We start from the raw sequence: 72,089 nt of genomic DNA, 5'->3' as shown, positions 1-72,089 counted from the left end.
ACAATTACCAAGTAGACAAGCTTTGCTACGCTTCACATTTCATTTTTTTTCCGGCTGTAAAAGTCAACTACAAAGCGATCGGCACAGCAAGGCCAACAAGTTTAGCTTCACCTTTAAATATCAAAAAATCAGAGCCCGTGCGCATATGTGTGCATCAGGTCAGATAATGTGTTTCAAGACACACATTCAGGTTCTTACGTTTCGATTTTGGGTGCGTTTGTGTGTTTCAAGTGTAGGTGTCTGTCTGTGCGTCGCGCATCACCGACCATAAGTTCAAGTGAGGACGTAGACATATGGGGGCATATACTGCGGCAGCGCTCTGACGAATTTCATGACGAATTTCAGCTAGGAACAACACACCTATTTCATCATACTGCTATGGCTTTCACTGAGCCCTTAGAAGACGTTGTTGAATGATATGAAAGACGTCTATGATAATCGACAGCCCAGTCCCGACGGCAAAGCCCTAAGGCCAAGACCAAGGTCCGCATGAGCACAGCGCTAGCCAAAACCATAATTGTCGTCTTTGTCAATGTGCAAAGCACCCGTAACACAACCCCTAGCGGCAAAAGCACTGTCCCGCTGCCTTCTAAGGCGAAAAGCGAGCAGCGGTGTAATGCGGCTTGAGAAGGGAATCATGAACAATTTCGGCCGTCGGTCCTGCAGATGAAGATGTGCAGACCCGAAAGTGAACCTCGTATGCCACGTGGGTGAATTGACGCAAGATGTGGTAGGGGCCATCATACCACAACAGCAGTTTCTCGTAGAATCCGACTGGACGAAAAGGTGTCCAGTGCAAAGTGATCGGATCCATGCGTTTAGTGCAAATCCTGATAGCTATGCTTCGTTGGTTATCCGACTACATAACTCGCCGGTCGTTTTTTGTGCAAACAGAAGACGGCCCCACAGCTGAACATTACACGTACTGCGGCGTGCCTCAGGGAGGAGTATTGAGCCCGACGTTGTTCAATGTGACACTCATTGGACAAGCTGACATTTTACCTAAGACAATCTGCCTCTCGATATACGCAGATGACATCTGCCTTTGGACGTCTGCAGTTACTCGGCCTCAGGTGCATGCGCGTTTGCAACGGGCAGCAACCTTGACATCAGGATATCTTCAAGCACAAGGCTTGACTGTATCAACCGAGAAATGTGCATTGGTGGCATTCACTCGAAAACTTATAACACCATACCCAGTTTCTATTAATGGACACACTATTGCCTACGGAAAGACCCATCCATTTTTAGGCGTAATAATCGACCGCAATCTTTCCTGGAGCCCTCATTGCACGTACCTGAAGAAAAAACTGTCCTCGATTGCCCAGGTACTGAGATTCATGTGCGGGAAAACATGAGGCACATCTGTACGCTCCATGCTTCAGTTGTACAGAGCTCTATTTCTAGGATACCTGCGCTACAGCCTTCCAGTGTTGTCCAATACGTGCAAGTCAAATGTTCGCTCGTTGGAGAGCTTACAGGGCCAAGCATTGCGCACTTGCTTAGGACTTCCTCGCGGTGCGTCCACACCTGCAACAATCGTCCTCGCCAAAGATCATCCGATCCAAACATACGTTGCAGTGGATTGTCTCAGGGCGCATATCCGTCATCTTTCCCGCGTCCCCGATCATCACTTAGCGTTTTTGCCTTCGCAGAGACCTCGTTCCACGTTTTCTGAAGTTATCGTCACCAATCAAGATTGCCTTCCATCAGGATACACCCCAGCAGCAAGGCCTTCATTCCCCTTGTGGTGCCTGCAACAGCCTCAGGTGCGCCTAAGTATTCCGGGCGTAAAGAAGAAGGCCAATCACCCAAGAATAGCTCTGCAGCAGATGACGCTGTTATTAATGAATGAGACCTACTGGGACCGAATACACATCTATACCGATGGTTCCGTCTCATCTACCAGTTCTTCAGGTGCCGTTGTCATTCCGGCTACGAAAACCACACTCAAGTTCAAACTGTCACACGTCACAACATCAACGGCGGCAGAGCTTGCTGCCCTGCGTGCTGCTGTACAATACCTCCTGCAAGAAACACCTCAGAAATGGGTCATATTTTGTGATTCTAAGGCAGCACTTCAGAGTCTGCATTTTGCCATTTATCACAGGACTCATGAGCAGCTGGTATATGAGATAAGAGAAGACCACCATCAAGCTATCGCTAGAGGGCATGAAATTATATTTCAGTGGCTACCGGGACATAGCAGCATTGCTGGTAATGACCTCGCCGACGAAGCCGCCCGGTCTGCTCATCTGGAAGGCCGACCAGTCCCAATCCCCTTATCCAGGACCGACGCTGCAAGAAAACTTCTTTTCGTGGCTAAAGCTATGACACACAAATATTGGTCTTCTCTTAACCCGAAGTGCCATCTCCATAAAATTGACCCATCCATGAAGCTTCAAATGCCATCAAACATTTCCCGCTCTGAAGCGACAGTACTGTGCCGCCTCTGGCTCGGTGTGGCATTTACAAAGGCCTACTCGTTCCGCATTGGAATGGGGGATACGCCCATGTGTGACTCTTGTGGAACCAGAGAAACAATTGAACATGTCTTATGTCTCTGTCCCCAGTTCGACGTCGAGCGTGAAGCTCTCCGGACAGCATTAAACCGGCTGGATTCTCGACCATTTTCGGAAATGAAGATCCTTGGACCATGGCCGTATGCGTCGATGGCACAGAAAGCCACGAAAGCCTTGTTGCACTACCTCAAGTCGACAGGTCTTGGCGACCGTCTGTAGACTTCGTGCGAAGTGTCAAATGTGCGCGAAACTGTGCTCTCTCTATTTCCTTTCTCTCTCTTTTCATCCCTATACCCCTTTCCCCAGTGCAGGGTAGCAAACCGGACGTGCGTCTTTTTAACCTCCCTGCCTTTCCTCTCTTCCATTTCTCTCTCTCTCTCTCTGATAGCTTTTGTCCTAACCGTTCTTTTGAGCAGGCTGCGCCGCACACAGATGATTACGGGCAATTCTTCGGGTGATGTGAGCGGGTGAAAGGGAATCACGTGTATACACGGTACTGGTTACCACGGGAGAAGGGAGTACGTAGTCGAGGGGAAGGAGGGGGTCACGTCCAAACAAAAGGTAAAAAAAGAAGAGTAGCCGGCCGGGTCACATCGTGAAGAGTTATATGCAAATGTAGAAAGAGGTAATGCGGTTTCCCAGTCCCGATGATCATTAGACACATGGATGGGAATTGTGTATGTGAGCGTACGGTTCAGACGTTCCGCAAGTCTGTTGGATTGGGGATAATACGCTGTGGTGAATTTGTGGCGAGCACGAGCACAGAAGTTCGTCCAAAACTTTCTAAAAAAAGCAGCGACTGCGATCGGTGATGAGCTCATGAGGGCCACCATGATGTAGAAGTATGTCGTGGAGAAGAAAGTCTATGACGTTATGACGTCGGTGGCACAGCTGGTTGGGATAGCTCCCGTGATCGCGTACCGCGTGGCGTAATCTTTGACAACGGCCACACATTTGTTATCGGAAGTCGCGGCGGTGGTGGTGGTGGTGAAAAACATTTATAAACTGGCTGCAGAGAGGTGATTGGGTTAGGGCCCTATTGGCCTCCTCCCCTCACAGTACTAGGTGGAGCCCCTACTCCGGGGCCCCATTGGCAAGCAACGCCGCCCGCGTCCGTTGAACCAAGGCCTTTTGTGTCTTGAGTTCTTGACAGCCGAGCAGGACCGCCTCCCAGTCCGCTCTGGTGGGGTTGGGGTTGGGGGGGGGGGTATGGATGGTTTGATTGGCATGCCCATACTATGTGGAAGGTGTCAGCCAACTCCCCACAGAAATGGCACGCGCCGTCAAAAGGTGGGTTTAAATGCTTGAGCACCACCGGGCACAGTACAGTGTTGGTGAAAATTTTGATGAGGAGGCGCGAGTCAGCGCGATCCAGTCCCTTACAAAGGGCCGAGTAACGCCGGTGCTCCTCCTTATAGTAATCGGTGATTTCTTTGAATGAAAGCGCCAGATTGTCTTATTGGCAGTAGACTTCCAAGGACAGGAGAAGGCCCGTGGAGAGAGTGTGCGGGTGGCCTGATCGGCCTGTTCGTTTCCCTGGAGTCCCTGGTGATTGCGGGCCCAAATCAGGTGGTTAGGAAGAGTTGGATCAACGTATAGGCAGCGAGATTGTAGTATGCGCCTGGCAAGCGGGGGGGGGGGGGGGGGCACCCCAGCTCATAGTTCCGACAAGCCCCTCGCGAATCGGTGATGATGTGTTTCGACGTGGGATTCGTGATGGCCAGAGCAATGGCAGTCTCCTCCGCGTGTGCTGCGCTGTGGGCTTTGAAAGTGAGACCGTTAACTGCGTTAGTGTTGTGCACGACTGCGGCCGTGTACCACCCCCTCTGGTGTGGGCCGGCAACGTCCACCTAATACACGTGTTGTTGGTGACCATAGAGTTGCTGCAACGCTTCCACGTGTGCCTGGCGACGACCGCTATGGTCTTCTCTGGACATGTTGCGGGGAAGGGGTCGGACCCGGAGAGCGCGTCTCAAGTGTTCTGGCACTCTCACCCTTTCCTCAATGTGGTAGTCGTGTTTGATGTGTAGCCGGTCCAAGAGGCGGCGACCAGATGGGGTCTGTGCAAGACGTGTGTATTGGTTGACTAAGTGGGCTTCTCGAAGCTCCCGGAAAGTGTTTACCACGCTCAGGGCCAGAAGTCTCTGGTTGGATGTGGCGACCGGGAGGTCGAGAGGCCGCTTGATGACTTTCCGGTGCATGACTTGGCATGGTCCCAGCAAATGGAGTTCTACACGAGAAAATGGGCCGCTAGGGACCGCAATGGGCTGAAGGCGCCCACCTCATAGCAAGCAAGGCTTCATGCGACGTTGACAAAATTTGTCGGACACAACATGGCGTGGGACGGATCGATATAAGGCGGGCCAGAAGAACGGTCGTTGCACACGGTCAAAAAATACGAGACAAACCCAAGTGTCCGGCGGTTGGCGCATCGGGAAGTGCTGCGAGGGCGGTCGAGCGGAGATGCCGCGCAACAAGGAGAAGATCTCCGCAGTCAGGGTCTAGATTTCTCCGATATAAAATATCCTCACGTAGCAGGAACAGGCGTAGCAACCAATCACATTGAATGAAAGAAAGGCGGTCGATCAAGGAATCCAATAAAGAATCCAGGTGCTGCTCGACTGCGATTTTGGAGAAGGCCATTAGGAAAAAGGGGGTTAGAGAAAAGGGGAACGCGATAAGCAATCTGCGTCCTGATGTAGGCGGACAGATCTGTACAGAATGACGACGGTGCACTCTGCAGCCCTACTGCCAAGCGTTCGAGTTGCCCTGTGGGGTCTTGCAAGGAGCCTAACCAGCAGAGCTTGTTGTGGTCGGTATCTACCGAGAAATGCTTGGCGCATGTCGTTATGGTCCAGCGAGTACTAAACACTCGCTTCACCTGATGGAGTAATCCCGCTCAGGTATTGATATAAGGTGGCGGGCGTAAGCAACGACTCTTTATTTGCATCCTGCTGTTGGGCGAGAATTGCGCCTATTCCATGGCCACTGGCATAATTACAGACTTTCGTTTGTGCAGAGTGGTCGAAGTGGGCTAACACCGGTGGAGTCGTAAGCGCTGCAATAAATTTCGAGAAAGCCTGAGCTTGTTCCGTGCCCAATGAAAGGGGACGTCTGTGTTGAGTTGTTCAGTCAGAGGACGTGCGATTTCCGCAAAGTTCTTTATAAAACGACGCAAGTAGGAGCATAGTATTATGAATTTGCGCACACCGATAGAAGAGGGCACTGGATATTCATGGAAAGCGCGAACTTTATCTGGACCAGGCTGCACACTAGTAGAGTCGACAAGGTGTCCGTGCATTTTTATCTGACGACGACCAAAGGTGTACTTGGAAGAATTCCACTGACGACTAGCGGGGCGGAAAACAGCAAGCGCAGTACAAAGTCGCTAAAGGTGGCTTTCGATAGAAGACGAGAAAACAATCACATCGTCGAGATAACACAAGCAAATGGGCCATTTGAATCCACAAAGATGACAGTCCATCATGCGTTCAAATGTAGTAGCGGCATTACAAAGCGCAAAGAGCATCGGTTTGGACTGGTATAATCTATCTGGACTAAGAAATCTCATCATTATTTTCGTCCACACAAAGTTGCCAGTGCACAGATGGAGGTGGATGGAAGAAAAATTAAGTACCGCCATCAAGACAGTCCAATGTGTAGTCGATTGGAGGGACGGGATATACGTCTTTCTTCGTAATCCGGTTTAGATGACGATTAGACAAAACCTCCCGCTGTCACCTTAATTTGTGGCCAAAACAATGGATTAAGCCTAGGGACTGCACGAAGACTCTATAATACTTTTTTCTAAAGTACCCTCTGCACCTGTGTTTGGATGATGTGAGGATCAGAAGCTGACACCCAATAAGGTCGCCTGTGAATGGGAGATGCACCGCCGGTGCCAATTTGATGGCTGACAACCTGTGTTTGACCTGACGGGTGATTGCCAAAGCCAAATATGTAGTTATATGTAACAAAGACGCGATAAGGAGTATCGGCGTAAGCAAATTGAAAATCCGGAGCGATCACATTTGCGAAGTGGTCTGAAGGTGAGCACGACGATGAGGTGGACTCGGGAACCTCGATACGATGCTCAGTCGTCAGTGCAGATACGACGCAGTCGCCCAACTAAGCCAGCCATATGTGCCAGTGATGCACCTTAGTGGAGAACTTGCGGGGACGTTCTGAAGTTAAGTATGGTCTGGTAGGTTCGATTCTTGGCGACGTGTTCGGCAGGGAAATGTTACGCATCATAAGGATATGAAAAATCGGGGATGCAACGTAATCACCGTCAAGTATTGGCGGAAGTTACGACAGACAAACATATGTGGCAGCTTCAGGAGGCAGTCGGCGGAACTTTCTTGGTAAACTGCTCCTTTGGGATACATTGTATATTGCTGATTTTGTTGGGGATGGTTGGTTAAAAACAGTGGACCATAAATTTATAAAAATGAATCGCCAATATGTTTGTAGAGATGTTATTTCAAATTTCCAATAATGTGATGCCGTACACTTAAGCAAACACAATTGGTTATGAAATATTGGAGTAAAGAACTTCTGCAAAATGTGGAATTGAACCACTTTACTAGCATGTTGTGTCGACCATGCGAGATTTCTGAGAAGCAGCAACACGTTAAATATTTAGTAAGAACTCAGCGGCCTGTGAAGTTGTTGCAGCACAAATGGAATGGTTGCGTCTTCATTGGGCAGAAATCAAGTATCGCTGCACCTTCAAGTGGCCTCAAAATGAAGCTTGTTCCAACTACTTCGGTTTTTGATGGGCATTTGATAATTGAGCATTTATTTAATATTAATACAGAAGGTCTGTAGAGGTTTTACGCACATAATGAGGCCATGACGCAGACGTAGGCAGTGATGATCGTCATTAAAAGCTAACTGTTTGACTCAAAACGAGTACGCCTTGGAAGTTCATTGGAACCGTTATGCGAGGCAGTTAGTCACCAAGCCGACGAGCAGCGTTTCTTCTTCACGTTGTATTTATTTCTTTTCTGGGATCAAAAATTAAAATAAAATAAACCACCAAGACTGTGTGAAAAAGGTTAGCTTATCTTGTAAATGTTAAAAGATATCCGCTTCTTTGGCTCTGAGTCGGTGGATGACGTGAGATATCTTTCGAGAGAGACAATAGCCTTCTTATGTTTTCATTTTGTAAGAATCTCTGAACTTTATTTGTGCTTCGCCTCGTCTATCGACGGCGCTCCGCCGTCCGAGTGTTACCATTATGTTGTAAGCAAACGGGGAGCCAATAACTATGGTATCGCTGCAAAGAGAACTAAAAAAGCGTGCTAAGAAGCAGTCTGGGCCGACAGAGATCTTATGAAAGCATTCAAGTGATCAAGACATCATTTAAATTTGAATAAATTCGAACAGGTTTGTTGTGACGGGCTTGCCCAAGCCAAATATGCACGTAGTTCTATGTAACAAATACGCGATAAAGAATATCGGCGTAAGCAAATTGAAAATCCAAAGCGATCAATCATGCGAAGCGGTCTGATAGGTGAGCACGACGATGAGGATGACTCGGAAACCTCAAAACGATGCTCCGTCGACAGTGCAGTTACAGCGCAGTCGCCCAACCGAGCCAGCCATATGTGCCAGCGACGTGCCTTGGTGAAGGACATGCGGGGACGATCTGAAGTTAAGAATGGGCTGGTAGGTTCAATTCTTGGCGATGTGAGGTTGTTGAAGCACAGATGGAATGGTTGCGCCTTCATTCGGCAGAAATCAAATATCGCTGCACCTTCAAGTGGCCTCAAAACGAAACTTCTTCCAACTACTTCTGTTTTTGATGCACATTTGATAATTGAGCGTTTATTTAATATTATTACTGAAGCAGCAGACTGGGCCGTCAGAGATCTTATGAATACACTCACGTTATCGAGACATCATTTAAGTTTGATCAAGTTCGAACACGTTTGTTGTGACGTCATTGTTGTGACGTGATTGCCCAAGCCAAATATGTAGTTCTATGTAACAAATACGCGATAAAGAGGATGCATGCAGTCAATAGCATTGAAGAGATTATGTCTCCTTGCCTGACCCCTTTCTTGATAAGCAACTTTGTACTTTTCTCTTGGAGAACCAAGGTAGCTGTGGAATTCTTGTAGATATTTGCCAAGATATTCACGTATGCCTCCTGGACTCCCTGCTTACGCAATGACTCTATGACTGCTGGTATTTCTACTGAATCTATTGCCTTTTTTATAATCTATGTAAGCCATATTATAGAAAGGTTTATTGTACTCTGCAGATTTCTCGATTCTGCTCGATTCTCGACCTTGCTTATTCGCTTATAAATAGGACAATGCACATAACGCACCTAAGAAATGACTTATGAAGAAAAGTAGACCTATTGAATGAAACAAAAACTTTACTACCAGCATCGGTAAGCTATATATATGTTGCAATAATTTTTTCTTAATTAGAATTGCATTTTACTTTGGGGCACCACTGGCAAGGCGAACCTTTTTTGGGCATGAGTTTTTAGGAATTTATTTTGTGCTGTTCAAACTCATGAAATGGGTGTTGTTGAGCTCTGCAATGAGATTTTATGTGTACTCACTAGGCAGCAGAGCTGCGTTTATCAAACCATTGTGGGACTTTTTGGGGCATCTATTTGGACATTCCACAATTGATGAGATGGGAAACATTCCGTGAATAAAGGTGATGTTAGGTACTGCGTTAGGCTGGTGAGAATCTCTTGTTAGGCATGGAACAAAATTCAGCAAGTATATTTTGATGAACCATTATTAAGAAGTCATTCCTTTCAATGACAACACAGGTTTCTAGGTGGCAAGAATTTGAGGCAAGACCATCCCAGAGTAGGAAGCCCTTGAACGTCACGCACTATAACACACGTGGACCATATTAGGCACTAACTGCATGAACAGTTCCATGTTACTGTATGCATGATTTATAACATAATAAATTGAACTGAAACGTATGTCAAAAGGTCATGTGCAACATTTTAATGAAGCGGAGACTGAAGTAAAGACAATCGTTCCCCACAGAGAACAGTGTTAAAATAGAAGTAACCAATTTTTGTTAACTTTTTGAAAGAGCCAGACGTGATGCCAGATTGGTAAGAAGCACCATTTCTAGAGATGCTGAGACTACCAGTAGGAGTCCAACACGAATCGACAAAGCGCCCAATGTGGTGATCATGGCCAAACTGCCACTAAAACACGGAAGTTACATCCACGGAAAAGAAAGAAATTGTCAGTCGTATTTTAATGCGAATATTATTTAGGATCGATCTCTGACTTCGTACAGATTATGATGGCAGTGTGATTTACCTGACCTACAAATCAATGGAAGTGAGTGCACCCCTGTCTGGCGTAATAAACTACTTAATCAATGAATACAATATTTTCATATTATGTTTTCACATAGCTATTTCTAAAGCTCACACACCTCCTCATATAAGGGGTGAATGAATTAGAAGTTAAAGTCAGCAGATTGTGGTTCAACCGATCTCACAGTGACTTCGACGGTTGTGCGTTTAGCGTTGAATCAATATAGCGAGAAGGCATTGCCACTATCAAAAAGAGTTATGAGGCGTGTACCGCAGCGAGATTGCTTTTTCGCTCTGCCCTAAGAACACTCGGCGCCATCTAGCGCCGCCACAGCGAAGCCTACACGTGGCCTCCGAAATGCATGGCGCACCTGTGCGTGCGAACAATGAGAAACACGTCATGCGGTAACCGGGCACCGTGTTTTTTTTTGCATACGCTTCGCCATCTAAAAGCATTGCCGACAAGTACGCTCATGGCGTCCAAGCATTTGCGATGAAGCTTTCTCGGCTTGCTTCGACGGCTTACAGAAATGGTGGCAGCTTTCTCGTAGGGAGCATAAAGCTAGTGTCATGAGTTTGTAAGTTGAATAAGCTTTCCTCAGAGTAGTCCCTGAGCTTTCTTAGCAAACATACATAGAAACCGAAAATTAGGTCAGAGAAAACATCCGGAAAATCATTTGATATGCTTAACTCATATATGGATATAAAGAACTACGAAGAAAGTGAACTGGAGAAAAGCTAACTTGCTGCATTGTGCAGCACAACCCACATCCTGGGCACAAGGTTCGCGGTGCTTTACCGAATAACCGAGCGTAACGGGAATCGCGAGATATTTTCTCTTTTTCTTTTTGCATTTTGTCATAAGATGAACCAGCACACGTGGAAGCAAACGCACGCGTGGTTGGGAAATTACCTGGTCTGTCTGCACCCCAAATATTTCTAAGACGGATCAACTCCATAATTTATTATTAATATTTAGACAAGTACAATACAGTTGAAAATATGAAAGGCCATTCACACCTTTTTGTTGTGCCCTGTGCAATTTCAAGCAGCAAACAGCAACAAGGATACTAGTTCAAATATCTATGCATAGCCTCAATAATTCTGCACTCAGTTGTCAGCGTCCGTACAGGAAAGTGTGCACACAGAATGGTAACTCAAGCAGTAGATTTTCTTTAATGGTTGAACACTATAACTCTAAAACTGCAACATTCCAAATTCGTGCACCTGTTCTCCGAATACCTATTTCGTTCTCTGCCATAGCAGAGCACCAAGCTAAAGCCACACAACGTATAAAAATTTGTTAGGCCTGTTAGTTGCCTCAGTTGGCACGACGAAAAAATTGCGGCGGAACACAACCCACAACGACTGTCAAGGATAACCTGTCAGCATTCGATTAATACAACAAAACGTATTGTCACTGTCGAGACGAGATACGTATAAGGCGTGTACTGCAGCGAGACTCACCTTTCTCGCTTCCCTGAAAAAAAAGTTGTCGCAGTTTCACCTGAAAGGCGAAGCATCAATTGCGATAGCAAATTGGTAGAGAGCTATACGGAGTAGTGATATTAGCTTTATCAGCTGTATAAACTTGGACATGCAGCAGCACCGGCAATACGCAGAACTGTTGTCGACGCCGTCGGCGTTTTGCCCGCGTTCGCTCAAAATGCGTGCGGCGTTGGTGACTGTTGCCGGAGCCTCTGATATAAATAGGCACTTGGTGCCGCAGCTAAACGTCGCCTCCCTTCCCTCCCCCTCCCCCCCCTCCCCCACGGCCTCTCGCGCATCGGAAGAAGGCGCGTTTGCTCTACATATATGGTGATTGTAAAGGAGGAAAGAGACGCCTACTTCTGCAGCCCTTAAGGGAGCACGGCGCAGAACGCGCGTTTGTTCTCCGCCGTGCGTTCAGTCCCCGTGAAAGCGCGGGCCCCTCGCGCCCTTTCACTCGCACATACAGCGTTCGGCGCGCGGCGATGATTTAATCTCCATTGACGTCATACGGAACCTCACGGCGACGGCGACGCCGACGGCAGAAATCTGCTTTTGAGTGTCCATATAATTGCTATCGCAATAAAATTGGAGGACGCGTAAGCTTCGCTTTTAAGAGTGGAACGCGATAGCATTCAAAGATGCCTGACTGCTTCTCACGCTTCCCGACAACTGCAGCTTAAGCAAGCGTAATGGTTACCGGGAAACACTGGCGGCGAACGCTATGCACGAAGGCGAGCTTTCTGGTAGAAACGCGGCCTCTTGCGTGGGGCGATTCCGGAGATATTGCACAGCCGCCCCCCCCCCCCCCCAAAAAAAAAAAATGCACAATTTTCAGGTTCCCGTTTTTGTTTCGTACTTTTAATATTTCAGCCTGAGAAGATTTAACAGAAAAGGCATGTGCTGTGGGTGTTTTGTTTCGTGACATTTGTTTGTGGATTGTCGTTCTCAAAATACCGAGGAATAGCTTTACCAAGAATGCAAGACAAGGTATGAGCAACATTAATTATAGAATGGTGTGGCGTACCTAAATATATTTGGAGGGCCTGCGTGGTTGTGGATGATTTTCTCGGCCGCGGGCGCCAAAGCCGACACCGATGCCGACGCCGAATTTTCTGCGACACGGGACCCTTCACGCTATCGCATTAAAACACTCCGTGCCAGTTAGAGCCGCCGCCGCGAAGCCAGCACGTGGCCACCAGCATGCATGGCCCGCCGGTGCGTGAGAAGGCTGAGAAACCGGGCTCTTCTAGCGTTTTTGTCTCGACAAGCTGAGCCGTCTGGTGCCACTGCAACGAAGTCCGCGCGTAGCCTCCGAGACCAGGAGCGTGCCTACGACGGCTAATAGTTGTTCCCTTGATAACCACACACTTAGCGGCACAAATTCAGTAACCCAAGTTAGCCAGCGGCAGACACCCAGCGCAAGTGTCGTATCCTGCCAGTGCGTCGGGTTGCTGTACTTGAGGAACCGTTAAGACGTGGGTCCGATTCCACTCAGCATCGAGCAAATGCCATATGTGGCCAGTTGTTTTTTTTTTCATCCCCTTTCACTTTCCCTTTATTTCTAATTTCTACATTTCAAATAGACGAACAAGTAATCCGCGCTGTATTTTCTGGCGACATTGTCTGATGGCTGCATGTGCCTGTGACTTGCGAAAAGTAGACAACTCGGTGCGCCATCTTCTCATTCATATATATATATATATATATGAAGTAAAAAGTAACCGGAGCCGGCACAGAAGTAGTTAAAAAATGGAAGCACGTAGGAAAAAGATAACAAGACTTTACTGACGTTTCGGCCGTGGTCCGGCCTTCATCAAGAGTGCGTGTACAAGCATACAGAGCTCCATTTATACCTTTTTGCCGTAAGGGTGAAAAGAGACAAGAAAAAAAAATACAAAGTGAAAAAAAAAATAAATACAAAGTAAAAAAAGAATACAACGAACACGTAAATGGAAAACTGCGCGTGCACAGAGTGGAATTATTAAAAAAGTGAATACAACAAGGCTGTGAAAACAAGCTCCTAAATCGTGAGTAGACCATGACCACCCGGTGTGCACAGATTTCATGTCGTCATGGATGTCAACACGTGCACTGACCCATGTCAAAGCCATCAAAACGATGGGCATGTACAGTGGTGCTATACAGGGGTACAAAGCTGGGCGTGTATGGAGTGGGATTATTGAAAACGTATTAACAAAGAGCATGCGGGCATCACTGACAGGATTTAGTGGCGTCGTGAGTGTCTACACATCTGATGGCTCACGTCAAAGTATATGAGAAACGACGGGCATGTACAGGGGTACAAAGTTGGGCGTGCATGGAGTGGGATTTGAAAACGTATAAACAAAAAGCATGCGGGCGTGACTGACGGGATTTAGTGGCGCCGTGAGTGTCGACACATCTGATGGCTCATGTCAAGGTCAACGGTTTCTCGGGATGACACCAGTTACGAGATATTAATTCCCGAACTTTGCGGAGAAATGCAGGGGCGTTCCAGTTAAGTTCTTAACAAAACGTCGCTTTATGCATTGTAGAACAAAATTAACTGGAACGCCAATGCATTTCTCCGCAAAGTTCGGGAATTAATATCTCGAAACTAGCGTCTACCCGAGAATTAGTTCCAAGGGGATCCGCCTTGTGAACTCCACGGCTACAATTTGTAAATTGCAATATGGGTCAGGAGGTAATTAGTGAAAAACTTAATTATTGACTTCAATTTTTTGAGCAAGTAATGTCCGCCTCTTCGAGGAGACCAGCGCATTAGCTAGAATCGGGCTATCTGCCACAGGCAACATTAAATTAATTTTGAAAGTGTTCGCTGAAGCACCCTATACATATATATATATATATATATATATATATATACACAGGGTGTTTCGGCGAACACTTTCAAAATTAATTTAAGGTTGCCTGTGGCAGATAGCTCAATGCTAGTTAATGAGCTGGTCTACTCGAAGAGGCGCACATTACTTGTACAAAAAATTTAAATGCATAATCAACTAATCAACAAGAATTCACTAATTAAGTTTTTAACTAATTACCTGATGGCCTATATTGCAATTTACAAATTATAGCCGTGGAGTTCGCAAGGCGGATCTAGTTGGAATTAATTCTCAGGATGACACCAGTTTCGAGATAATAATTCCCGAACTTTGCGGAGAAATGCACTGGCGTTCCAGTTAATTTTGTGCATCAATGCATAAAGTGACGTTTTGTTAAGCAAGCTTATCGGTGTGGTTCACTTCTACTTTTATCGCCAGTATTGCTGTACGGGAAGCCGCCCTCTTTTGAGGAATTGAAAGAAATAAATAATTTACATGTTAGCATTTCTGGCGTGCATATTTCTCTTGACACCGCGTTCCTGTATGCCATATAGCTATAGGCTGTTTAAAACTAGGTTATTGGCTCGCATTGAATGAGCTGCCGTAACACTGAAAACATAATGATGTGTGGCTGCAGCTATTCCACCGCAAGTTGCTATATCCTCTCGAAACATGGTTGCGAACAAACAGACTTCGTGAGATCAAAAGTTCGCATACAAAAGCTGATTCGGCGTCCTTTCATATATTTCGTGCACTAGTGTTTCGAAAGATGAGTCAGTGGTCGTGGAGAGGTCTCCCGAGAGCTCACAATGGCCAGGCTACAAATCAGTCATTTTCAAGGCACTTAAATACGCGAGAGCATGTACAGCGTCTTTTTTTTCATTACCTTTTATGCTATGGTGTATAACATATTGAATGTAAACCTCTGTGGAATATTTTATGTAGCTGGCAATTAGTTTTCATGCAGAACGACGATAACAGGACGCGCAGATGTCCTAAAGGTCGGTGGATACAGCTATAAAGACTGAATTTTGTCGCGCCTCGAGCACATTTGCCTCTACGAACTGAGAAAATGCGCCATCATCTCTGCTTGCCTTTGTATTTTTGCCTCGCCGCATATTGGTTACGATGCTCGTCCGCAAACAGTGAGTTCCCTCCTTGTATTAAGGCCGTACTAAAATATTTATCAGCTGGCCGATATCCGCAGGTTCATATCAACAGGCGCCACTTATATTCGTGGCTGTAGAATAATATCGATATATTTGGAGTTACTTAACGAGTAGTTTGTCTTATACAGGCAATATTTCAAGCTTTTTTTGCCTAACAAGGCAAGGATATTCTCCTAGCTATATTTCTGGCTAGGCTAAAAATGCTTTATCCTCATGTATTCAGTTCACTCATTGTTGTGCACACTTAGGAAAATTGAAGGTTTTTGACCAGCCACGAAATATGCTACGTGTTTTGTATTTTAGCATGTTATGTTTTGCCTAGATGGTTTTGACATCTATTGTAGAAATACGCACATTCGTTGCACCTATCTTTTGCGTACTAATTATTAGTCTAGCCACTGCACGGTTCTCTTGCGCGGAAATGGCAGCCCGAGAGAGAGAGGATAAGTTTGATGTAAAAGAGCACGCGAGCGTAGGTAGCTCCTCCGCTTTGCAGTGAGTGGTCCCCGCAGCCGTTAGCTGCCGTTCTCGCTTGATTGACCAAGTTGAGCTAGTGTGTCGAGTCGGAGCTGGACAGCGCTGCCTCCCATTGCCGTGTGGTGGAATGTGTCGTGGCTGTGAGCTCTGCTGCGCTTGCGCAAGCCAATACCATGTGGTAAAGCGTTGCGCATTGATCTCAGTGTGGGCGTTTATAAAAATACAGCGCAAGGGGTATGGCGTGATAGAGACTCAAGTGTGGATATGTGTGTGCTTGAAGCTTCCGCCATACTACGGCTTCCCCTCGCGTGAGAGCATTATGAGGTATAGGTTGTGTTCTTCATGAAAGGCGATAGTGTTGTAGGACATTGCGTGAAGGTTAGTGGTAGCGGCTCGAGATGGAAGTGCTCGACGCGTCCCTCTCCCGGTGTACATGTGCTCGGGCGTAGGAGTGTGCCTGCTGGTTGCAGCGTGGGTACTTTGCCGCGGAGTCCACACGATTTGTCTGCATGACGGGAGCTGGTGCGCTCCCCTCAGAATGCGATTCGCGGCCCTGGAAATTTTAGTGCTGTAAAAATTTCTGAATGCCATGTGAGAGTCAGAATTATGACACATTCCCAATGCGGTTTTGTCGTGATGGCTAGCGCTATCGCTAGTTCCTCTGCCTCCGCAGTGCTCGCTCCCGCTCCGGAAACAGACGGCGCATTTATTTCGGTCTTGTGATTGTAGAGTATGCTGGTGACGAATGCGGTGCTTCTTGCTCTGCTGGCCGCTGCTACGTACAAGACATTAGGGTGGTTCTCATATTTTCTCGCGAGTGCCTGCGCTCGGGCTTATCGCCATTCAAAGTGGAAGTTTGGGTTCATGTTCCTGGGAGTCGGTGACATCTGCATAGTTTCCTGTATTCGTGCTGGGATTTTTTTCGGTGCGCTTGTCCTTCCGTACGGTATATTCTAGGCGTTTTGAGACGCAGCGTCCCGCTATTGTGCGTAGTATAGCGTTTCCTTCTGGCTTACCGGGCGGGCCTCTATGATTTCCCGTGCGTTCCTGTACACCCCTGCTCCTCTCGAGGTGAAAAGTGGTCGTTCCTGGTGGGAGTTCAAACGCCTTGCGCATCAGCCGGTCGAGAGCCTCCACTTCCGCATTGACAAAATTTAGATATTGTGCCGAGTACGTAATGCGGCTCACAATGAGAGCCTGCACTTGTCGGATCAGGCTCCTGCAAGTGCTGCAGGTCCGACAAACATGCTGTACACTGGCTCTTTAGCTGATGAAGATATGCTATGCTCCGAATAAAATGTTTGCCAGAAAAACTGAAGGTTAGATTTCGCTCTGCTTCCACTAGTCTTTCTTGTTATCTTGAAATGGCATTCTGGAGTGAAGGTAGAAAGTCTCCTTTGAAATGTATTCCTCTGTCAGCGCCACACGTAGTGACTGCTGCTCTTTTTGTTTCTGTTTTTGTCGAGTGTTTGATGACTTGGACTTCGCATCGACAAATTTGAGACATTTTCTTCCATTGGGTTTCTTTTGCGCTTGCTGTGCTTTCATAACCTCCAAAACGGCTCTACCTTGAAATATCAGCTCCAGCATTCAAAGGCTGATCTTCATGGCATGAAGACACTTCAGATTCTTTGCACTTAATTGTTATTGCAGGAAGAATTTTCGGGTTTTGATTGCAGGTCAACCTTTGGAATGCGGAAGTCGTTGGCGTAGATGAATCGAGAATTTATACAAGTGACTGCTCTTCCTGTCGCAAACGTTCCTCGGCGTCAATATACTTTATGCGTTGTCCATAATTAGCTTCAACAGGTAGTCTGAGGGAGCGGTGGCGGACGGTGTCATGGGACCATCTTTCTCTCTTTCTTCGCATGGTATTGAATTTAACCCGTCGCTATGTTTGTCTAGATCGCTCAAACAATTTTAACGCGAAAGCGTTAAAGGCCCCGTGTCGCGGAAAATGCGGTGTCGGCGTTGGCGTGTGCGCCGGCGTCCGCTGCCGATAAAAATCATCCCGAGCAATCCTGACTCTGCAAACAAAGGCGTCAGTGAACTAATTGAATTCATCAAAGTAAAATGCACCATAAAAATTATATAAAGTATGAACTTACCACAACCTGCCGGCGTGATAGCGTCGGATTGTAATTTTGAGTATACGAGAAGACAGAATTCCCTTACCTGGGATCTCAAACACGAACCCCTTTTCCACCATTTCTACCATTCATACAGCGACGCGCCCCGGCTGGTTCCTTGCAAAAACACCATCCAGATGGCACTCGCCTCCTCAGAAGCCCCGCGCGGAGGCGCGCGGCTGCCGGTTGGAGAAAAGAGAAACCTGCCGTTGTCTGGAAGCCTGCCAACAGTAGGGATCTTTGAATGCTGTGGCGTTCCACTCTTCGAAGCGAAGCTTAAGCGTCCTCAAAATTTTTCTTGACTTTGATTTGCTGCTTTTTTCTTCACCTTATTTCTCTCCTACGCCGAATCACGATCGCTTTGGCTTGCACAATTGCGTGCGTCTGCTTCACGTTTGCATTAATCATAGCTTCCTCGTATTGAAATAGTTTCTGCATTTCTTCTTGATGCCTAATTCAAATGTGGTCTACACTTATCTATCCATTTTTATTAGGATACCGAGAGGCAGGAGCACGCTTGCTTGACATGCAGTGAGATAATCGAGTTACGGTGCTTTCTGTGACATGAGCTGCTCGATTTCCAATATAAGTGCCGTCACATTTTTCCCCAGACGGATTCGCGTATCGATGAGGGCCTCGATTACTCGGCTCGAAATCTTCAATTATTGCCACCATGTCTCTCACTGGTAAAAAAAAACGTCGGTCAGTAGACCAATAGGAAAAATTGCTCTAAATCAAGTTCTGCTAATCTGATGGTGCCAATCCGAGAGAGCTTTCCCGCCGATGAAATTTGCTTTAGATCGGCGAAGCTCCCTGGTCTCAATGCACTCTGCATCTCCTGGCTGCTGGTCCACGGTGCAATCCAATGTGGTCGACACACTGCAAAAGTTTACTTTTATCATTTAACCTCTCTGTCAATTCTTCCCGCGTTTTGTGGCACCTCGTAAAAACAGGAGCCAAGGCAGTTCATGACTGAAACCCGTACGGTCACTTCTCCTATTAGTCTAGTAATGCGGTGATGATGGTAGCAGCGGCTTGAGGAAAATGCGCCATCTTCTTTTTCGGGACAATATATGCAACAGCTTGTAAGGTATTACTTGAATGTAGGCTCCTTAAATTGTCAAAAATTTCGTTCCATTTGGCCAATAAGAGAGTTTTGCCTGGGAAAGGGCTGCTCCCGCACTCTTAAAAACAAGGCGCTGTGAATTCCTTCCGAAAACAGTTGTGTGTAAGAAAGTAATCGCAGCGCCTTTTGTTCGAGACATTTTTTGGCCCTGTGAGTACGCTGTCTAGGAAAGGCCCACCCAATCTATCTTACAAAAGGCATTTGCTTATGCGAAGCAAAACGTGGCGTCCTTTTTGCAACATATGTTGTGCGATGACACTCTGAGAAAAAAAAGGACGCAAACATTTCTATATAATTTTATCTACATGACACAGAGTTTGCAGACAGCATGATGAAAACAGGTGTTCCAGATGTCTAGAAGGTTGAATGGCTGAGTGATATATATACTACATGCCAGCAGGCCTGCGAATGTTAACAGCAGCTAGCGGTGAAATGCACGCCATTCTTTGCTTGCCTTTGTGTTTTTGCCCTTCGACGTGCTGCTCAGTAAGTACTTTCCCAAACAGTAAAGTTTATTTTTCTACACAAGTGTGGCGGAAAATATCTGCATCTCTATAGATATCAGCAAGAGCGATTAAAATGATATGTTGTGGGTAATGCTACGTTTTTAGACCATTCTTACCAAATAAGCTGCCTCTCGTGGGCATGGAAAATTGTAGCAAAATGTATGAAATCATTCGATGACATACGTAGTTTGTACGTAAGTTAGGCAGCAATTAAGAGGAACCCCTAGGACGACTCATCAACTATGCACATTTCTTTAGCAATAAAACGATGACGTCGTCTTTCCTAGTTCCAGAAGGACACTTTTCATATCGCGCTCCGGCCTCACACTGAGCGACAGTACCTCCGTTTTTGAACCGGAAGAACTTATGTCCTGTGCTGCCGCAGACGACAAGCACTAATAATTTGTTCTCTTCTAAACAAGCTAAGCAAGTAGGTACTGTATTCACAAGAATATTATCTGAATTACTGCTACATAGTTCGTGTGAAAATTACAGTGAGAGAGACTGGTTTAGCTACAATACGTGTTTAAAGCTGTTTGTCACACTTCTTCTTCATCATCATCATCATCAGCCTGTATTTACGTCCACTGCAGGACGAAGGGCTCTCCCTGTGATCTCCAATCACCCCTGTCTTGCGCTAGCTGATTCCAACTTACGCCTGCAAATTTACTAACTTCATCACCCCACCTAGTTTTCTGCCGTCCTCGACTGCGCTTCCCTTCTCTTGGTATCCATTCTGTAATTCTAATGGTCCAACTGTTATCCATCCTACGCATTACATGGCCTAGCTGCACAGTCACATTGGTAAATACAAAAGTTCACAGGCACAACAATGTGAATTTATCGTAACTATTTGCAATGAGACAGCATAAGGCATTTGTGCATATGCGAACATATACGGAAAATTAAGGTGATAGAGTAATTTCATTTCATTTCGTTTTCCTTTCTCTAAGATTTATTAACAGTACAGAGAGAAATAAGTAATATTACATAATTACATCAAGTGAGTGGGAATTACAGTCCTAAAATTGTTGTCATCTAAGACAGAGGCAATGTTGATGGTGAAGGTGGTTCCAGTCAGTACTTCTGGTTGGTACAAAAGAATAAACAGAGCATTTGTGGATAATAATTTTGGCTTTAGTCTAACTCGAAAATTTACACCTTAAATTACATTACCAAATGCCATTAAATACTTGCCAGATATAATTTTCGCGGTTATTTTGGTGAGAATGACACATATCTGTGAAAATATTTAACGCCCGTGTTCTTACAGGTGTGTATCGTTCGTGAATTCACAGACAAGTAAAATATTTTAATAGCAGGCCTTGGTACATTCGGTATGAGTATTTTCGTAAGATCTGCGTCCTGTAAGAGACTATTGACATGATATTTCTACTTTTTCATTTTTTGCAATAAATTAAGGTGTGATACTTCGGAACACCAAGAAAAAAAAGCAGGAGAGACCCAGCATGGCCAATAGATCTTAACTTATTAGCTTTTAAAAAAAGAATTTCTATTTTGTTTTTAAAGAGTCACTATGTGGTGCCGCCATGATTGCGATGTTCACAAGAGAGTAGGACATTGCGACGTTTTCGCACTCACTACGACTCGGGCAGGTCACTTCCTGTGCTGACTCGTTGTGAAGGCCCGATATACTACCCTAGAACACAACTTAGTGATCCGAAGCTAGTATCGAAACGTCGCGAAGTTTTACTCCCGAATGATCACCGTCTGCGTCAGGACGCCACTACACAGTCAGCTCCCGAAAAGTAATACCTCAACTCGTTGATTGAAACTATTAAACTCGGAGGGTAGCCAGCATACTTTCTTGGGTATCGAGGTCCCGGACCTTGATATAACGCCAGAGACGAATAGTAGAATTCCTATCATACGGCGAACTTCGGTTTAAAACAAAAAAGAACGCGATGCGGAGGTCATCGGGTAAGATCAGGGTTACGGACGGCGCAAAATGTCCTTGAAGTATCAAAATTTCTGTTTGGTTTATTGCTTGATGCTTTCCTGCGGCCCGTGCTGTCCCTAATTAGCAGCAACTGCTTTTGCTCTTGCTAGGAGAGCCAGCATTTACACAATACGGAGTTTTGTAGGAAAACTGCTCCAAAGACTATACCAGTTATTTATTTTTTCCCAGAAACCATCTGCCTGATAAGTTCTACGAAACAATACCTTGAGGTATTCTTCTCTTACTGGAAACAAGGAGTTACATTAAGGCTCGCGCGATCCGCGATGAGTTATCTAATGTAGGGCATAAAATTTACGTAGGCAGATACGCTCCTTTAAAGGACTTGAAATGTTTTGGAGCGCAGCTCTTAGGCGCCGGTTTTACCCGGGGTAACCGAGCAAACGACCACAGCGAAAGATGGCGCGCAGCAGGCGATCAAAAATTTGTGGGGCCGCAACATTCACATGGGGACGAATTACCAGCGAAGCTGTTTAGGCTGCATACATGGGCTGTATACATTATAAAATCATACATTTTTTTCATGCGACACCACGCTACACTGACCCAAGCTCCACCGCGGTCACCGCACCTCCCGTGAATCTGCCGCAACCGCTTCTGCAGCCGCGCCGTCACCTCCGACGCGCGTGACGTTATAACCACACAAGAGCTGGCCACGTGCACAAGTGTCAAACAGGATTTGAAACAAATAATGCGCATGATGGCCAACTTGCTACACTAAGTGCACTTTGCTTACTTTGCTTTATTTATTTATTTATTTATTTATTTATTTATTTATTTATTTATTTATTTATTTATTTATTTATTTATTTATTTACTTATTTATTTATTTATTTGGTGGAGTTGCGGGGTACCAGTTCTGACGACGGAGCTTCGAAGCGGACGCCAACTCGATTCTACCCCCATGCCGCCAGGTTATGACATGTCGCCGCCAGCTACGCCTGAGACCACTACTCAGTTTTTCACCCTCGCACAGCCCCGCGATCACGGGACCTTTTCCGGTGTGAATAGCGTTGACGTGTATGTGTGGTTCAGCATGTATACGAGCGAGTCAGCAAACAGAATGGCTGGGATCCAACTATAATGCTGGCAAACGTCATATTTTACCTCGGCGGCGCCATAAGTCAACAAAAGTTGCAGTATAGGCTGACAGTCCTCAGTTCCAGCTGGCAATACGGGCGGGAGAAAAAGTAAACAGGCGATCACTGCTCATACAAATTATTAGGCACGTTTACAAACGCGGAAAGTTAATGAGACCATTTTTAGGAACAGAATGAAGGTTTCCTAAAATCCTACCCAAGAAATTTTTTTGTTTTATTTTCATCACAAATGTAGTAAAAGACAAGGGAATTAAACAGGTTCTTGCAACTGTCAATGCCCATAGATAAATGTGACATATCTATTTGTTTCAGATGTCAAGACACCACCGAAACCCATAGGCGTTGGCATTACCCTCGATGCACGTGTCTTTTACGACAAAACTGTCAAACTGGAAGAAACATTGAGCGAGAGCACTGGGAAAAATACAAATAATCCAGCATTTAAAAAATTCAAAGAAATATTTGCAAAGGTAAATCTTATAAACTGGCCGTGTTCAAGGATAGTGAAATCATGCGGCGTGGTGCTCATGAATTTTACTGATGAAGTAATCCGCGCATTAGAAATACAGATCCCTGCACGAGTGGGCATTCGTTGTTGCAGAAAAATGCAAGAAAGGAAGGGAAAACATTTGCGAGGGACAAACTAACACAATGTTGTCTTGAACGCAAGCTTGTGCTCACACCCTTGCGTTTCCTAACAGTGTATTTGGTATAGGAAGGAAGGAAGGAAGGAAAGAGTGGAGAAGGAAAGGCAGGGAGGTTAACCAGTTTAGGACAACCGGTTTGCTACCCTACACATAGGAGCGGGGTGAGGGGGAATGAAAGATGGGGAGGAGAGAGAGAGAGAGCACATAACGTACACAGCACACACATCGTCAGTCACAGTCCGTCACTCTTGCGTGGTACGTGACATCACTGTCATAGCCGCTTGTCCAAGCCCGTTTCCTTTAAAAACCTAAGCAGTCCCTTCGTCGCTTTCAGCTGCGATGTCTTCTGTCGACGACACGTGAGAATGGTTTCAATTGACAGTGGTCGATTGTCCAGGTGTGCTAGAACGGACGCCAGGGACTGTCTCGGAACATTATATTCAGGACAGTCGCATAGAATATGTTCTAGCGTCTCCTCGCAAAGACAGGCATTGCAAAAAGCGTTGTCGGCCATTCCAATGAGGAATGAATAAGATTTCGTGAATGCCACCCCTACCCATAAGCGATTAAGCATAGTGGCCTCTTTTCGGCGGAGTCCAGTTGGCATACAGAGATGCATCAAAGAGGGCAGGTGGTAGTGACGATTGCTCCGGTTGGTCTGGCTGCTTGGTGTGCACCATAGCGAGAGCGTGATCTGCTGTGCAAGCACTCGAAGTCTGCTGGCTGCGTCGGACCGTGAGAGCGGTATGGCCTCTTCCTGTGTGTCGTCAAGAGCTGCCCGAGCGGCATTATCGGCGTTTTCATTCCCTATGACGCCGCAGTGACTTGGAAGCCACTGAAACGTCACGTGGTGTCCTTTCTCCTGTGATGTATGGAGTAAGTATCTAATATCGAATACGAGCTGTTCGTATGGCCCGCGACGCAGAGCTGATAGCACAGATTGTAGGGCTGCCTTTGAGTCGCTGAAGATTGACCATTGCCGAGGTGACTCCCGATTGACGAAACGAAGTGCAGCACGAAGAGCAGCTAGTTCCGCAGATGTCGATGTCGTTGGGTGGTCAGTCCTGAAGCTAATGGTAATAGCTCTTGCTGGGACAACCACAGCACCGGACGAACACTGGAGGTTTGTGGAACCATCAGTATAAATATGTACACTGTCCGCATACCTCTCGTGTAGAAGAAGCAGAGACAGTTGTTTCAGCACAGGTGACGACAGCTCAGATTTTTTCTTGATTCCTGGTACACTGAGATGTACTGTGGGGCTAATAAGACACCAAGGGGGTATCGATGGTTTAGATGCAGCGGTGAAGCCCGAGGGAAGTTTGTCGTTGTACTTGATGATAGTTTTAGAGAACGATGCTTGGCGCCGGTCCGAAGGTAATGTTGCAAGGTGGTGATAGGGGGCACGTGCAAAATGTCTGATGTGCGTTCTCAGGGCTTCCACCGTAATGTGAGTTTGCATCGGATGGTCCCGAGCAATCGCAATAGTTGCCTCTGTTGACGTGCATCTGGGTAAACCAAGGCAAACTCTGAGTCCTTGAGCTTGTTCTGCCTGCAGAACACGAATATTTGTCTTGCAAGTGTTGTTCAGTACAGATAGACTATATCTTAAAAACCCGAGAAAGAGAGCTCTGTAGAGTTTCAGCATTGCGTCTACTGACATCCCCCATGTCTTTCCGGTCAAGTATTTAAACAACTGGGAAGTTGCTGTCAGGCGCCGTTTCATGTAGGCCACGTGTGGGCTCCAACAGAGGTCTCGGTCAATGATTACGCCAAGAAACCTGTGGGTTCTGACATAGGAAATGGTCCGCCCATTGATTGAGATGACATAAGGCGTCATTGGTTTGCGAGTAAATGCCACTAGTGCGCATTTTTCTGGTGATATGCTGAGACCTTGTTTACACAAGTAGCTCGCTGTCAAAGTTGCTGCTCTTTGAAGCCGCGCACGTATCTGAGGACGTGTGACTGCCGAAGTCCAGACACAGATGTCGTCTGCGTATATTGAAATCTTGATGGTAGTTGGTAAGTATTCAGCAAGTCCAAGAAGAGCGAGGTTGAATAGCGTCGGGCTGAGAGCACCGCCTTGAGGAACGCCTCTGCTCGTATAGCGTCGCGTAGTCGGGCCATCGTCAGTTAACACAAAGAATGATCTCGCAGATAGGTAACTTGCAATCCACAAGAAGACTCGACCACCTAGGCCAACCGCCGCAAGAGCATCGAGAATGGACTCATGTAATAGGTTATCGTATGCGCCTTTCACATCTTAGAATAAAGCTGCAGATAAACGCTTACGGGACCTTTCGTGTTGAACATACGAAACGAGATCAACTACATTGTCGATGGAAGAGCGGTAACGTCGGAAACCAGCCATGGAATTTGGATAAATCTTGTAGTGTTCAAGGTACCATTCTAGGCGGCCAAGGAGCATCCGTTCCATTACCTTGCCTACACAGCTGGCCAGCGCTATTGGGCGGTAAGAGGTGAGCTCGAGTTGGGATTTGCCCTGCTTCAAGAGTGGCACCAAGCGGCTTACTTTCCATTCGTCAGGAACGTTTCCCTCCTGCCATGAGGAGTTGTAAAGGCTCAACAATTCTCTCCCTGCAGATTCTCCAAGATAGCACAAGGCTCGGTATGATATACCATCTGGACCCGGAGATGAAGAGCGCCTGCAGAGAGCTAGTGCCGCCTCGAGCTCCTCCATTGTAAATGGAAGGTCCATGCGGCAATCCCGGGAATGGGGGACATCACCTCGGGCTGGAGGATCTGGACGAGTCGCTTGGTCGGCGATCCTAGCACAAAAGTCCTCTGCGACATCGATGTCTTGCCGCCCTTGGAAGAGCGCGAGCGCCTTGAATGGAAAACGCTGTTCCGGAAGGCAACGCAGACCTTGCACCGTTTTCCAAATGTGAGACAGTGGCTTTCGGGGGTCTAGTGTCTGGCAAAACGTTGCCCAACGTTCCGATGCTAATCTATCCATGCGACGTTGGATCTTCTTTTGCATCCTCCTGGCCGCCCTAAGGTCATGGATTGATTTGGTACGCCGATATCGACGTTCCGCCCTGCGACGAAGTGCTCGTAGTCGCTCTAATTCTATATCGAAGTCGTTTCGCTTGGAAGAGATCGTCATCATGCGGGTGGCGTTTTGCATCGTACTTTTAATTGTTTGCTGTAACCCGGATGGTAGGCCCTCGCGGCAAGCATCTTCCATATCAGATTTGAAGGTGTCCCATTGAATGGTCCGAATGGTCTTCCGTGGACCAGATCTAGACGACAAGCCTTTGATGTTAAGATAAGTGGGAATGTGATCACTCCCATGCGTCTCAACGTCTGGAAACCACTTCACACATTTGGCGAGAGAGTTGCAGACGAAAGCAAGGTCGAGGCAGCTGCCGTATGTGACGCCTCGGAGAAAGGTGGGGCTACCATCGCTCAGGAGAGTAAGGTCATAGTTGTAGGCGATGCTTGCTAATCTTCGTCCTTTTGCATTGGTTCTTGTACTTCCCCATGCCGGATGGTGTGCATTGAAATCTCCTATGATGACCCATGGGGCAGGACACACACTCAAGATATCTGCTAATCTTTTCGTTTCAAAATTGCTTGAAGGCGATATATACACGCCTATGAGAGTAAACAATAGTTTGTTCTTTTTAACTGTGATGCATATATATTGATTGCCGTCGTGGGGCGGAATTGGTTGCAAAACATAGGTAAGTTCACGACGAACAAAAACGATGATTTTTCTGCATGCACCATATGTTGAAGACCTAATAAATTCGTACCCTGACAGTCTGATTGGTTTCGACAGGTTGGGCTCACAAATGACGATGAGTGGAAACGCGTTGGTGTACACAAACTGAGGAAAATCTGAAAGGCGTGATTTTAGCCCTCTGGCGTTCCACTGGATGACGGACGCTGCCTTGACTTCATTTCGGAAGGATGGGGTATGGGTAGCCATCTTTCTAGTTGAGGGATTCAAGCGCTGGGCTTAAGGCGTCTAGCACTTTAAGTGCGCTTCGAGCAGATGTTGTCCCCATGTCCACTAAAAGTGCTCGGATGGCGTCCATGAGGGAACGCAGAACCGAAATGACTTGACGATCTGTTTTAGGTGCATCATCCATGACTGGAGAAGGCTCCGGTTGGACGACGACCTATTTGGTATATGGTATTTGGTATATGCGCTCATATGTGGCAATGACCTGATTGTATTCTGCTCCTCCACTGAAAACTAAATCGACACTTCAATCTTGGCACGTAGAATTGCCTTTCCAACAAACGTTGCCCTAACACACTGCATGACACTTCATGTCCCTCCAACCACCATTTCATTTGAACGTCAGACATCGGCAATAAAGCCGGTGCTTGCTCTCTGAAGGTGAAGGCTGAACGAGGTCATATGAAATGTTTGAGGCGATGAGGAAATGAGCGAGGTCATTTCCTCATTCTTTGCAATGTTCAGTTTTCCTTATTCACCAACTATCTTAAAAAATATTTTAAGTGAAACAAGCATTCAATATCTTAAACTGCCGAATGCTTCAGAGCATGACATGCAATCACTAAAAGTCATTGACTCTGGGCTTTCTTAGTTAGATAAGTGATAAACAGTGATGCTACTTTTATGTGTTTATGAACCGACGATGACAACGAAGAAAGCTTAGAGTTAATAGAATATACTCTAGGGGAAGAGCTCCCCATAGCGCCCGTGCATTGAAATCGGTAACAGCAAGGCCGCCGCCACGTTGCTACTCTGCGCAGGCGCGCCGGCACAGATGACGAGATGCGATTCAGACCAGACCACGAGTGCGACCCCGAGCCAGCGCCAGTATGGTGTTGCCTTCTAGACGCGACGCCTGCAAATGCATGTGATTACGCACCTCAAGTTTTACGTCGAAATTTTATAAATAGCCATCCGATTATTCTGCAAAACATGCGGAATGGACTTTACACGTTGTCCACGCGTACGTGCTACGCGTAAATGCTTCTTTTTCGTAATATTTGAATATTTCTAGCGTTACAAAACTGAGTCGTAGCAATATGAGGACGCCTTTGTAGTTGTCACTTCTTTCGCCCAGGTTTTCCTCTAGAGTTAGTATACTAAGCCTTAGGTAGAGAAGCAAAAGGAGTACACAAAACAGTCCAACTACTGTGAGGTCCGAATGGAAGGAAAAATCGACTAAAAATACAATTTGTTTATTTTACCACCACAATATGCCAACATCCTTGGCAAATGTTGCCACCAAGTGGCACTCTCACATGCGCAACTGAAGGTATTTAAGAATGGTGCCAAACGCGCCTACCCCCGTGACTCCTCCTACTCGCTACGCAAGTTTGTAGTATGTGCTTATTAATATTAAAGGACGCCTAAATGTATTTACTTTTATAATCATTTAGAAATGTAGTGTATGTAGCTAAATAAATGTGTTCAGTAGTTCAGTAGGGACCCAAAAGGGGACATGATAGTCGCGGGAGTTCGCGCGCGAGCATTTGTTTACGTCCGCGTTCCCGCCGTTACCACACCCGCATTCTTACCCCGCGTTCTGCTCAGAAAAGTTTTGGAATGGAAATTTTTGTGAATTGTTCCTGTATACCATTGGCTCCTACTGAGTCAAATAAAATGTGTTTCACCTGTATTTCGTTTTTTGTTAAAGCTTTTGCTTAAGAAAAAGCCATAAAATTCTAGTCCTCAAAAAACAAGAATATTTTACTACACAATGGTCAAACCTACAGTTATTCTTTTGGTTCAGAAGAAGACCCACTGCACGTGCAATAACCACATAAGTTTCGCCCTTTGTATCTATAAACAAATTTTCAAGAATGTTCCTTACCCGCCGTGGTTGCGCAGTGGCTATGGTGTTGGGCTGCTGAGCACGAGGTCGAGGGAACGAATCCCGGCCACGGCGGTCGCATTTCGATGGGGGCGAAATGCGAAAACATCCGTGTACTTAGATTTAGGTGCACGTTAAAGAACCCCAGGTGGTCCAAATTTCCGGAGTCCCCCACTACGGCGTGCCTCATAATCAGAACTGGTTTTGCACGTAAAACCCCATAATTGAATTGAAGAATGTTCCTTCAAAAACAGTTTTTATTTATATTGTAAGAACGGTTGAGTGTTTGCCCAACAAATTTTAAACACATTAAGTAAATACCAATTTCGATCAGCCTACAGAATTTCATTGAGTTTGCATCAACAATAACAAAGTTAGAGGCAGTAGTAGCTGAACACCTAGGTATGCTAACCCCCCCCCCCCCCCCCCCTTAAGGTCAAAAGCAACCTCAGAAAGGAAGCACTTTCGTGTCGACGACGGTGGCGATGACGTTCGGCAGTCGTAGAATAAAAATGTAGTGCAGCAGTGCGTCAACAATTAATATTGTCACGTTGTAGTAACGTTTAAAGATTTGGGGGGGTGGGTACAACTTCGAGTCAAGGAAATAACTCTTCATTGGACGAACGTGTGACCTCAAAACGACCTACACTCAAGGACAAGAGCGGCAAGTACAGGCGGTGGTGTTCGAAATCTGATCTGAGGGTCAAGCATGTCTGCTTTTAAACATGACTCGTTCCAGGTTTCATGCAGCGTCATCGCTGGTACTCGCATACCTTCTAGAAAGTACAACACTATTCGCATTGCGCATAAAAAAAGTTGTCGCAGTTTCACCTGAAAGGCGAAGCATCAATTGCGATAGCAAATTTGTAGAGAGCTATACGGAGTAATGATAGTAGCTTTATCAGGTGTATAACCTTGGACATGCAGCAGCACCGGCAACACGCAGAACTGTTGTCGACGCCGTCGGCGTTTTGCCCGCGTTCGCACAAAATGCGTACGGCGTTGGTGACTGTTGCCGGAGCCTCTGATATAAATAGGCACTTGATGCCGCAGCTAAACGTCGCCTCCCTTCCCTGTCCCTCCCCGCCACGGCCTTTCGCGCGTCGGAAGAAGATGCGCTTGTTCTACATATATTAGGGAGCCTACAAGCAACGCCGTTTTAAAACGGCGTTGCATGTAGGGTCCCTAACATATATGGTGATTCTAAAGGAGGAAAGAGACGCCTACTTCTGCCGCCCAGGCGTTAAGGGAGCACGGCGCAGAACGCGCGTTTTATTGCGATAGCAATTATATGGACACTCCCAAGCAGATTTCCGCCGTCGGCGTCACCGTCGCCGTCGCCGTCGCCGTGAGGTTCCGTATGACGTCAATGGAGATGAAATCGTCGCCGCGCGCCGCCGAACGCTGTATGTGCGAGTGAAAGGGCGCGAGGGACGCGCGCTTTCACGGGCAGTGAACGCATGGCGGAGAACAAACGCGCGTTCTGAGCCGTGCTCCCTTAAGGGCTGCAGAAGTAGGCGTCTCTTTCCTCCTTTACAATCACCATATATGTAGAGCAAACGCGCCTTCGTCTGACGCACGAAAGGCCGTGGGGGGGGGGGGGGGCAGGGAAGGGAGGCGACGTTTAGCTGCGGCACCAAGTGCCTATTTATATCAGAGGCTCCGGCAACAGTCACCAACGCCGCACGCATTTTGTGCGAACGCGGGCAAAACGCCGACGGCGTCGACAACAGTGCTGTGTGTTGCCGGTGCCGCTGCATGTCCAAGTTTGTACAGCGGATAAAACTACTATCCTTACTCCGTATAGCTCTCTACTAAGTTGCCATCGCAATTGATGCTTCGCCTTTCGGGTGAAACTGCGACAACTTTTTTTCTTCGCCGTGCGTTCACTCCCCGTGAGAGCGCGCGTCCCTCGCGCCCTTTCACTCGCACATACAGCGTTCGGCGCGCAGTGACGATTTCATCTCCACTGACGTCATACGGAACCTCACGGCAACGGCGACGGCGACGGCGACGGCAGAAATCTGCTTTGGGGTGTCCATATAATTGCTATCGCAATAATATGTTTACGCATGGTGCGTGAGAACATAGAGAACAGACGCAATCAACAATAACAAATGAGGAAGTAACAAATCATGCAGACGCATCCTGCGCTGAGTGGTAACATTAGATTGCAAGTGGGTTGCCGTAAAAAGGGTCAACGAGTCCACGTGCCCGATGCCCCCTACTTAAAAGCATTCTCCCGATAATGCTAATAAGCCACAGTGGCGGTGTAGTGTCGTCTTTGGTGTTGTGCTGCTAAGAATGAGGGTGCGGGATCGAATCCCGGTGGCGGCGGCCGCATTTTGATGGGGTGAAATGCAAAAAACATCCGTGTAGCGTGCATCGGGTGGACGTTAAAGAACCCCAGGTGGTCAAAATTGAGCCCGAGTCCCCAACTACGGCGCACCGCATAATCATACCGTCATAAGCACGTAATATCCCAGAATTTGATTTTAATTATTGCGGCAAATAAATGGAAAGCGAGGAAACATAAGCATAGGTAATAGAGAAAAATTGCAACGCTAAAACGAAATTAAGTCCCGAAGTTTGTGTGCCCGCATAGAATGGCTTGAGACGCACCACGTGGACGACTTAAGGACGCGCGCACTTACGTGATTGCGTAACTCCGTGCGGTGTGAACTCGTAGCCCAGTGTACCAATACGTCATCGGAGTATCGTGTATGGTCCGAAATAACACCGAAGTAGCTTTTCACTTAGTTCACGTCAGCGTATCGGAGTGCAAACCCAAAGGCGGTCACCGGGCTGGTATGCCGCATAGCATCGTTGAAGCTTGAACTGTCGGTTGTATGTCATTTGCTGAATATTCATGCGCATGCGGGGGAGCTATCGGGCTTCTTCGGTGCAGTGGAGATAGGCGGTAACGTCGACGTTTTCTTCGTTGGTGATGTGCGGCAGAAAGGCGTGGCGCATCGTCTCCGGATTCCTTCAGAAAACCAGCTTGAGTGGCGTCATGTTGGCTGTTTCTTCCACCACTTTGTCGTAAGCGAAGATTACGTACGGAAGGACGGCATCCAAAGTATTGTTGTCCATGAAGGCGTACAGTCTCAATGTAGTCCCGAACACGAGCTCTGCCGAGGAGCAGGAGGCCTGAGTTCGTATCACACTGCGTATGGTGAGGAGGACGAGCGGTAGACGCTCCGTCTATGCTACCAGTGTGAGTGAAACTGTGAGCGAGAGAGAGAGAAACGAAGAGGGAAAGGTAGGGAGGTTAACCAAGGACGTGCCCGGTTGGCTACCCTACACTTTGGGAGGGGAAAGGGGAAGAATATCTTTAGCTGACACCTTTAGCGCCAGCTAAAGGTCTACCATGTCGTTAGACATAACGTGGTAGGTCGTGGTCTTGATCTGGCAGACACCAAGCAGTTGGGACATCGTACGGAACAGCGCGGAGGCAAATTGACGTCCTCGATCTGTTGTAATGGTCGTGGGAATTTCATAGCGGCTAATTCATACAGAGATAATACCTCGGGTGACTGTCTCTGCGGTGATATCGCTGAGGTGAAATGCCTCAGGCCATTGCGTGAACCGGTCTATGCATGTTGAAATATAGCGGTTGTCATTGCATGGAGGCAAGTTCCCGACCTGGTCGAAGTGCACGTTGCTGAAACGTGCGTCACGAGCACGTAAGGTACCCGGCGGACTGACGATGTGGCAGTGAACTTTAGTTTGCTGTCACTGGAGACAAGCCCATGTCCAGCGTCGGACGTCGATTTTCATGCGTGGCTACAGGTATCGTGTAATGACAAGGTGTTGAGTCGCACGAATGCCAGGGTGCGACAAGGAATGCCTGGCATCGAAGACGGAGCGGCGAAAGTGTGGCGGGACGTAGGGGCGAGGACAACCTGTAGATACGTCACAAACCAAGGGGATATCGCAGCCTGGAAATTGCATGTCTTGAAGTTGGAGGGAATTATCCTTCAGTCGTAAGTTCTTTATAGTTGACTGTCCTCTCACTTTACGCTAGCCACAGCCGCAAAATTCACAGGGGGCCGCTCCTCGACGGTTGCGTTGATTTGTTGGCGGGATAGTGCGTGAGCGACAGGGTTGTCTGTGCCGTTGATGTGCCGAATGTCGCTCGTGAATTCGGATATGTAGGCAAGTTGGGGAATATCACGGGGAGTGTGAGCAGAGTTGGTAGCGGTCAAAGCGTACGTGAGTGGCTTGTGCTCGGTGAGGATGCAGAACTGCCGACCTTAGTGGCGGAAATGTCTCACGGCCAAGTAGCCCACCAGCAGTTCATGACCAAAAGTACTGTATCTACGCTCGGCCGGCGAGAGCTTTCGCAAGAAGAACGCGACCGGCTGTCACACTCCATGGGCCGACTGCTGTAGCACTCCTCTGACTTCGACGTTCAAGGCGTCCACCATTAGTGACGTCAGGGAGTCGCACTTAGGATGTGCAAGGAGAGTCGCGTTGGCGAGAGCTGTCCTGATAAAGCTGAAAGCTGTCGCGGCATCCTCTGTCTGTCCAGGAGATGGGAGCGTTCGCTCTTGTTTGACCAGGCAGGAGTGCGTGGAGCGGTTGCAAGATAACAGCGCAGAGAGGGGTGAACCGCCGGTAATAATTAGCAAGCCCAAGGAATTGTTGTAGTTGCTTTGTGGTCGATGGTCCTGGCAGCTGTACTATGGCTTGCACACGAGCGGCAGGAGGATATGATCTTATTAGCCATTGAGGTAGCCGCTGCAGCAACAGCTCGCGCAGGATCGATGTGTCCAGTGCAACAGAGTGGTCTCCGATGAGATGCTATATGCGACGCAAAAGCCCCTTGGGCTTCTACGTCGCATATAGCACTTCACGGAGCACCTCGCGTCGCATATAGCACCTCACGGAGCTCCTCTGCGGTGAGCTGTTGCTGCAGTCTACGCTATTCCGATTCGGATGTCCGGCGTATTAGTTCTGTCTTCAGAACATCGCACGGGTTTTGAGCAGAAGGGAAGCATAGAATATCCGTGACGATGGTTATGACGGGAGGCGGTAACGCACTTATGACGTGGTCGTACTTAGCGCCTTGTGACGTCACGCGGTGCCGCCGAAAAAGTGGCTCGAAGCTCAGAAACTACAGCTCAGAAAGTTGCCTGTTCGAATCATGTTCGGGTCACCAATTCTGGGAAGACATGTGGTTTATGATCTCCCACATCCCTTGTTACTCGTCGGTCGAGCGTAGGCGAAATCGCCGAATGCTGCTGGCCCACTCGCTCCTGGTTTGAGCTCCAGCTCGAGCGCGCGGAGCTGCATGCTTAGCGCAACTTCGCTGTCGTCCATTAAACGCCGATGGCTCGCCATAGTGTCTTGTTGGCGATCACGGCAGGTCTTGAGGTAATGAGCAACATCGGCGGTCAGGTTCGGCCAGTCATATTTCTCCTGTATCCTCTAGCCAGTGCGAAACATCCCGAAATCGGATCATCATGCAGGGCCTGCAGCATCTCTGACCGAAGTACTGATTACAACAAGAAGGTAGTAGGCGCGGACTGCGGAGAAATTCTTCTTCGCCACGAGATTTTCGCGAATGGAAAATGAAATAATTAAGGCGAAAGCCCGTTAAGTGGCCCGTTGCGCGAATGCGTCAAATAAAAAAAATCACCAGCCTTTCCCATATCGAGAAAATCGATGTAAGCGAAGCTTGTAGTGTGTGTACCTAACCTACTACTTTGCCGTAGTGACGAGGCGTGCACCATCGTTGTCGGGTTCCTGGAGGACAAAACGACGCTGTCGCAGGCATTCCGCTTCATTCCGCATTCCGGCCCGTCGACGACGAGCTCTTTACCAAGCGAGTTCACCGCGCCGTTGCTCAAGCGCAGCCTGCTCCTCGGCGGAACGCTCCATGCGATGCCTTCCCATCCGGACGCCGAAACTGATCTGAGGTGAGGGAAGCCCAGCAGAACGCGCTGCAACCACCTTTCCTCCCCTTTCCCTTCCCGCAACACACGAAACGAGCCTGATTTGTCGCGCGCGTCACGTTCATCGCCCATGCACCCCGTACAGATGGCTAACCAGCGGAGCTGAAATGTGCAGCCACGATATAAGCCACACGTCATTTCTTTCTTTTTCTATCTCTTTCTTTTAGATGCGAAGCAGCTTGTGGTCGGGGCTATGTCACTCCCTCCCTCCACCGTGTGGCGTGCACACCCCTACTGCGCATTTACGCCAAGCTCCGGCTTCCGGAAGCCGGAACCAGAAGCCGGCTTCCGCTTCCACTTCCGGTTCCGGAAGCCAGCTTCCGGCTTCCGGAGAACGCTTCCGGCGTTTTGCCCGAATGATCCCCCGGTGCTTCGCCCACTGATCGTCACTCACTTCGTGGATATGCGGTGTTGAGAAGAGGGCTCGAGCCGCTGCCACGAAAGGGCAGCGGCGACAGGCCGATCCCGAACTTCGGGCTCGCGAAGCCGAAAGGAAACGTCAACGCCTCCGAGAAGCTCCTACTGATGCAACGAGGGCTCGCGTAATGGGAACTTGAGTCGACCCCATGGCTGATTCGCATACTACTCAGGGTTCCCCTACGGGTAGATGGTGTAATTTTTTTCTTTCCTTCTTTCTTTCTTGTCGCTGGCTCATACGCGCATATCCTTGGCTTATACTCGCATATCCAATGCGGGCGCGGGCCACACGTGATTTTATTATCGTTTATCGTGACGTTGCTGACGAGCATGTGATGTTATTGATGTCATGACCAATCAGTCATGTTGGCCTACATTCGTACCCTTCTATGTAAATTTTGCTATATACCAAGGGATGAGACGCAAGTTTCCGACAGGTTTTCGATAGGGTTTTAGCGTGACACCACCACCACCACCACCCCCGCGTCCGACACTTGTGAGGCAATAAAGGTTCGCTGGGAAATTTGGCGTCTACTCGAGTGGTACAAAGAAATTCCGTGACTTTCTCCGAGCGAGCGGCGGGTGGAGAGGGGAGCGAGCGGCGCGCGCAGACCAAAACAAAAAAAAAACAAAAAAACAGCAACAGCAAAAAACAGAGGTGTTGCGTCGCTGATGTCACGCGGTGGTGGCGGCGGCGGTTGTGGCGACATTGATTATTGTGAGGTATAAATGAATAAAAATAAAACCTCTACAGTCGATTGCGAAGCGAGAGAGGTGGCCCGGCGCCTAGCGGACTGCGCGGTAGGCCTTGGAAGTACGCCATAGTCCAGGATGCTCGCCAAGCTAGAAACGAGGAGTGACGTGCGAATCGTCGGGAGCGAGGGATTCGACCACGATTGATATTTTCCCCTGCTGTAAGGATGCAACGTAAATTCGAAGAGAAACGTCGTTGGCGCGTGTCTGACCCTACTATGCGAGCGGGCGTAGCAGCTGCTACGCGTTGAAAACGAGCCGAAGACGCCGAACTGCGAAAGCAGCGACGCGACGATGCGTGACGGCGCATTAGCAAGTGTGCAGCAGGCTTTCGCCTTCACGTGTTACAGGGGTGTACCATGGTGCCGAATTTTTCTGCCCCTCAGTACCCTTGGCAGACAGTTGGCCTAGCATTCCAAGTACTCTGCAAAGCTTCTCAGCTGCGGGTCCGCTCGCTGCTGCTCGGCGAAATCGTCTGCGCTTATTGTTTATAGGTAGGCGGCCCAGTCTTGGTCGTCTTGCAGCGGTGGGTCGATGTAAAGTCCCTGGATATTTTTTTGCTTTTAAAAAGAGCGGAAAATTTAAGGACTTTAGGTCGATGGGGAGCGAGAGAGATAGTCGGTGTCATACAGTTTTTTGTCCGGACTTGTAAACCCCGGTGATGCATAATTTTCGGAGTCTGAGGCTCCGCCGTGGCAGGCGTCCTAATTGTCCTTTAAATTCGCTAGCGAACACAATGCGTGGTGGTCGCTTACAAATTTGAAGGGCCTGCCTTTTAAGTAAGGGCAAATTTCGCGCTAGCTCAAATAAAAGCAAGGTATTTCTTTTCCGTCGTAGAATAACAGGCTTTACTTTAGACAGCGACCGGCTATAGCGAAAGCATTGGCCTTTTCAAGACCGCTCTTCCTTTCAACTAGAATGGCGCCAATGCCTACGAGTAGCGTACAATAAGCTGGAAGAGAGTACACAGCGTAAAATATAGGTTTAAGAAAGTCTCACTTGTAGAGGGCCCGTGAAAGAGCGGAGAGGCTTGGCCTCCCGATTCCGACATGGGAGCAGCCAGCGGCGAGCCGGGGGCCCCAGCGGCTCTCCGCCGGCTAGTCCCTCAGGACCTCAATAAAAGTTCATTGTCTGTCTGTCTGTCTGTAGTGCCCGTCCAAGACCGCCATCTTCACAAAACAAAATAATATAGAAATAAACCGAGTATCCAATGTTCGGTTCAGTCAGTTACATTATCTTGCTATTAACGCAAACACGGAAGTTTACTGACACACGCTTCAAGCCACAAAACTATCGAAAGGGAAAATAACTACCGCGCCGAATAACGTGGACAGACGAAACGAACAAACAGGACGAGCGCGGTCTTGTGTGTTCTTTTCGTCTGTCCTCATTGTCCGGCGCCATATATATATATATATATATATATATATATATAATTTTCGTATCAACGCTTACGAACATGCCCAAGCTTTCGTGCTTTTAAGGTTACTCTCGAAGGGTAGTCATTAAAGTTCGCAATTTCTGTGCACCTAAGGCAGATGAATGGATATACCAATTACGGAAAAGCTAATACTAGGCTCAGTATTATTTGAGCGAAGTTACTGATCCGTACTAACCCCTACTTTTTCATTAGGTACATCAGGAATTCAAAACAAGTTCCGTGATGGTGAACTTTGTGGTGAGGACCGCTAAACTGGTAAGGTGTATACATTCTGCTCTATATAGGTACGGCTTCCACCACTGGCAAGTTTTTTTTTTTTTTTTGTACTGATCGGTGGCATCGCGTAACTCGTGAACTTCACTCTAAAAAAAGTTTACACCCTTTGGGTCGTATATTGTCCCCAAACAATATTCGTCATCTGTCTTGTCCGCATTTCTTTAACGCTGCGAGCCCGGTACTTCCTAGTCACGAAAGGCTTGCGCGTTATCAGCTTGACACAGCATTATCGGCAGGAAAAGTAGCAAGCGCTGAGTTTTCACGAAAGGAAACACAAGCAAGGCAGATGACGATGATTGTTTGGGGCAAGATACTACTCCAGGGATGTAACTTTTTTTTTAGAGTGTTCTTTTCGCAGTGTAACGGTGGATGTGAAACGACCATCTCGGCTCTCTGTTATAGTCGCCAGGCATGATCTTGTACGCATACACAAATACCCAAAAATGTGAACCTGGGAACCACTACCGCGATAGCTCTATTGGTAGAGCAGTGCACACGTAATGCGGAAGGTGTGGGTTCGGCTTCCATAGGCAGCAAAGTGATTTTTCTCCTCTTTAATTTCCAGTGAGCTTATTTGTGCTACGCTAGAATTAAAACAATTAATTTCCGCTGTAATTTCTTTGAATTCATTATCTGTTGTCTTCTGGTAGGTGCAACTGATAAAAATCGTGGCCCTCGGTTTCCCTTGTTCTAGTTCATACATATTTTTATGAAAAGGAAGAGGCGTAGATTTACTTCGGACAGCTTTCATGTCTGAGGCAACGCACATCTAAGAGCGTTAGTCATATAGTCCTCGTCGTTTTCCAGACCACAATACAAGACATCTTCTTCCATTAATATTGGCGACTTCAACTAAAGGCTCCCCCCCCATAGCGGCCGCACCGGGAACCAGTCCATCTAGATTAAGCCACAGGTTCTCACATTAAAGGATGCGCTGCAATGTTGTGCCGCGGTTTTCAAATCGTCGTTTTCAAAGTTTTCATGTATATCTTAAATATGTTCCTGGTATTTCAAATCGCAGAGTGACAGGCGCTTTAACAAATTAGTTATCATAGCATAAGTGTTACAAAAGCCTTAAGCAGGACGAATATTCTCGCTAATGTACTTTTGTACGCAAGCACGGGTAGCACGAACGATAACTAGCTCAGAAGGTCTCCAGTCGATCCTGACATGGTATACCGCGAGGCTGCATATCGATTTGATAGCATGATCTATTTAAGCGGTGTATAAGGAAAATATTATGTTTTTTTCATTCAGTGCGGCGAGTTTGTCAGTTTAATTGCTAGCAAGAAATTTAGAAGCAACGGCGAACAGCACTAGTTCTAGATTGGGAGCATTAGGCTTGGCCACAGTGCCACTATATTGCTTTCCAACACTGTGTGTGCACACAGCCTAATTCCATTTCATCTGGTTCAATTCGTTTACAACTCATGCATCTACACTAATACAAGTGACATTGCTCAACAGAAAACCATCGTTAATTTTCGGAAACATAATACAGGAAACGCAACTTGGCCCGATTTATTGTTATTTACCATTCATTCATTCACCGGTGCTAACATATGGAGCAGAAACTTGGAGGTTAACGAAGAAACTCTAGAACAAGTAAAGGACCGCAGAAAGAGAGATGGAACGAAAAATGTTAGGCCTAACGTTAAGAGACAGAAAGAGAGCGATGTGGATCAAAGAACAGACACTGATAGCCGATATTCCAGTTGTCTTTAGGCGGAAAAAATGGAGCTGGGCAGGCCATGTAATGCTTAAGACGGATAACCGGTGGACCATTAGAGTTACAGAGTGTATACCAAGAGAAGGGAAGCGCAGTCGAGGACGGCAGAAAACTAGGTGGGGTGTTTAAGTTAAGAAATTGGCAGGCTCAAGTTGGAATCAGCTAGCGCAAGACAAGGGTAATAGGAGATCACAGGGAGAGGCCTTCGTCCTGCAGAGGACATAAATATAGGCTGATGATGATGATGATGATGATGTTTATCTCTCACATTTCATCATGGTTTTAGAATCGTACGGGCAAATGGTGTCTGCTGTGTTCCTGAGCCTGGACCCTTCCCCGAACAATGCGTACTGCAAGCAAGTACCACCACCAGTCATCAGGCGCACACTACCTGATCACATGGATCGCCTAACGTAGAATGAAAAGAAAGGTGCACCCCGACTCACAAATGGGACTCGCATTTGTTGTAATCTGAGGCACACTGACCAGGTAACTTAAGTTTGTAGCCCCGTTCTATCAGCGCACAGTAACCGTATTTACCTTCTGAAAGCACTACAGATATATGATGGCGTGTTAGGTAACTGATGTACGGCAACACGAGTCACAGTGTGGAGTTGCTTATGAACGTCGAAAGCAGTCACGTATCGTACCTGTAGCAATGGAGCAACACTCCAAACCAGTGCTTGCGCCATTCGGAGGCTCCCTACGGACAAACACTTCCCTTTTTGAAACTTCGGTTCGTTTTAAGGCTGTATGTAATTAAAAAAAAGCTGATCGGGCTCGTTAAACAGGCCGTACATTTTCACACACAGCGCAACGATTTCCGCGGTTTCATTGCTGAAATCTTTTAGACCATCAAAATAAGGTTACGTACAGCAAGAAGCCTTTGGGCTTCAACAAAGCACCTAGATGCTATGCCACAAACCAGAAACTTGAGCACAGCACTAAGCGAAAAGTCCGCAGTGAACCTAGATGTCGTAGCCTTCCTTGTTTATTTGGAGAATCTTGCCAGCACAAGTAATGGATTCTGGAGCAGCCGAAAAATAGACTATTACCTGAACAACGGCGGAAGAAGCACCTTATTCGTATGGTTCACTGGTTCTAGAAACGTATGGTTTGAGCCGGCTGATGCGGATGTTGTAAGAGGGTGGCGAAGGTGCAAGAGTATCCACCATCCGTTTAATATTCCACCATCCGGCAAAAAAACATTACCCTGAACTGATATAGCCTGTCCAGTGTGAAGAATGTGATCTTCCTGCGGTAGATATAATCAACGGCGAGCTGTCAGTATCAGGAGCGAATGTCTATTTAGACACACACACACAAAAATAAGTGGCATCCTGGAGGTACTTCATAGCGTCCTAAATGCTTGCTGGTGGCTAGACATCTTTCTTGTTGATCTTGTTCAGATAACGATAGTCCACACAGAATCGCCAGGTTTTATCCTCCTTTTAGACGAGAACAACAGGGGAACCCTAGGAGCTGGAAGAGTGTTCAATAATCCCTTCGTCAAACATTTTGTCAATTCCGGTTTCGATAACTTGTGGCTCAGAGGGCGACACACATCGGTGAACAGGTGCAGCATCGTCTGTATTTATACGATGGATCACAACCGCGCTTTGACCCAAAGGGCGATAATTCAGGTCGAACATCTCGGATGTAGGAATTGAGGAGGTTATGGAGATCTGCGGATTGTTGGTATAGGAAATCCGGCGCAATCATCTTTACAATTTCATCGGGCGAAGCCTATGCAGAAGGCGTAGAATGAGCGCAGTTCAACGACGGCGCCACAGAAAGAGTGGAAGTATGGCACTCACGGGATGGTGACAATGTGGCAAGAGATATGCCTCGAGGAATCAATGGAGAGCACAGTTCAAATTTTAGGATGGGAAGACCGGTCTGCTTTGCCCCTACAGAAACGACGGTGTGTGGGAAGGAGAAATTGTGGGAAAGCAGGATTGAAGTCGCATGAATAAGGGACATAGTCTCTGTCAGGTACAGGTGAACATGCAAAATCAGTGATGCAAGTTGCTACTCGAGGGGAAGACAAATAAAATTCGAAGAACAAAGCATAGCTGGTGCTTTGGCAGGGAGGTCTATAGAAAGAGTCAAGGAGTCAGGTCAAATTGTACAACGCCAGCAGAACAGTCAATCAGAGCCAAATGGGCGGCCAAAAAGTCGATCCCGAGGATCACACATAGATGGCAGCGTTCGAGTACTGTAAACAAAACGGGCGTGTGGTGGCCCACGCCGCTGATGAGTGTATCACACATTCCAAGCAGAGCCAGTGCTCCACTGTCGATGACCTGTAGCACAGGATTCGAAGCAGGAGTTAGTCATTTCTTCAGGCGCATTAGAAGCTCTGCACTCGCGACTCACATGGCCGCTCCAATGTTGATGGCTGCTGTAACTGACAAACCATCCACGTTCATGTCCAGAAGATTCCGATCATTAGGCAGGGTCAACAGAGGAATTTCAGGCTGGAATTCTAGAGCATAGCGTCAGCTCCAGATGCTGCCCCAATTAGTTTGCCGTCGCAGTGCGGCGACGGTAAGCTGGGGAGTTGAGGGACGCAGCTTGGGTGAACGGCAGTGGGAGCTTCGGCAGTGGCGAAAATTGCTGGCCACACGTTCGCAATAGAAGCAGATGGGCCAATCGTCGTGTATGCGCCATTCGGCCGCATTGCAATAGCTCGTGTAGGTACCATACTCACTCCAGTGAACAAGGTCAGAGGCAGACGAAGCGAAGTTAGCACAGTTGACGGAGAAGAGGGATGGCAGACTCACATTGGCTAGGTAATGATGAATGAGCGATTGTATGAGGGACATGATCAGCCGGGAATTCTCAAAACACGGTGTCACTGCTGTTGCAGGAGATGCTGCTGCAATTTCTCACTGGACTATATCTACGAATCTGTCGCACGAATCTGTCCCAGTAGGAGGGCACACGCGGAATACGATGGTCTACGCACGTCGACGAGGCAGCGGTATTCGATAGACGCGTGCATTGCGGAAATATCTAGCGCGTCTTCACGTCTTCAAAACGGTGACATTCGCTAATGATCTAATTGACCGTTGTTGTGTTCTTATAAACAAGGTTTAATGCGTCTTCCGCGAATCCTTTTCAAGCGTGGATGATCACGTCTGCCTCTGATAAGTTACAATCCACCTTGGGGGATAGAGCACGGACACCCTGCATATACGCCATTTAAATTTAGTGAACGTCTGCGCTCGGTTCCGCAGCACGTTGGCGGTTTACGGGCTTACCTAACAAACCTAAAAGCTTCTCCTTGCACTGGTCCGCTGCTTCTATTCTTTTGTTTATGAGCTTGGAACTAGACCAGTGCCGTTTGGTTTAGGTAGGATATTGCTTTATTAGCAGTAAAGTAATACCAGCGGGTCCACGTTGTCAATCCCAGAGGGTCGCGGGGCCGAGAGAGGATGACGATCGGTTGCGTCGACAGTGCCGCACTTGAAGGCTCTACTTCGGATGACATGGCGGCCCGGTTGTCCGCTGCGGTGCTCCGTCTCGCATAGGGGACAACTTCGCAGGTCCGCCAATCATCCCACGTGAAAGGAGAAGCCCAGGCGTATTTACATATGACATTGTAGTGGCAGAGAAAAGGCAAGTCAGCTACTCTGTTTGATGATGCTAAAGTGGCTGCTGAGAATGGCACTGACTAGGGCAGCACGCACGGTATATGTGAGGACTAAATTCGCATCAGATTGCGGGTTTCCTTTTGTTCACTATTTCTCGCATTATACTTGCTCGATTTTAGGTACCATCCTTGGCTTGCATTGTCTACTATTTCTTCAAGGTATTTTTTTCACGCACACAATCTCAATTTAGTGCTACCGCATGTGTCTTCTATGGTGCGCATTCGGAGCCAATGGCCCTTTGCTTGGATGCTTGTTTTAAGGTGGTGCGGATGGCTACTATAGAAGTGAAGGTACTGCTGATAATCGGCCAGCTTTTTATACAGTGATGTGGAAGCTTAGCTGCACTTAGCGACAAAGTGACAAGCAAGAAGTGAACACTATTTGTGGAGAAACTGTGCGTGAAGGTATTGGATGTGTGCAGAGGTTTGAAATGAGAAATGGAGTGCAGGAGGCTCTGTTCAAAGCTGGCCCACTCAAAGAATCTATCATTAAAGAACTTCTTGTAGAATATTGATTTGATGACTGAATTTTCGAGAAACAGGATTTTTAATTACGCTAGGAAGATATAAGCATAACTAGGAGCCATTTTAGTTGCAATCGCGGGTCCGTTTACTTGAGAATAATGTCGAATTCAAAGAGCTCATTTCTCAGTACCACATTCAGAAGATTCTCAATTTCATATTTCTGCGAATGTTTGGATAATAGGTATTTAGCGCACACGAAGACTATAGCGACTATGTTTTTGGTGCCGGGTATCATCATTATCATCCTTATGATCAGCCTATCTTAAGCCCACTGCAGGACGACGACCTCTCCCAGCGATCTCTAATTACACCTGTATTGGGGTAGCTGATTCTAACTTGCCCCTGCAAATTTCTTAACTTCATCACTCCACCTAGTTTTCTGCCGTCCTCGACTGCCGCTTCCCTTCACTTGGTATCCATTCTGTAACTCTAATGGTCCACCGGTTATCCATCCTACGCATTAAATGGCCGGCCCAGCTCCATTTGTTTCACTTAACGTCAACTAGCATACCGGCCAACCCCGTTTGCTCTCTGATCCGCCCCGCTCTCTTGTTGTCTCTTAAGGTTACTCCTAGCCGCTTCGTTCCATCACTTCTTCTTGAGGTTATTTGTAAACCTCCAAGTTTCTGCCCTATATATTAGCACCGGTACAATGCATCGATTGTACACTTTTCTTTTCAACAACAGTGGTAAGCTCCGAGTCAGGATTAGAAAAGGTCTGCAGGATGTACTCCAACTCATTTAATTTTTCTGTACGTTTTCTTCTCGTGATCGGGGTCCCCTGTCATTAGGTGACCTATACAAGCGCATTCGTGCAAAGACTCTAGGGGCAGACTGCCAATCATGAATTCTTGTTCCCTTGCTACGCTATCCAACATTACCTTTGTCTTCTGCATAAGAGTCTCCGACCCTACTCTGACACTTTCATGGTTAAGGCCTTCAATAATTTGTTGCTATTAATCCCCAATGTTGCTGAACTGGACCGTGTCAACTGCAAACCGAAGGTTGTTGATTATTCACCGTTGATCCTCACTGCTAAGCCTTCCCAGTATAAAAGCTGCAAAACTGCTTCTAAGCAAACAGTGAATAGCATTGGAGAGACTGTGTCTCCTTCCCTGACCCCTTTCTTGATCGGTAACTTTCTACTTTTATTTGGGAAAACCAAAAGAGAGAGAGAAAGAAGAAAAGGGGAAAGGCAGGGCGGTTAACCAGAGGAGCAGGTCCAGTTTGCTACCCTACGCTGGAGAGAGAGGGGAGGGGGAAGTAAAGTGACAGGAAAGTAGATATACAGGAATAAAGGCAGCCCAGGTGCACAATCACAGTCAGTCCCTGTCACCGCATGCAATTACTGCACATAACAGTAGCACTTGTAGCACTGTGAACATCTGTTGTGCTGTGGTACTTTGCGGATATTTGCCAAGATAATCACGCGTGCCTCCTGTACTCCTTGAAGACGCAATACTTCTTTGACTGATGGTATCTAAACGGAATCAAATGCCTTTTCATAATCTACGAAAGCCAAACAGACACTTTCATTGCAGTGCGCCAATTTCTCAATTACATAATTGCTTACATGCATGTGATCCATCGCAGAATATGCCTTCCTGAAGCCAGCATGTTCTCTTAGTTGATTGAAGTCAAGTGATCCCCTGATTCTATTTGACATTATCTTGGTAAATATTTTTTACTGTATTCAAAGTGAGCTAATGGGCATATAATTATTCAATTCCTTAATTGCGAGGCATGTTAGTTCACAGCCATTCGACATTCATATTGACCCAGTAACACCCTGTTTGTAGAGAATCAGCTATAATATTTCTTCAGAAAGTGATGTGCGCTTTTATAGTAAGAACGAAAAGATTTTCGAATGACCCTAATGAGATAGTTAATAAAGCATATATTTTTCAGCCACTACTTTTTTATTGAAACAATGCGCCGGCCAGAATTGTTTATTTTGGGAGTTCTTAAAAGTAAATGCAAGCGGCTCGGTCCAAAGACTCTGAGCAAGATTTCAGACATCTGGATAGCTTATCTTTCCTGACTTGAGCGCAGTCGCGAGGACTTCTTTCATTTACCGTTCAAATTTAACGGCACAATTGCTTGGGTGCTCGGCAAGAAAACATTGACTGGCCCCATTCACAGAAACCTTCGCCGCCGTGGCCGATGGGCTCAAGTAATACCCCTGTGGTAATCTTGTCCGCTGGCTTAATGACTTTGATTGTCGCGCAAGGTTCACAATGCTTCGTCTTCCTCTTTTGACAGGTTATCATGAACGGGACGCTTTCTGGTGTGTGCTGTTTTTTTTGAGCAACGCATATATGACGATGCTAAAATCTTGCAATAATGGAAACTCTTTCATCATTCTGGACGCTGCGTAAAAATTAAGTTTTTCGAAAGGAGATTTAGTGGTAGAGCGGACAATGAACAAAGATCAGTTACTGACGTTTTAGGCACTGCCCATGCCCTCTCGCCTTTTAATTGCATCAGAATTACGATGTTCATGTGAACAAAAATCCTGAGGCGTCCATCGGTTACCTTGTGGCGTTGGACCAGAGGAAACATTGAAGAGGAGGAGAGTGTGTGCCATGCCAAGTGGAGAGAAGGAACCATAGAGGTGAGCGACGGTCTGTGTGAAAGCGGGAGAGGCTGGCCTGTACGTCCCACGTTGTTAGCCAATAGGAATACAGGTGGCGCGCGACATCGTGTTTGCAGAGTAACATAGCTAGCGAGCCAGCAGTGGAGAGGAAGGAATCACACAGAGGCGCTTTGCGGTGGACTTAACAGCTTACTTGCGGCGTTAGACAGCTGCACTGCTGTCATGTGACGGCACGAGCTATTTAGACCGTTTAAAATGGATGAAGTGCCGTCAATGAGTATGGAATCTCATGCTGAGGTCCAGCACTGGCGGATTGAAAGGTGACAGTGGGTGCGCCGCGCACGTGGCCGCCAGTACATGCAGCGCTGCCCGACGGTACCCCTGGAAGCAAGATGCTGCAGTGTGGTATATCACGGCGGTGAGACCGCTGTTGTGCAAGAGCTTTCCAGAACAGTTCGTTATCACGCATGGTGCTGAAGCCAGGTGCCGAGCTGATCGGCCGAACGCCAGCTCGCCTCGCTGCCCCGCGGCAGGCGACACCTCCTCGAAACACACTGGGTGTGCCCCGTACCGGCGCGCGTCACGCTGATGAGTCACCGAACCGGCGGAGTGTCTGATGCAACCGACGTCAAGCCTTCTCGCTCATTCATCGAATTTTAGCAGCGACCAGCGGCGTTTCCTGATTTCAGGGTTCGAACTGCCGACTGGTGCAACGCATCCAACGCATCCGGGGGCTATAAGAAGCGAGCCGCAGGAAGACGGAAAGCGAGCAAAGGGATACGTGCTCCCGGGTTCTCGGCGCGGGCCTTAGTGCGAAACCGTTGTGCTCTCGGCCCCTGTGCCGACTATGTAACGACCTTGTATACATTGCACAGAAATGTTTTCTCATCTCACCGTCGCCTTGACCGCTTCATCGATCAGCTCTGCTGAGCAGTGGCAGCAGGCTGAGATGCACGAAACCCAACAGCGTTTTTTGGAGTAGCATTACTGCTTCCGCGACCAGCGAGCTGTCCTGTGGTTCACCCTAGTGCCACCGGAGCGCTGCAAGCCTGGTGCGCTTTTTTGTGATGACCCAAGTGGTTCGGCTGTGCGCGCCGCCAATTTTGCGACGTCGTTTGCTTGCGCACTGCTGCGAACATCGCGCTTCTGTTACGTGCGCTCTGCCGGTGCCGCACACATGCGCTGCAAGCAAGACACAGGTTGCATACGTGTGACGGAGCCTTACGTGCGTCCGTAAACGAAAAGAACGTCGGAACAAAGGAGTAGAACAGTTTTTTCGCATGTTCATTCATTCAAAAAAAAAAGAGAAGCAGTTGCAGGCATGTGCACGTGCGGAAGTTAGAAGAAGTTCTAATATTTTATGGGCTCTCCTCTGGCGGGCACTACGGCAGTCATTCTGCAGGGCTAACTTTGATACAGGATGGCGGCCAATGTACAGCGCGTGTAACAAGGGCGCGGTGTTCACAGGAGTTCACAAGCAGACGACGTCGGAAAATTGGCAGGCGCGCACAGCCGAGCCATTTCGATCGGCATGCAAAAGCACGCCAGACTTGCAGTGCCCCACTGGCACTGCGGCGAACCACAGACCGGCTCGTTGGCGACCGCAAGCGGTAATCCTGCTCCAAGATTGTCGCAGTTTCGCTCGAAAGGCGAAGCATCGTTTGCGATAGCAAATTAGTGGACAGCTATACGCAGTAAGGACAGAGTTTTATCGGTTGTATAAACTTGTAAACATAGGAATACTAACTAAATTAACAAGCATGGTGTCATGTGCGCACAATGAACACATAATCTCACTCGATGACCGCGGAAACGCGCTGTCAGAACGCTGGAGTGAGGAAACACAGCAGCCGAAGCGAGTGAATTGACCTTCGTGATGCATCTCGCAGAAACCCGAATTAAGCCGCGAAAACACAGCGCGCGGCAAGCTCTGTCCCCGTCGCAGATGGCTTTCAAGGTACAGCGGCCCAGGCCGCCGGGCCGCCCGATGTAAAACGCACCCCATCTACCTACCTTCTCCCCCCCGGAACCTTGCGGAGACTTGCGGTCCAGGCCGCCCGGACTAGTATTTGTTGTGTTGCGTGGTTCATGCGAAGGAGCAGACAAGTTTCCAGGGGCGAAGCGACGTTTATTGCCACATGTTCATCGGTGCGTGGCTGGTCGAGATAAGCCCACGCGCAGGTTGCGGCGCACGCCTTTTATTGCCTGCGCATTAAGGACTGCGGCGATAGGCCGGACACCACAGTATTCCCCCCCCCCCCCCTCTTTCCTACCCTTCCCCCAGGGCAGTGCGCACTACGGAAGACGGTGCGCTTCTTCCCCGCTTTCGCCCCTTCCGCGCGCGAGATTGAGCCAAGATCGCCGGCTCACCGTCGCACGCTTTCACTCGCACACACAGCGTAAGGCGCATTGGCGATTATTTTATCGCTCTCGGACTTTATACTGAACCTCATAGTGACACCGACGGCGACGGCAGAAATGCGCCTGGAGTGTCCAAAAAATGTCTGCTTAGTAGGGAAAGCAGAAGCTAAGTGGGCCAAGCGTCAGGTTGAACATTAGGTGTGAACTGACATGTGTTAGGTGTCGTTAAGAAGCCTTGTGGCGTTCTTTAGGGATCTTGCCGGTTACTTAAGGTTTGCGGAAGATGAATGCTAGCGCATTCTCGTCGGATGAACATTTTTTACTGGTTATTACGACATCCTTGGCCGGTTCGCATTGAAGATCATTTTAGTCAAGAGTTCGACGGAATACCGTCTGGTCAGGTAAAAGCATTGTTATTTGTGAAGCAGGCCACTGACCAAGGTCAAAATGAAAACAAAATGACGCTTCGGGATCCATACGGATCCCTTGTTCACAATGGAATGTTGGCTGAGGAAAATGTTCTTAAGTTTTCATGAAACGCAAAATGATAAGATCATCTTGAGTTTCTATTTTGGTGCTGATCGTCGAGGAGACACTGTTACGATTATGGTTGCTTTCTGATGTTTTTCGTTGCTATTGTTTTTCTTTCATAATTTACCAGCTCAAGCGATTCTTATTCTGTGAGAATTGATTGGCCCAACTGCTGCTGCTCCTAACTTGTAAGCTTTGAGTCTGTCAACATGCCGCGTTGAATCGCGATACGAGTTGGCCACAAGGGAGGCTTCCTGTAATATGTTCCTCCACTGCATTTTTTATTATCAAATGTGTCCATGGCTGGTTTGTGTTTTTATATGAAGGCCCGTCAATGCGAGACACAAGCGCAGATAGTTATTCAGATTTGAGGCTTTCATCTCAAAGTCATGAACTCGCGGGAACAATAACGGACGAATTGCGCCGTACCTTAAGGGTAGGGATAAATTTATTACATGCCTGCGCGAGCACTTCCTAGGTGGTATTGTTTTGCAATGATCGAAGAAATGTGTACCATTCCTTGGTCCCTCTGTGTAGGCGTTATCATTTTCAAGTTCATTTAATGACTGTTCAGATGTAGTTTAATATAACATATGAGGCATATGGTTGGCACAGAAAGCGTTGACTTAAAATGCGGACAACTCGTTCTTAGAGCAGGAATAAAATATTCGAAAATAATAGATATGCTGTTGTTGCACCGATATTCTCAATCAAGCGCGCTTTTTGCTGAAGCACTTGAAAACTGGAGCTCCTCGGTGCAAGTCTACGCCACCAAGGGCTGATGTGTGTGGCGCGTCTATTTATTTTCTCCTCTTATCTCTGTCATTGCAGAATGATAACCTGTCTGTACCATTTGAGAATATGACGCAAGCTGTGGATGGCGAGAAAACGCTCGAGAATCTGCTAGAGTTCGCCAGGACCAAGACTGTCTCAAATAACTCTGTGTTCTATTTTTTTACAAAGTTGGTATTTGTTACCTCTGAGCTTCATACCTGTTAAATAATGGCGTTAGGACATGATAGTTCTCAAAATGTCCAATGTTATTAGATTGCATGGTAAAGGCACGTTCTTTTGATCGTGAATTTTTATAACTTGGGTTGCCAAACGTTGTAAAATTGGCATGAATTACCCGCGGCCACCTTCTTATTATTTGATTGGGTGCATTTTCTCCTTTATTTGGCACATCAAGCAGACATAAACAATATAAAGAACAAGAATATTTTGCTACTTTCAATCATTCTACGCTGTAGCCTCAGCAACAGTTTGCTCTGACTCAGCGCCTTTAATATTACTTTTCAACTGTCCCTGTCTGTAACTAGTTGGAAGTCCGGGCCATATAGGACGCCCTTAACGCAACCCACTGTTTATAAATCAGCGTATGTGTGTATTTGGGTGATGTTGTCATCGTCCATGTACACACATACGGTGATTTATTGAGTGCCAGTAAAAGACTGACGCGAGGTAGTAAAGGTACATTAATTTTCAATCAATACATGTTTCACAATAACTCGCATTTCAGTATTCACATAAACTGAGCTTAAGGACATACATGTGCCCTCTAAATGCAATGGCAGATAACAATACACGACTAAACAAAGATCATGCATGCACCGCCACCTCTTGTAGGCGACTCATTTATCGTTTTCCTACGTCAACAAGCACTTCCTCCAACGCATACACGCAATTTCATTCCCCATGTGCACTCCTCCGGTCCCACAGCCTTACAACTCTGACGGAATTTTAACTGAGGAGGCCACGGAATAGGGTACCTGTCAGTGATATTGCCACTTGTGAATAAAATGGCTTAAATAGGATAACACCACCTGCCCCAAATCTAAAAGCTTGGCTGGACACCGATCTGTACCACCTGCTGTGAGCTTACCCAGGTAGAGGGCAAATGCGAGAGACATCGCTCAGATGGTTTGTCTTCCACAGTGACTGGCACGCTGAATACATTAAGCGAAGTCAAGATTACTGTAAAAGGGGCCTTTCTAAACATGATTACAATGTCACATTGCATGCATTTTTATTACTTTTTATTATGCCTTAGGCAGCCCTACTCAAACTTAAACTTCATGGCTCAAACTCAAACTCTCTATGCTTATGTCATGTCATTCCTTGTCTTCACATCAGTATTTCTGGCAAAAAAAGAAATAAACACTTCGAAAATTTCAGTAAATTAGGCCAGAAAAAAGTGCACAAAGAAAATGTATAGAACAAACCGGCAAAAACCTCTTTTTATACTTACGGAACACTCACAACACGCACGTTATCAGCTATTGAGAAAAAATCTATATGCTGAAATTTGAACGCGGACACAGAACCAACGGGAGATAACAGAATTATGTTTTCATATTGTGTTAGCTACAATTTTTCCACGGTCGTCCCTATCTGGAGGGCCAAGCACTCCAGCATTCTTAATGTAAAAAAAATGACCTTGATATTCTTCAGTAGCGCATGAATATAAGTTTGTTTCATAATTTTCCTGGTTGGCGGAATGGAAAGAAATCAGTTATTTATATTTAGAGAGTAAATGTTTGCCCAGCAAGGCACGAGGCAAGCTATTGATTGATTTTCTAAGAATGCCCGACCATTTCCCTACGCCATAGTACACGCGGATGTCACGCGTATTTCTGCTGTGAAGATCCAGTTAAACTGTCTGTTATAATGAATGACTGCACAACAATTATTTCATGAAGCAAAACAATTAACCTATCGAATTCTTTTGACCATATATACAGGACCACCCACGTAATTTTAGTCAAACTTTAATACTACGCAAATGCCACGTAGCTGGGCAGAAGCAAGATAATGTTGTTTGCCGTCGCTTACAGTTACTCAGATTATTTTTTGCATTCCGCCTAATTAATAATTAGTCCGAATTATTTATTTGACCTCTCAAGTATTATAATTAGATGAAAATTGTCAATGTGATAATGTAGAGCAACGCGAGAAACTGTCGATACAGCTTTCTGTTGCTCCATATGTGCTACATCAAAGTGTTTTTCCGAGCGTGGAAGAAACCCGCGAATACACGCAATATTGCCGGGGGATGGCGGCTAGAGGCACTTTGCGTGTATTCGTGGTGTTACGGGCCGGGGTTTGGTGAACTTTCAACAGTGTCTGCTTGGAGCTCGAACCAGGTTGACCATCGGAGAGGGTCCGGCAGGGAAGACGAGGTGACGTAAAAACAAATAACACAAGTTTAATAGATGGTTACGGGCGAGTGGTGTGCTCCAAAAAACATATAAAAAACGTTCAACGTGCCTGCGCCTGTATGCTAGGGTAAAGCAAAAGTGTTCTCCACGTGGCTCTTGCTGGTTTCTTGTACCCACCACCATCCGGCCACTCTTCCCCTCTCCTGCCCCCACCGCAGGACAGGGCAATCAGACGAAGAAGTGAGGGTGGGTGACCGTAGCGGGGTGATCGTCCCCAGCGGGGGTGAGATGGTCGCAAGGCGGCACGACAGGTTTCGTCTCTGACGTATCACTGACAATCGCGACGGACACATCTGTTCATATTGACGAAAGAAATCGTTTGGCACGCCGTTTCCCATGTGTTCGCACCTGGTCCGGGCATGGCCACTCAATGTGAATCGCAACAGACTGCACGTGGTCCGGGCATGGCCGTTCTAGGGGAATCGTAACAGCGGGCTAAAGTTACGTCGGACACTCTGCAGATGTTATGAAAAAAAAGAGTAGCACTGCACGCACGAACCATCTGGATATGCTGTGATACTAATGACACAGATAAAATGATAACATTGCTCGCACAATCAATAAATATTCCCGCAGGATATAGTCATATATTACTTTCTTGTGTGTTATTTGTCAATTGCACTTTTAGGTAAGGGCGCAGGTCCTGCATTTCACATGTGTGTGCTTCAGAAATTTGCTACCGTAGGATGCAGCTTGAAAGTCTATGTTTTCCATAATTCTGCCTTTAACACGCGTAAAGGCTGCAACAATTTCCGTTTTAGCATTTTGAGCCCTCGGGAATAAGAGTAAATAATAATACAAGCATTGCGTCTCCTTATCTAACAGCCTACCTAACTGCACTTTACATGTTTTAACAAAATTGCCGTAGGTGTGGCTTCCCTGTAGATGTAATTGGAGATGTTAAGCAATACATTCTTCACACTTTAGTAATTCATTTTTGTACAACTTCAAGTATGCACACCAAATAGATTGCGATTTTATAACTCGCAAAGGACATAATGGGAATTTGGTATAGTACGGGGACAAGAGCATGATTGCTCGGAAAGAAACACGCACATATGCACACTGTCGGTTCTGATGATATCACACAGCTGTGCGTTTAGTCTGCCGCTTCGCAGGATGCGTCTGTACATAGGCAGAACTTGTTTTCGTAATTGTGTTCAGAGGATGAACATATCGTTTCAAACTTCACTTATTTATATTTTAACGGAAAACGTGGCAGTCGAGTGAACAGAGTGTCGCAGAATGCATATACTTGCATGCAACATTCCTCCATTTGTTTTTGCTCTGTTGCTGACAGCACGTGATATGTCGAATACGTTGGTAAAATAAATAACATATTTTGCTTTCATGGCGGGCTCATCCTCGAACCTCCCCTGAAATGTAATTTAGGCCAATAGTTCCCAAAGTATCGAGATGTTCGTGCTCTAGAAATCTACAATAAATTATTTTCAATAAATAGCCTTCGTGGACACTAACTTATATTTTGTTAAACATTTACTTGGAACCCATATAGGTATTTTTGATTTCTTTGCTGAGGTAAACTGCATTCATTCTCGCTAATAATACATATCGCGTCACCTGGCTCAGACTAGCGAAAAATGAAATCTGTAAGTGCTCTCTATGGCAATACAAGCTTTCAGTGCGTGGTGAAAAACGTGACACTGGCATAAAGTGCATGGTGAATAAATTTGAATTATTTGTTTAGTGCATAAAACGACAAGTGTAGGAACAGTTGCGAAGAAGGCATGACTGTGAGCCCTGCACATTTAATCAGTATACTAACCCAAAGGTGATATAAAACCAGGGTTCGGAAAATTACAAAAGTCAATTTTGTGTATAATTTAAAGTATAAAAAATTTGAAATATATTTCTAAAGTCAAGTCCTTATGTCACACGCCTGAAGATAACGTTGCGCTTCAGTTTCTGATGATCCTAGCCAGCGATATTTTGTAGCTTGACTAGAGCCACAAAAGAACTGTTCAAGAACGCATTCGGCCAAATAGACTGTCACAGTGAAAATAGTCAATTTTGCTGGCGGCATTCTTGCTTTGGCTTTTATGACTGAAGTAGCCAACTGAAGGCCAGTTATGGTTATCTTTGAAAATGCAATCTGTGCTCTCGTGCGCCTTTTTTATGACAGTAAATGTGCCTCATTTTGAACGTATCTCCCGGCCCATTCTTCATATTTCTCTATGTAGCTTCTTGCCTTGAATTATATTCGTACGTATAGTATTTGTTTTTTTTTTCAGTCGAAGTATACTAAAGGAGAGCGGTAAAAAACATGAAACTGATCAAGTACCAGTTGAACGTTTTGGTAAGATTTTTATTGTTATATAAAGCCTAGCAGCTTATCCTGCCCAGTTTCTCAGACATCAATAGCGCTACCATTATGACAATAATGTTGCAGTAATTGACCAGGAAGGATGTATTGTTATTGCGGTGCTCATTTAACGATTTCGAAATTCTAACGTAAACGGCAAAAAATGACGCTAAGGCGCAAAAAAAAAGAAATTTGCACCAATCGTAAGTTTGTCACTTCTGAAAACAAAGCCAGTGCATTCCTTTTCGTAAAAACGGCCATATAACGGCATCAAGGGAGAGCATTTTGAGAAACAATAGATAACTATCTTGGGGATATGATTATACTCGTAATGATACCTCGTGATATCATTTTATTTTCATTTCGTTCGATTTATTGTTTCCGACCCAATACAGGACAGGGGAAGGTACGGCTGAAGGCAGAAAAGTCTGCATGACAATAGCCCAACCAACGATGAACTGTTCAGCTCTAGCGTGAACATTCTATAAGAAGTTAAATAGTTGATAGCGGATGCATTGGGAAAAAGTTAGGTCAATAAAAGTAGCGACAATTAGTAACACAACAAAAACAAATCAGTTTTTTTCTCTCATAGATCCTTAACCACCTGGCGCTTGAGGTCATACGTATTCTATGCAGGAGCACACGACAACAAATAGGATTTAACAATATTTTTGAAACGAAACGTCGCCATACATTCTTTCACATCCATGAGTGTGTTAAATTGGGCGTTTGCATAGCAGATAATTAGGCCAATGTTAAAACCGAATGAGCGGTCAAAAGCAACAAATGCTATCTGTATGGACTTCTGTGTGAACTTCTTTGTATTGCTTGGCACCATGTCTGCCTATGTAATAAACATGTTGGAGTAGTAAGTGCTGCATTTGTTTCAATATTCCTTTATTGGTCATGTGAGCGGAAAGATTGTATTTACCGTTGTGCATACACTGTCGTAAAAAAATATCTCCGCACGAAGCATAACAGTAAAATATAATCGAAATACTTTTGCTAAGATACAGTACCTACCAAAAGAGGTCATTTAGGGTATACTTTGTCGACCATCAATATGTGTTATCACACGTCTCATACTATATTACAGGTTAGCGATGACAATGCATAAGAATCCATTTGCTTTAAATGCTGTCGACGTTTTCACAGTTTAGACAAGTACGCTAAACGAGGCTCTCACTCATTTTTAGGAGAAGGTGCACTATGAATATATTGGGGGGTGGGGGAGAGGTTGCAAAAAGAATTGACTGAAGAATGGCTCCAAAAACGCTGTAAATAAGCCTTCCTGTTGCGAAAGCTATCAAGAGACCAGGAACGCAATTCTGTTATGAGTTCTCTCAAACCTACCACTCGATGGGCGGCTCATTATCGAGTTTATCTTTCTCGGCATAAACACAGTAGGTTGAATGATCTACCAATGCTCACATCTCGCAGATATTCTGAGGCTCTTTCATAAGAATGTGTTAGGGATGTCTTACCACATTGCATACATCGAGTTCAGTTATGGCACATGTCCACCAAGATTGCGCTAACGAAATGTCTTAGCACATATTACAAACAGTGGTTGACAGCTTGCTCATTAGTCATCGTAATTTCACGGAGTGGGCGCGTTGTTTCGAGCTACTCGGAAGAATGTGGTAGCATACACTTATTGAAATTGATGGGAAGTTCACGACGATTTAGTAGTTTTATTTCTTAAATGCTTGACTAGTAGTAGACTACTAGTGTAACACAGCATCCGAGAGTTTCAGGTGGGCTGATTCATTTTCCTCTGTAAGTTTACTTCCATGCCGCACCTGTACGAGTTTCTTTGGGTGCTCCTTGGCAGGAGGCTGCCTTGGCAACTGGGACCCAGGGAACGATCGTGTCCTGCGCAGTATCTGCAGCAAACAGTACCTGCGGATCATGGAAAAACTTTCTATAAGTGGCACGATCTGCTTCTCCACACAGATTTAGACAAGTTATATCGGCTCAGCCTAATGTATTTATTGTTTTTAGAGAAGCGTTATATATACAGCTTTACAGTTTTAGCCTTTTATATTAGTAGCACAACTAACTAGTGTTTTTTAGCCATTTTCTGTTCGATATTTATTGCATACAGTTTTACTCCGTTATGTTTAGGTTTGTAACCCCTTTGTTACGATGTTTTGTCAATAAGCATTAATAAAAAAATTGTTCTTACTCTTGTGCCTGGGACCTCATTGGGTCCTAGGTATGACAAGGGTAGTTCAAGGGAACGTTACAGGTCCCAGAGCCCTCCACCCAAAGTCCATAAAGGTATATGCCATTGCACTGGGACCTTTTCTGCACAATGAACAGGATTGGAACACGAGACCGGAGTTTTTGCGCGCGCACATGAAATTTCTCGGAAACCTAGCCATAAACAGCGTCGCTGTAAAAAAAATAGTATAGCGCGTATTCAGGAGCTAGAGTTTTCAAGGCGCTCAAGTCAAATTCCGACTCCCAAAAGAGTTCTACAAGTAACGAAATATTTCAATATCGTGTAGATAACTATACGGCATACGAAATAACGAAAACATTGACCATTGCTTTTTATGCTGTTCATGATGATAGTTTTCAGTAGCTAATGAGTCAAGTAGGTATTAGAGGCAATTAGGTAGCCCATAAGTTAGCTATCGCCATGTGCGCATTCAGCACCCTCACTGCAGTTACATTTGTCGCATAAGGCACCATTACCTTTTGTTGCACTGCAGCATAGACTTGGCAACCAGATATGCGTCAATGAACTGGCGCAGCATATATTGTGTGTCTTCAAGAGAAGAAGGCCCTGAAATTGTAGCTTCTGTGGCAATGCCAACCCTTCAGTGCAGCATATTATCATAGCAGGTCCTACGTTACACCAACGGCGGGTTCCTCTCCGTGACCTTTAAACGTTTTTTACAGACATCCTCTCACAGTAAGCACAATGCTCGAAACATGGTCATGCCTTGATAAACCGAGTCCGTCAATTGACGCCCTCAGTGACCGTTAGCTGGCACTTCATTGAAGAGCCACATTATTGAGTTATTGTATCCACAAAGTTTTTTTCTTTCTGACATTTTCATACGGTGGCCTTGTCGTTTTGGGTGGTCGCATTTATGTGCCAATAGGAACGTTGCCTATATTATTATGTAAAAAAATTATGTATGCTACTCCAATACTCTATTCTTTCTCGATCTGTGAGATGTGTGAATGTTCCTGCTATTGGATACCGTTTGCGGTGCTCGTGTGTGTAGGGAAAATGTTTGCGTGCTTGACTGAGACGAAGAGGGTACAAGGTGTTCAGTTTTGTATGCTTTGACAACATGAGGGACACAGGCAATCAAGAAAAGGAAGGCACAAGGCAAACTTATTGCGCGTTTAATGGAAGTGCACAAATGAGGAAACAGAAAGTTCACGTTGAAAAAAAAATAATTTGACGCCGGTAGTGGATAAACCAACACAAATTGCATACGCGTGTGATGTACTCCCAATGCAGCTACGGCGGTGGTTATCTTTCGTTCTGTATTCTCGAATATTTGCGAATAAATGGTAGATTTGGCCCAAGGAGTGTTATCAGTGTCACTCATGGCATTCCGGCCACAGCGGTGCTTGTGACTTTTCCTGGGTGTGTAGTTGTCGAATTGTTCTTGTTCATTTCTTTATTCTTACCTTAGTAGTGTGTTTGGGATAACCGTGTCCATAGACACCGGCTTTTTCGTTATTCTTTGTGCCTAAATAAAGAAATACATTGCCTTGAAAGAAGGTGCCCCTGCGGTCTTTTATTACAACGCCTTCTGAAGTGGTGGAGTACACTGCTCGGTATAACGAGGGAAACCAAAACAGAACTCAAAAGAGTAAAAAAATACCTGCATTTTGCAGCCTTGTTTAGCAAAGCAATGCAAATGAGAAATGATACATTATTTCTGACGCGAAGAAATTGTGAGCGCCTCATGAAATATATTGCATAATATTTATAGATTTTATATTGTAGTGATATAAAATGGCTCTTCGAACTAGTCATTTCTTGCAGCGCATCTTGAATGGATTTTTTCGAAAGTATCATATCAGTAGAACAGCAAGTTGCAGAATCTCAAACATAAATAATAACTCTCAATTATCTTTTCAGAAATGAACACCCGGGGAACGTTCTGTAGTACGAACGCGAGTGCTGCAGTTGTGAGCATTCCAAATGAAGCACTTGGTATTGACTTCGCTGCCCGTGCGACGGCGTTTGTGTAAGCATATATTGTGCAATTTTTCTTCTCCAAATAAAAATGCAAAGAAGCCACTGCACTCAAAAATTGGATTTGATAGAATCACATTACGCTTCGTTGTTTTTCCCATGCTAGTCCTCTTCGAAATCCAATATTTCATTGTGCATCTTTTGCGAGTCTTCACTAGTGGCTATCCTCTTAGCTACTTTTCTGTAGGATGACAGTAATGATGACGGGGGTGCCAGCCGTGCCTAAATCATCATTTTCCGGGTTATCATGTGCAGCGCCTTCGCTCTTGTTCCTTAACCATTATTCTTCCCTTCCTAACCAATAACTTTGTGTGTATTTTCTCCATTTCCTTTGATGAGGCACTCAGCCTGTTTTTATTTGTTAAAACAAAAGTGTGAAAGCAGACCGAACCACCCAAAAATGTGACGAATACCATTTTAGCCAGGGGACGTGGAAGGTGCAAAATGCTGAATATAAGCCAAGGAAGAATTTAAAAAATGTGTACAAGCACAGAACATACAGCGCAAAGAGAACAATGACGCTTGAAGTCTGTCTTATCAGTTATCAGTCCGAAATTTGCGGGTACACAACACTTATTACAAATACACGTGTTAGCACGAGCCAACTACTGACTTGTCGGTACGAAGAACCTTGGAAAATTTGAAAAGTAGCATCAAGTGGGAATGATTCGGAACATTGCGACCCCAGCAAAAAACTTCAATAAAATATGAAGCTCTTCTTGAAGCAATGGTCGTAGCGTTGAAAAAAAAAGCCACAATGAATGTGACAAAAACAACGCTAACGCGCATAGAGCTTTCCGTAGCGCTGGTTTCCATGCCCGCGTGACAAATACATTGGACAAGTGAAAGGATTTTTTTCATCTTTTACATGCTGAACGTGAGCTGTACATTTGGGGGTACGCTTGAGAGTATGTAGGTGACCTTTTTACTGATAGCGATGAATGCAGATGTAAGCTAGTGGTAAAACCTTCTTCATGCGGAACAGGACGCGCTTTGCGTAAGTGGTATCAAAGCGCGGACGATGCCTCTTGCAAGCGAGCCTTTTAACGGGAATTCCCCGCGCGAGTCAATATTTTAAAGGCATATATGTTTTGTGTAAGATAAGTTGACAAACACATTTCTCCTTATTACAGTCGCAAGAAGCACTATGATTGCTAGATGATAGTGGTACGATCCGATGTTCTGAGTTTGCGTTGTTGCCTCTGCCAAATTATTGGTAGTTTTGTGCCTCAAATCAGTTAAGAAGACGTCTTATAACTTTTGCCGCCTCAGTCTGGTTCTGCATGTGGCGCATATTTACAGTTGCGTAAGGTTTAATTTTGTGGGAATTTTCGAGCCCAGATAAAACCAGCACAGAGCTTATATTTTGTCTCAAACGTTTCTATTACACTAGCTATAGTTCCTGTTAACAGTCCTTAGGTCTGCAATTCCATAGCCAACACGTTATAATCTCAGTTCTTGCACATATGTTCGATGTCATAAGGATGTTAAGCCTTATTTATTGACCAAATTTTTTGTGCTAGCGTAAAAATGCTTCGGTAATTTTTCTACAGCTCTTGGAATTCCGATTGCTTTTATATCAGTCTAGTAGAATTGACTCATTCATGGAAATGTTCGACAACGTCGCTGTCAGTAATACATGTGAGCAGGTAGAAGTGGCTTGACGCAGGTGTGCGTGAGAAAATGTATACATTGGAAGCTATATATATGTCAATCGTACACTACGATTGACATATATATGTTCCGCTGAAGACGACTATTTTCTAAGATAATGTAGTTGTCGAATTGCGTGAGGCACGCACACACATTTCTATTTGTGTAGGTTTTAAATCTCTGTATCATTCTCGGCCACAGATTCGGGTCAACACGGTATAAGAGCTTTACTCGGAGCGATCGGCGATATATGAATGAGACGTTCTTGTAAGTGCACACTGGATTTTATATATCTTCAACTTTTATTTTATCTCTTAGGTTTAAGAAAAATTGTGAAGCCGTGTGTGCTTCAGCTATTTGTGAATACGATTGTCTAAAAACCTCTCATCAAGCTGCGTCAAGGGTAACATTATTGTGGATAGCATTACAAAGATTTTATTACCGAGTTAGTGACCATATATGTTTTCAGGAATGAACATTCTTCTCTTATGCAAACAAATTACCCCTCTTCCTCCTCTTCTTCGGCCGTGACGATCTTCTTCGGGCGACCCTTGCGCTCGGCGCAAACTCACGAGGCAATGTGTGTCTCCACGCCTCGGCGACGCGGAGCTATATACTCTGGAGTGGCCTCATTGTCTAGCTCGCCCCCGCGCGGCTGTGGGGAGAAGTTAGGCAGAGCTACGGCGGAAGAGTGAGCGGCGCGGCTGCGGAGGTTAGGCAAGGCGTCGCAAGTTGGCACTGTGGCGGGAGCAGCGGCGGGGCGAGGAGGTGGCGGCGAAGCGGCGGCGATGAGGTGGCACTCCGTTGCTAGGCGACGATCGTGACGTCCTCGCCAGGCGGATGAGTTTTCTGCGTACACCACCGGATTACCTTCATCGTAAACAGCTTCGCTGTTAATAAATAAAGGAGCAGAAATAAAGAAACCGCAGAACCATCTTTGGGTTAGTGTATTTGTAGGCGACAGCCACCATGGTGGACCACGAAGAGAAATCGGTACATTTAGGCAGCACTGAAACGTGTACAATGACAAGTTATAAGTGCTGGACCTTGCAGAAACGCGCCAGAGAGAAATTTTAGGATAAGATACACGCAGCTAATTACACGTATATGTTTCCTAAAAACGGATCATGCTCACTATGGGAAACTGACCGAGAAGAATGGTAAGATCACCTGGGCCTGATTAAACAGGTATTGGAATAAATTCAGTCGCAAGAAAAGACGGTATGAAGCTTATAGAAAAATATCCAAAAAACAATAAAAATGTGCCGATGAAAATATGTAATACGTATATGCACATTGCCACGTAGTAGTGACGATGAAGAAAACATCAGAAATACTGTCAATGACAAAACTAGCTTTTTATTGGGCGAAATTGGGAGAACACGTGTCAGTATGTGTATGAGTGCATCACTACAAAACGTGATATGGCTGAGGGACGCTCCTCTTACAAAAGGACTCTTACAAATATATCAAATCAAATAAAAAAAACCCAGATGTCTAAAGTGCACACTTGCGGATGAGCATAAAGTTATCCTGGAACACTAGCACCTTAGTATGTCTCATAAAAAAAGAAAAAAAAAACTGAGAGGTTTGTGTTGTTTCAGGCACGTGGATTGAGGGTGAAAAAAGACAGATACCACTGAAAAAAAATCATAATTATTTCCAAGCTTAAACAAGTTATGGAAGTAGTGAACCAGATTTCACGAGAGCGTGCCTTCTTTCTGATGTCAGAACAAGTATTAAGGGGCAAGGAGGCAATTTCATAAATTATGCTGAGTCTATATCAGCGCAAACGGCTATTTAGTTGCATGGATGTGAAAATCTGATTGAATACATTCGTTTCAAATTATTACGGGTTGGGCAACGCACGTTCCTTGGCCTTAAATATGCATAAACTGAGAACGCGTAGAGTTGTTTGTAATTAAAAGCAGATTGTGGGCTGTAGTGTAGCTTTTGTTGCATTAGAAATGGTTTTTAGTGATAAATAAGATGATAGTAAGTATTTATAGGTAATAAGACAATAACATATTGTGATATGAAGCTAGGAAAACAAACATTTGACTTACTGAGCCAACATATTATTTCTGTAGTTCTTACAAACAGTACATAAACAAACATGGTGAATCTAACGCGTTTGTATGAAAGCACGAAATAAACGGTGAAAAATTCTCACCATAATGACTCAACTTATTGCAACTTGTGTCTTGATGCTACCAAGGTAGAGGTAATACACATCAATGAATCAATCAATCAATTAATAAATTGAATTTGAAGTTCAATTGATTGTATTATCATCTAGCTTGCTTTTGTGATATCAGTACATTCGTATGAGCGTCCGTATGACATTCAACTTCCATTTTCTGAAATTATAACCCATAGCAACTGATAGAAAAGGATGAACGACATCAACACCAGAACACTGAATCCTCGCTCTGGCCTTTTTTTCTAGTCGTTTACTTACCTTCATAACCATCTAGTGTTTCTTTTTGAATCTCCGCACCCTACACTAGACGCCTATTTCAGTGCATCTGAAATACATGCTGCTCTTCGCAAGCTTAACGGTCGTTCTGCTCCAGGCCCAGACGGGGTCACTAACAAAACCCTTCGTAATCTCGATGACGAGTCCGTGTCCCATCTAACTGACTACATCAACGATGGCTGGCGCAATGAGCCCATGCCAGCTGCCTGGAAGACTGCCAACGTTATCCTAATCCCAAAGCCTGGCAAACCATCTAGCCTCAACAACCTAAGGCCTATCTCCCTCAGTTCATGCGTAGGCAAAGTGATGGAACACGCCTTCTTAGCACGCATCAACACACACCTCGAAGACAACTCTATCTATCCCCACACCATCATTGGATTTCGCCCTCACCTTTCTACTCAATACGCTATGTTGCAGCTCAAACATCAAGTACAAAACGACCGTTTCCGTAACACGAAAGCCATCCTCGGACTCGACCTCACTCAAGCCTTTGACAGCATTTCCCATGAAGCTATCCTTGACCAGGTCTCCCACCTCCACCTGGAAGAGCGATCCTACAATTACATCCGTGACTACCTCTGCAATCGCACGGCCACCCTCTCGGTCGGGGATTTACGACCAGACTAGCTTCCCCTTGGCAGCAAAGGCACCCCCCCCCCCCGCAAGGTTAAGTTATCTTTCCCATGCTTTTTAACTTAGTCATGATTGGCCTTGCCAAGCAACTACAACGAGTCGACAATATCAATCATACCATCTACGCCGATGACATCACCATCTGGGCGTACCGAGGCAGCGATGGTCAAGTGGAGTCAGCCCTCCAAACGGCGATTGACACGGTTGAAGCCTATCTCCAAGGGACCGGACTGCGCTGTTCGCCGGCTAAATCGGAGCTTCTTCTCTACAAGCCCATTCAGCGGGGACGCCCTCCAAAACACCAATCTGAGCACCGACCCTGTGACTCTTATCACCTTACGCCTTCAAGATGGCAGTCCTATACCACACGTCTCTAGTATCCGGGTCCTCGGTCTCACTATCTCTACCAACGGCTCCAATGCCTTGGCTCTCAACAAGATCTGCGCCCAATCTCAAAACACCCTACGGCTTCTTAAACGCATCTCCAACCGACGAGGGGGACTCAAAGAAGAAAGCTTTCTCCGCCTCATGCAGTCCTTTGTCATATGCCACATCACCTACGTTGCTGCGTACCTCAACTGGTACCGGGCTGAGCAAAACAAGCTCGACACCCTCATACGAGGGGTCTACAAGCAAGCACTTGGCCTCCCGCATTACACCAGTACTGAACTCTTCAACCAACTAGGAGTTCACAACACCCTTGCCGAACTCATTGAAGCACAACAACGCTCTCAGCTTGAACGGCTCACCCTTACTGAAACGGGACGCTTTATTCTATCTACGCCTGGCTTTACTTACCATCAGCAACAGGGCCCCAAACAATCGATCCCGACTGACATCCGTAGCTGGATCCACACAGACCCTATTCCTAGAAATATGCACCCTGAATTTAACAGGGCCCGGCGCCAAGCTCGGGCCGGAGCAATCATAAAAGCTCTTGCTCGTGTACCTGGCGTTATATTTGTTGATGCAGCCCAATATTCCCATGACAAACGATTTGTGGCCTTCGCCACACGCGCTGGAGTCCTACACCACGCCTCCAGCGTCACTACCCCCACTGCTGAAAAGGCTGAAGAAGTGGCCATCGCCCTGGCCACTCTAGATGCCACCTGTCACCCCATCGTGTGTGACTCTCGCTCAGCTGTCACTAACTTCAGCAAAGGCCGTATTTCTCCTCAAGCTCTTCGTATCTTCCGCCAGGCACCACACTCTAAAGAAAGCATGATCTCCCTGAGATGGATCCCGGTCCACGCGGTCACTGTCCACCCAAACCTCCCCAACCTCAACGAGGTCACTCACTCCACTAGTCAACTGCGCCGGAGACACTGGAGACGAGTTGGACACCAGGGACAATCTGACTACTTATAACGATCACGTTAAGGCATTTTACCTTAGTCGCCGAACCTCCCCCCCCCCTCACCCCAAGTTCAGCCGGGCGCAGGCTACCACCCTGCGTCTGCTACAAACAAATACGTACCCTTCACCAGCCCGCCTCCATCTTATATTCCCTGAAGTTTACAATACCCCCAACTGCTGGTGCTGTGACACTCACCCGGCTACGCTTCCACATGTGCTGTGGGAGTTCCCAGCACAGTACACACACATTAACACCACGATCCTCTTGTCGAAGTTGCGTGAGGCTCTGCGGAGCTCCGCCCTCGACGACCAAACCTGGGCGACCCAGCATGCCGGTGAGGCGGCGTCGAGGCAAGCCCTCGACGTCCCCTCATGGGAGGCTTAGGCCCGGCCATCTTAAAGTGCTGGTTCCGCAATAAAGGTTTATTCCTCATCCTCCTCTTAGGAAGTGTGTATTCTTACTACTTTCTCATTTTCGTCAGAAGAAATATTGTTAAGTCATTTTCTTTCATTTGCCTAACTGGTAAGGGAGATTAGCATTTGCATTCACAAGCCCTTTTTATTAAAATGTATATGCTTGGACCATATTTCGCCAATCAAGATATTCCCTTTTCAGTCCCAACAGACTTCTTACAAGTACCCAAAAACTTGCGCACTTCCTGCTGGCAGTCACAAAATCTTGGAACTATTCTGGCATTCACGGGCTTATTTAGTAAAATATATGATCAATCAACTTTTTAATTGTTGATGTTCCTAAGGCATCAGCCATCTGCAAGTAAGGATACGCCAGCAAGTGAGAATTTTCCAATTGGCCGCAGTAAATGAAACGTGTTTTTTGGAAAAGGTACTAGCAAATAAATAATTGTTTATTTTTTTATTAGTCGTTGGCAAGGACGAAACCCACTGGTGTAGTTGAATTGATGCATTTCATTGCAGTTATTGAATTCAGTTGCTTCGTTTTACAGACGATGCCACCAAGAGACAGAGGTTGAACAGAAGGCAGCAAGATGACCGAGTTGGTCACACGTTTCTTTCTGCTGGTCATTTGAGAAATAAATAAACTATTACAAGGCCTGGTCCTTTCAGAACAGATTGTTTTATTGGCTGCACAGACTTTTGTTAAAGCCGGGGTGAAGGAAGCGGTCCCGCATCCACGGCCGGTTGCCCTGGTGTGCGCCAGGTGTAAAGCGGTTTCGGCCGTAGTGGTTCAGTCACATCAAGGAAGGAACCTCGCGCGCTTCTGCGCAATCTAATTCTTGTAGGGAGTTCTATGGGACAGCGAGGAACTGACCTTGCACGTGAGATTTGGCAGCGTTTGATAGTCGCAAAATGGAAATAGTCTTTTCCGCATTAGTATGCTAACGGTTCTTGCGATTACGTGTAAAACTGCGTGTCGGTAGCAGCATCACTGGGAGCAAGGTGGAGTGAGGCGCTCTAATCGCCGAGCGTGTATTCGTGCCTAAAAACAGCGCTTACAGTTCAAGGCTCACTATCTGAGTGGGATTGCCACCACCCCCTACCCTTCCTGACATACGGATGGCTCTGAAAAATGATTAACACTCCTCACGTCGCGACCTTGATCTCGTAACCACTTTTCGGCTTCCATCTAAAACTTTAAAAGCTGCACTTTTAGCTTTGAAGCTGCACTTAAACGAAGAACATAATTGTACACTGTTTAAGCAAAAACTTCAACTGTTCTTCGGCCAAGCTGTTGGCGGGGAGCAAAGGACCTTGCATCGGGCTTCGACTTTATCCATATCCTACTAAGCTCACATGCAAGACGCATGCACGTTCTCTGTCAAAACGTTGACGAGAAGTTACCAAGTGCTGCAGCGGAGGCTTGTTAGTTTGGCATCTTGTAGCATGACCGTAGTGCATATAGATGGATGCAAGAAAGCACGCGAGAGACGTAGACATGGCGCCGTGTCTGTGTCTTTCGCGTGACTGTTTGCATCCTCGTCTATGTTCGCTACAATCATACGCCGAGAAGATACCACGAAGCTGTAAAGGCCACCCACATTTTAAAGAAATTTGCTGACGACCTCTGTAACCATTTCGTGCTTAAGAATTTGCGAGTGCAGTACACAATTGTAAAAAAAAAAGAAATTATGGGGTTTTACGTGCCAAAACCACGATCCGATTATGAAGCACGCCGTAGTGGGAGATTCCAGAAATTTCGACCACCTGGGCCACGGCGGCCGCATTTCGCCCCCATCTAAATGCTGCCGCCGTGGCCGGGATTTGATCCCGAGACCTCGTGCTCAGCAGCCCAACACCATAGCCACTGAGCAACCACGGCAGGTGCACAATTTTTGAATGCTGCCTCTTCGAAGAAGCGATGACTGAATAACGCACAAATTTTCGCCTCATCCTACGCGGCTAACACATTTACCTGCCAAGACCAACGTCTGAAGAACGTCCTCACTGCCTGATAATATTGTACGTTAGTTCAGCGCTAGATCAGTGCTTCTTCTCCTGAAATATCTGAATGCCGTTGCTTTGAAAAAACGAAAGCCTTCATGGTTTGCTGCGTTGTTTGATTGTTCCAATATTGCTGCAATATGTGCGAAGACCGTCTTCTTCCAACCATACGAACGGCATGTGGGTCTTGGGGTCGTCGTTCGAGGTGTTTGAAAGATACCTCTCCAGCTATTCTAGAGGACCACGTATCTGATATTTCACAGGTAATCTTTTATTTACAGCAGTGGCATGTTAATGAGGCATTCGGAACTAGGAACCAGGAACCAGAAGTCAGGAAACACTTACAATGCTCCGTCAAGAAACCGCAGTACGACTCACCCCGCGTGCGTGTAGGAAACCAAAGCGTGTACTCTCTTCGTCATTACAGCAACTGTGCAGGAAGTTTGCCAATTATTGCGCCCTGCTTCTAGACGTGATGTTGCCATGGCGACCTAATTTGATATCCCGCTCTTGAAACTGTCTACCAATCATACCCCAAATTACGTGTACTTGGACAATGTAACGTCCGTAACTGACAGAGGCTATTGGTCATGACTATTAGTCATGAGCTCGAACCTTTAAGTATTAAAGGTGCAACTTTTTATTCTCTACATGTCGTCCGTGTCGAGAATGGTGGAACTACTGCAGTTACCGTCATGTGAGGAGCTGGTGTCTGTGTTGACGGACATCATACTTCTTTTTGCTTGATAATTCGGAGCGATGCCTTTGACATACTCTAGGACCTCGATTTCATGTCGCGGTTTTCCGTCATTATTGTCTGTTCAGCTGGTGTGGTAGGAATGTCCGTACAATGTGATATACACCCTCGCAATCTTACGGCTCGTTTGCTGCGTTCACCCGATTACGTTTACCTGCCTCAGATCGCTTTTATTTATAAAGTAAGATTTGTTTACCAAAGTTGAGAGAAGGCCTACGTTACTTCGTAGTGTTTAATAACTTTTGTTTATTATTGCCGTTTACTGCAGTATATTTCAAATATAGACACAGTTCCAAATATACACAAGAAGGCGACGTCGCACTGCGGCTACATGGACACGTTTGCATTGAAATTTTAATAAACAGCCAAAAAATGACCTGTGTGTGCTGCATGCGGCTTCTCAACAACTGTGGAGACTGCTTTTACGAGAGCTACGTTCCTTTTCAATGTGATGGCCGTTTGTTTCCACTTTCAACATGGCTCTTCTATAGCGTCGTGAAACCGGTGACACCACGACGTCGTAGTAGAAGAAAACAGCTTGAGCTACGCGACATTATAAAAAAACTGTTGTGGTCGGGCAGCACGTGGTACAACACGGCATGGTCGCTATGCTGCTGATCCAGGCTGATCCGCTGCTCGTACGTGTCTGCGCCCAGTATTTCTTGATGGTAGAGGAAACACCCGAAGTATCTTTAAATACATAAAAAAGAACCGTCAAAAATAAGAAATAATTATATGTAGCTGTCTGGATATAAATAAAAACGCGCTGTTATAATTATTCCTTTCACGTGTACAGTGTTGAGCTACTCAAACACAATACTGGGAACTCATACCTTCCGGCAGTTTTAGCGGCACCAATGGGCGCCTGAGACACTGTGCTGTTGCACTGTGTTTTACTATCGAAGCGAGAGCCTTTGCGGTGCATTTTGGCTGCATTCTGCCCTCCAACCATTATCCAGCGATCGTTGGCGCTATAAAACGCGTGGTCGGCCATGCTGTCTGATTATCGCGTTTCTATCACTGATAAATGCACACCACTAAAGGCATTGCTGATGAACATTTCTCACCAAATTGTCTTTCTTGTAGATTCATGGTATGGCACAAAACGTGCCTACTGTAACCCATATTTTTCAAATATCATGGCTAATTTGGTAGTGAAGGATTATCTGATCAGTTCGCCAGCATGACGCGAATAGTTTTTTTTTTTTCATTCTTCAATGTATGCGGCATCCGCTATTACTATCGAATATACTGGGCTGCATGTATATATGGATGATTTCGGGTACCAATCACTGTACTCTACAATAACTCAATGAATGCACTTTCTTCGAATGTTCTTTACAGCTTCTCTAAGCAGTGTCGCCATCTTAAGTTGCGATGTAGCTGCTCGGCAATGCGCACATAAGGCATTTATGTATTTGTAGGGTGGAACCGACATGCCGTGGTGAGATTTTTGGCGATCATTGGGGACGGTAGCATTGCTCAGTGTAAAATGAACGCGCCAACGGTGGGTGATACCACAACGAAAACCATTTGTTTTGTATGGTTGCTTCAGCGTAACCTCAATTCTATAGCCGAGCTACCAGCGCCTTGAACTTTTCAAGCTCGAAAAGATTGATTGCACGCAAATAGCTTATTCGAAAGAAAATGTAGAGCAGAACTACTTTCAATTAAGTGACGTATTTTGAGCGATGACACAAGAATCGGCACATCTTGCCCCGGAGATTGTGACTTCAAAGCGGAGCTTGCGCACTTCCCCGTCACATGGCAAAGCGTGAGCTTGAAGACTGCACGGGCAGCGTGGTGGAAGCATTCACTTGTATGATCATATACAAACAACCAAGAAAACATACCGCGAACTAGTATTATTACACGAACAGAAATAAGGCAGTAGATATTCGCCTCGGCAGGCTATTTCAACGTCGAAGGAACTCACCTGAGGGAAGGTGAAATGTTTTGTCTGGCAAACATTGAGCTCATTAATGTGCCGCCAAAATATCGGTGCCATGAGAAGTACGTGCTTATTGGAGACGTTTTAGGCGAGCAGGTAGCACAAATAACCTCGGCTATAGTTGGCGCATGTCGACGGCAATAACGTATATATATATATATATATATATATATATAGAGAGAGAGAGAGAGAGAGAGCGATAGAGAAGTGGTAAATACACATTTATGAAACCAGGTCAATCTCATGGCGCTTCTTCACGTGAGAACTCTTTTCTTGTGGTAAGTACCAGTGACACAACTCTTATCCACCTAACACCTGCTTTCTTGATACAAAACAGCTATGATAGTTTTCTCAACCTCCGCAAAGAAAGTCAACATTGCTTCTTTGCAGCAGCGTATTGCTTGCTCCAAGAACACAGCTATTGGTGTAAAAACGTTGAACGCCATGATTGAAAGGAACCGTGTTGATGAATTTGTTTTTCGTTGTGGTCAGGCGTCCTTTTAGTGCTGGTTAACTATTTATCTATAATGGAGGTGATATATAAGCATAAGAACCTTATAATATGGGGCCCCATTCGAATTTGTAATGCAGTTTTCTTTCAGACCTGTCGATGCTGCACGTACGTTAAAATGCTCGTGCTATGTAAAATACGTTTGAGGTAAAAAAAAGTAACAGTGGCGGAAACAGGAAAGAGACCCCGACCAAGGTTAAAAATTTAATTTCTCAAGGTGAAAATTGATCGGGGGTCTGTATGCTGTTTTCACCATGATTCTACCCGACCAAACGAGATTTCGTCAGACCCTCGACTTCAAGAAGTAACAATACCGCTGAGGCTTGAGATGCAATTTTTCGTGTAGAATCATTCCTTCGAATTATTCAGCCTTCTCGTTGGCTGCATACATTTGCTTGCTGGCAATGAACGATGCTCTCGCAAAGAATGGACGCTTTGTTTAGTGCGTACCGCTTTTCGGGACTTTTCCAACAGCATGATAAAGGAACAAATTTTCTCTTACCAGCCTGCACTCCGCTTAGAGGAAAATCTCCAAATTTTTCTCCATTGGCGCGTCCATGCAGCTAGCTATACGTACATGCAAGAATTTAAAATTGCACCCGTCAATGTAGCTTAGCGGCCATGTCGTTGCACTGCTGAGATCGACGTGCACGGCTCAGTAGTGGCTACGGCAGACACAGTTTGAAGGAGCGAAAGGCTAAATACTCGCACGCTTAAATTTAGGTGCCTGTTACGGAAGCCCAGGCTGTAAAAAAGATTTCGTGATTGTCACTACGTCATGCCACATAATAACATCATGGTTGTGGCATGCAAAATTATTTGGGTTCAGTTCACTGTTTTCTAAAATTGCAGGACTTCAAGATAACGATGGCAAATGTAGACATTTTGAGATGTTATAAAAGCGGTGCTAAATGGACATTATAGCGATACACTAAATCAGTTTGAAACGTTACAGTAATCGTGCAAAACTTTATTTTCGTTAATTGTCTAAGTATGATTGTTATTACTATAATTGAAAATAAAGTACAAACTCCTCTTTCTTCAATATCAGGCTTGAACTTCAGCGCCCGTGCGTCACTGCGTCGTTGAGGCGTCGGGCACTTCCAGGTACTCTCTCGTAGTTTAGCCGTTGTGGCACCGCATAAATAATCAAAACTTGCAACGCCCTGTATCTTACTGCTTTGCAATTTAATATAAACCGA

At 46.1% G+C, this 72,089-nt stretch overlaps 1 protein-coding gene across 1 annotated transcript; it reads left to right on the top strand.

Annotated features, from left to right (window-relative positions):
- The first annotated feature begins 15,157 nt into the window (after positions 1-15,157).
- LOC125939857 (uncharacterized) lies at positions 15,158-61,047 on the top strand. Its single transcript, XM_049655349.1, has 7 exons — positions 15,158-15,295; positions 22,948-23,105; positions 37,868-37,930; positions 50,183-50,313; positions 54,822-54,886; positions 59,007-59,115; positions 60,978-61,047. Exons 1-7 carry the CDS (start codon positions 15,223-15,225, stop codon positions 61,045-61,047), a joined length of 669 nt encoding a protein of 222 aa, XP_049511306.1. The 5' UTR covers positions 15,158-15,222.
- The last annotated feature ends 11,042 nt before the right edge of the window (positions 61,048-72,089 follow it).

Source organism: Dermacentor silvarum, chromosome 9 (genome assembly GCF_013339745.2).
Source record: "Dermacentor silvarum isolate Dsil-2018 chromosome 9, BIME_Dsil_1.4, whole genome shotgun sequence".
In the NCBI taxonomy this organism is placed as follows: Eukaryota; Metazoa; Arthropoda; class Arachnida; order Ixodida; family Ixodidae; genus Dermacentor; species Dermacentor silvarum.
The sequence above is the reverse complement of the archived record's forward strand: the minus strand, read 5'-3'. Positions and strand labels throughout refer to the sequence as shown.

Bases quoted from the DNA above. Each gene is read 5' to 3' on its own strand.
- LOC125939857 (XM_049655349.1), top strand. From the start codon at position 15,223: ATGCGCCATCATCTCTGCTTGCCTTTGTATTTTTGCCTCGCCGCATAT. The intron at 50,314-54,821 runs GTTGGTATTTGT...TTTTTTTTTCAG, and splicing joins GTGTTCTATTTTTTTACAAA to TCGAAGTATACTAAAGGAGA. The intron at 54,887-59,006 runs GTAAGATTTTTA...TTATCTTTTCAG, and splicing joins AGTACCAGTTGAACGTTTTG to AAATGAACACCCGGGGAACG.